Source organism: Hordeum vulgare, chromosome 1H, assembly GCF_904849725.1.
Source record: "Hordeum vulgare subsp. vulgare chromosome 1H, MorexV3_pseudomolecules_assembly, whole genome shotgun sequence".
Taxonomy (NCBI): domain Eukaryota; kingdom Viridiplantae; phylum Streptophyta; class Magnoliopsida; order Poales; family Poaceae; genus Hordeum; species Hordeum vulgare.
The window spans coordinates 463,741,209-463,802,156 of record NC_058518.1 but is presented as its reverse complement, the minus strand read 5'-3'; the positions used below and the strand labels follow the sequence as shown (position 1 = coordinate 463,802,156).

Here is a 60,948-nt window from a genome sequence, read left to right as displayed (position 1 = left end):
ACCATGCCGCCAAGTATCACCAACCAACACATCTTGAAGTCTTTGAAAAAACTGTCGTGCGTAGCACCTACCAAACAAGCATGACACATCGTAATACCTATCGGCCAGTCATGACTTGACATCTCCATTTAAGCTCTGTGCTATACGAAGCCACTCCACCTTCTGTCTCTGTCTTCCAGCGTTGCTCCACAAATGATGCTCCCAATAGAGAAACCACACTGCGATGTCGTCATCGTTCGATCTGGAAGACTAGATCCTAGGGTTTCTCCCAGAGTAGCACTAGTGGGTCGACAATAGTTACACGGTGATGCCTTCAACAAGGTAACGCCGCAAAATGCCGCAATCGCCGGTCGTCAGCTCGGTTTTCACCGGCAACTATGTCTCTACCACTCGCAACCGAGACTAGATGACGGATCTCGAGATCCAACCAAGCAGCCTGTGGACGACCACCTCCGGCGGAGGAGATGAACACCACCGCCAAGCCTAGAGCCACCGCCCCGTCACCCGTGTGATGCAGATCAAGACCAGGAGTGCCACTATGATGTGAAGCCAAACCGAAGGTTGTGAGGTTGCAACATGGCCGTCACCGCCACCTGCGGCTATAGACCCGCCGTCACACTCCAGCCGTCGTTATCCGCCACCATCATCGAGGAGATCAAGATTGGAACCGCCACACGATCTTGAGCAGCAGACGTGTGAGCAGAAGGCCACCACCGATGAGCTGCTCGGGTTTTGCCCTGGCATCGTCGCTGGCGGCGGCGAAGAGGAGAGTGGTCTTGGGAGGGGGGGGGGGGGAGAGGGAAGCGGGGATGCCCTGGTGAGGCACGACGACACCGCACGAGAGCGGGGGTAGGGTTGGGAGAGATGGCGACGGAGGAAGGATTCGTCCTTTAACACCAAAAAGATGGAAGCTTGTTCTGAAATGGACATACGCGCTATACAATAAATTACCATGTGCCTTTTTTAATCCTTTAAATACCTTGACATATATCAACAAGATTGGGGTTAACTCATGTTATACCTTAGCGGTTAATTCTAATACACTCCCATGGTTAATTGCATGTTCAAAGGATGATGAGTTTTGCTTTCAGAGTGTTCCCGTGTTTGTCGAGTTTAGACGGAAACTCCTATGACAGCATGCATCGTCAAGATGGAGAGGCCGGGGGTCATTCTCCTTTTCCAAAAAAAGACAGAAATTTCTAGCTAGGTTTTTCCTATGGCAATTTGTTTCAGAAGATAACTTGTAGTTTTGTCCATTCCCATGCATCTTTGTTTTGGAGTTCTCTTTTCGTGTTTTTCGGGTTTTGGGACGGCAACTCCTCAAGAATTTTAGTGGCATGTTATCATGCCGCCACCGGTAGCCTTTGCAGTCGGCCACTCGTAGCCATATCTTTAGTAGTGGGAAGACACATGATATAGCCAAAATGCTTTCAGTTTCTTCTCTCACACAAACATTTAATGCCAGCAGTTCAACTGAAACATCTATATGCAAATATAAAATTAGATGTCGACTGCAGTTTTATGCTGAAACACAATGGCTTTAGTGCGCCTCAGATTTCACCATCCCAAAAGTCCTCCACGGTTTTGTAAATACCTTTCGGGTGAACTACAAATTCAGCTCTTAGCACCTTAACCTGCATTTAGCAAGCCAAAACAATATCAGATAAGAAATATGTGAATGTAAATATGTCATGTACAATATTTTCCCCATGGAACAATGTGCAAACTATTATACATCATAATTAAGATGAAAATAGACGGGGTTATCTTTAAAGTGGATTTCAAGAAGGCGTATGATAAGGTAAAACGACCAATCTTACAACAAGCCTTGCGTATGAAGGGTTTCGACGAAATTTTGAGGAAACATGTTGATTCCTTTGTACAGAAAGGCAACATTGGAGTTAAACACATCTAGTTGATGGTGGAGTGTCCATTCTACAATACGCCGATGACACTATTCTATTCATGGAGCACGATTTTGAGAAAGCTAGAAACATAAGTTGGTGTTATGCCTATTTGAACAGTTGCCGGGGTTGAAGATAAACTTTAACAAAAGCGAGTTGTTCTGCTTCGGAAAAGCCAGGGACGAGCAAGATGCTTATAAACAACTGTTTGGCTGTGAATTGGGTACTTTACCGTTTAGTTATCTGGGTGTACCGATTCATCACCGTAGGATCACTAATAAGGAATGGAAGTGTATCGAGGATATATTCGAGAAAAAGCTTAGCTGCTGGAAGAGCAAGCTCATGACTTATGGAGGCCGGCTAATTCTGATTAACTCGGTTCTTACGAGTTTGCCGATGTTCCTCTTGTCCTTCTTTGAGGTGCCTGTCGGGGTACGGAAGAGGTTGGACTTTTATTGATCTCGTTTCTTTTGGCAAAGCGATGACACTAAGAGAAGGTATCGCCTCACTAGATGGGACATTATTTGTGGACCGAAAGACCAGGGAGGCCTTGGGATTGAGAATTTAGAGGTTAAGAATAGATGGCTGCTCAGTAAGTGGCTGTTCAGATTATCAGTTGAAGAAGAAGGCATGTGGGTACAAATTTTGCGTAATAAGTACCTACATAATAAAACCTTAGCTTAGGTTTCCGCCAGACCCAATGATTCACCTTTTTGGAAGGGCCTTATGAGGGCGAAGGCAACTTTCTTCCAAAGAGCGAAGTTCATTATTGGAAACGGAGAATCAACGAGATTCTGGGAGGATACCTGGTTAGGGGAGACGCCACTTGCTAAGCAGTATCTATCTCTCTACAATATTGTACAACGTAGAGACGTTTTTGTTGCTACGATATTGCAGACTGTTCCTTTAAATATACAATTCCGGAGAGCTCTAGTTGGAGATAGATGGGCATCCTGGTTACATCTGGTCAGAAGGTTGATGGATGTACAACTTATTGATGAGGCAGATAAACTCCAATGAAAATTATGTTCGAATGGCATCTTTTTGGTCAAGTCTATGTATCTTGATCTCATAGACTCTGGCCCAATCCCAAAGTCAATGCATATTTGGAAGGTCAAGGTCCCATTACGGATCAATGTCTTTATGTGGTTTGTTCACAAGGAGGTGATCGTAACAAAGGATAACTTGGCTAAACGTAATTGGGAGGGTAGTAAGAGATGTAATTTTTATGATCAAAATGAAACTATCAAACACCTCTTTCTTTATTGTCCGATGGCCAGGATTTTATGGCGCTCACTTCAAATAGCCTTCAGTATAAACCCTCCTCGTAGTATACAAACGTTATTTGGGACGTGGTTACATGGGGTGCAAAGATAATATAGTGAAACATAGTCGTATAGGAGTATGTGCAATGCTTTGGGCTATTTGGAACTGCTTTCTGATTTGTTTTTTAACAGACATACAAATACAATTTTTTTGCAGGTTATCTACAGAGCCGCAACATGGATCCGTATGTGATCGTTACTAACTCCTGCGGAAGCCAGAGAGTCTATGGTTACTGGGTCTGTCCGATGAGAAATGATAGCTCAGGATATCTATAACCGGTTTGGATGGCGGTCCAGTAATATGATAGGTGTGTAGTCATCTAGGCCTATTTAAGCCGGTTGCGGCACTTTTTTAATCACTTTTTTTGAGACATTTTTATTGCTTCGTGTGAGCTTGTAAGACACTTCACAACTATTTGTTTGGCTTTTAATAAAAGGCTGCATGCATCAACTGATGCAGAGGCCGGGGATATGCCTTCTTTTCTAAAAAAACAGAACAAAATAACAAGGATGGAACTGAGACGTGCCTGCTGAATTGCAGAGAAATTAGCCATCAAATCTTCAGGGATAGACCAGTCAAATATGCTCAGGTTCTCCTTTATTCTTATTTCATTGGTGCTTTTTGGAAGTACACTCTGTCCCATTTGAAGACCCCAGCGTAGTGCAACCTGAGCAGGAGTTTTGTTTAACTTCTCCGCAACAGAGATGACAATGGGATTGCTAAGAAAGCTTGGAATCATGGACTGAGGTGATCCATGTTTTCCTAAGGGTGAATATGCCTGCAAAAGCAGAAGTAACAAAATGTGAACAACAAACAAGAGTAGTGATTTTCAAGAAAGTGCCAACGCTACTGAAAAGAGAGGGGAAATCGTCGCTATACTGGCGACATTTTAAACTTACAGAAAGATGAACACCCTTTGATTGGCAAAGTTCCCGTAGTTTCATTTGCTGCCAGCCTGGATGGCACTCAACCTGGTTGACTGCTGGAGGTACATTTGCAACGGCAAGCAAATCCTCCATTCTCTTACAAGAAAAGTTACTCACACCGATCGCACGGGCCTTGCCAGAGGCATATAACTTCTCCATTGCTCCCCAAGTAGCAGGAATGTCAACAGGAAGAAAGTTTTCGGGGGTTGGCATGGCACCTTTCTTAGAACGAAGTGGAGCATGGATCTGCAAAATATAGGACGTCATCAACAAAATAACTTGGGTACATATGAGGTACACACATTTAAAGTCAATTTCTCCCGCGGTGAGCTTGAGAACACACTTCATTGTTCAGTGAAAGCTACATTTTATCCTTTTGTTTATCACTACAAAAATACAAAAAATATCATGCTGAATATGTTGCCAAGGCGGAATAATAAGCATAAATCATCTACTTCTAGTATTCCGTGAGCGACGGGCATTCCAATATACCATTAAATTAGATGTGACCATTATATAACTTAAAGTGAATTCCATTTTTTTGCCCTGTAGTTGTACATTTGTGACACATATTACTCCACTTAGTGGAATTTCCATCGAAATATCAGATTTTGGAGACTATTAGCATGGTTTTTCTCCAGTTTTGCATTTTCCTTATTTATGTTAGATAGGATGGGCATGTTGTGTCAATGATTTGTAAAAAAATCTGTAAAGATCGAAGGGCATCATTGACGATCATGTCTAGACTTTTCTTGTCCATTTGTTTCACTCCTTGTACCGTCCACATATATTTGGACCCCAGGCGTCATCTTACACTTGCATGATGGACACGCATCAGAAAACAGGGATTCAAAGCTTTCAAAAGGGGTATTCTAGATGAATTTCCACTCGGCGAGGTAATTAATATCACAAATGTACAACTACATGGTAAAAAATAGAATTCACTCTTTAATTTAATTAATTTATAAATTCAAAAAATGTTCATGCTAAAAATGTTGCTCAGATGGAACAATAAAGCATAACTCGCCTACTTCTACTACTCCATGAGCGACGGTCAATTCAATGTAATATTAAATACTTCCTCCGTTCTAAAATAAATGACTTAAAAAAACTCTACTTTGTACTAAAGTTAGCACAAAACTGAATCATTTTTGAGTCACTTATTTTAGGACGGAGGAAGTAGATGGACAATTATTCATATAAAAAATTGATGGACAATGCATAGTAATTTACAAGGAAAAGGTCTAAGTAGTCCAGCTGCAAATCTTCAAGAGTGGTGTCAATTCCCTCCGATACATCTTCTGGGGCTTGATTACCAGACCTGCAGAATTTAAATATTTTTCAAAAATGCAACTCTGCAAATTACATATGCTACTTCTTTACACATGATGCGGCTAAGGTTTGAATGAGGCCTAACCACAACTTAGAAGTGATAAACAGATCTTCACGCTTAACAACGCCTTCGTCAAATAATTTCTTGAGAGCGAGACCAATCTATAGAAGGCAAGAAGGCATGTATTTCAATCCAGTTAGCTTATTTACAAAACATAACATATCTTCTGATAAAAATTTCAAGTAGGGATGACAGTCTTTTGCAATACTACATGAGTTCAGGCAACATATGCATGAACGAATGATAATTTCGCAGCTTGGCCTTTTGTTTAAACAGACCACATATGTAGATATATTTCCATCAATGTTGCAAGTTCATAATAGCTTCCCACATGTGCAGGTGAGAATGTTTTCAGAGAGTTTGATATTTCATTTTGGTTTGGTAATTATTCATAAGTTTTCAACAGGGAGAAGAACCATGTTACTGTCTTAGAGGGGGCATGATTTGGAGGATAAGAGTCATGCCCCTCGCGTATCGCCCTCGCGTCGCCTCCCCTGAGCGACGCTAGGGGCCCTGAACCCTAGCGCCGCAGGCCGCCCGTCGCGCCTCCTCCTGCCGCCGCTGCCGCCGGCGTGGGCCGCGGTGGCGGAGGGCCCGGTGCTGAAGGCACCAAGGCGGGTGGTTGCTGCGGGATCCCATCTGAGGCGGCAGGGGCACCTCACGTGGGAGTCCGAGGGCGGCGACCCTATGCTTCGCGGCGGTGGCCGAAGCTCCACGTCCGACGGAGTGGTGGCCCTGAAGGACGGTGGTGGTGGCAGTGCCCCTTTCGGCGGGGTTGGCTGATCTGTGTGGAGATGGTGGCGGCGGTGGCTGCGGATCCAACGCCCCGATCGGATCCACCGTGGGGTGGCCTTGTGCCGACCGACGGCGCGTGGAGGGACCGGTGAGGGGATGAAGGATCTCTGCGGGAGTACCGACGACGGCGTACGTCTTCATGGTGAGGCTCCGCACGGTTTCAGCCAACAGCGAGATCGGGACGACGTGGCTTCCAGTGAAAATCGTGCCTGACTGCGGTCTTGGCGGACGATGGTGGCGTCTCGGACGTCATTCCCTTCTCGAGGCATCGTCGTTGCAGGTGACGTCAACATGATCGGGATGTTTCGGGGGAAACCCTAGATCTGGGTCTACCGGATCGGACGATGATGACGCTTTCGATGATGTTCTCCCTCCTGGGAGCATCGTTTTGGAGCAAGTGCTGGCTGGAGGGGACAAGAGGAAGAGCGGTGTTACATTCACCGCAAGGCCGATGGCGGATCCCGACGGCATGGTGCTGCGGAGTTTCGCCGACGGCCGCGTGTGGATGAATACGTGCAGGATGGTGGAGCTGTCTGACACCGTGGTGGCGTCAATGGCAGGCCTGTCAAGGTCGCTGCATTAGTACCAGATCTGGAGATGGGTTGGTGGGAGACGACGGCGACGGCCTATGCGCCGGACCGGTTGGACCCAGCCCCAGTATGTGGCTGGGCTGGGGCATCCGGCTTTTGATGTTAGGGTTTGGTGCGATGTCTGTTTGGTATTAGGCTCGGACATTCAGCACACCTACATCATGGGGATAGGAGTAGAGGCACGTGTTGTTAAGATAGTGACTTTAGACTTACTGATGTATTGCTTTGTAAGGTTTTTGAGAATAATTAATAAAATGGTTGCATGTGTCCTCCAGATGTAGAGGCCGGAGATATATCCTTTTTTTTTAAAATGTTACCGTCTTAGAGACAAAATACATTAATGCAGATAGTGCGCCTCATCGAAAATTGGTTAGGGCAAAAGAACTATAAACATTTCCGCACAAGCAAAAAATTACTCCATCCGTCCCAAAATAAGTGTCTCAAGCTTAATACAACTTTATAAAGTTATTACAAACTTAAGTCAGTTATTTTGGGACGGAGAGAGTATTACAGTAAAAATTTAGCATCACATATGTTTTCACTTTTCAGTGAGTACTGGCAGTTAATTTAAACCTGAAAAAAAACTACACAAGACATATCGAAGGGACATCCATCCAATCGATCTAATGGAATACTAATCCACAGGTAATTACTGATTACCTCCTTCTCGTTGCGGTATGCTGGAGCACAATCGATATGCCGATATCCAGCCTATATTGCGAAACACCAAAATTTCAGTACTTGGTAAAACAGGACTACTCCCTTCTATCCATATTACTAAATTATACTACTAACACTAAATCAGCAACAGTTAATATGGATCGGAGAGAGTAGTTACATTTTGGTATCTCAAAATAAATTCTCAATTTACAGAGCAAGCTTTACATATTCTGATTAAAAGAGACCTTGACGGCGGCGTAGACGGCCTCCCGTACGACGCCGGGTTCTGCCTTCCCTGTCGCCGTGCCGAGGCCAACCGACGGGATCCTGGCGCCGGTGTTGAGCACAAAGGATTCAGCCATCTGAGACTGAGAGTACCAACCTACGAGGGCTCGAGGATCGAAGCAGGCAAAGATAATCGTAAGAAGAAGAAAATCGCACCGAGACAGTGTGAGATGGGTCTCATCCTGGGGTATCGAACCTTGCACCGTTGGACGGCTGGCCGGAGGAGGCGAGGTAGAGGCGGGCGGAGTGGCGCCAGAGACAGAGAGAGCAGGTGGCGACCGGCGACGCGACCAAGGCGGCGAGGGACGGAGGGAGGCGGAGAGTGCGGAGACTTCGTGCGCAAAGTGGACCGTGGAGTGGAGTAATTAACTAGCGGGAAATTGCCTGGACAAAAGAAAGGTGGCGTCGCAGGCCTGGGGATGCCGCCATGGCCGTTGTTTGTCCGGTGCGCGAGCCCCCCGCTGTCGTCGTCAGGAACGTACGTCTGCTCCGGACAGCCACGCTCGAGCGGCAGCGCGTTGGTCGTCAGGAACGTACGTCTGCTCCGGACAACTTATTTCAAATTCGTGAACATTTTTATTGAAATCATGACTGTTTTTCAAATTCGTGAATGCTGTATACAGCTTCGCGAACATTTCTGAAAATTTTGGACATATTTTATGAAGCTCATGAATATTTTTTCGAATCGGCAAACATTTTTGAATACATGGCCTTTTCTAAAATTTGGGAACTATTTCCGAAATTCGCGAATATGTTTTCCTGCTGCGAACATGGTTTAGAAAATCATGAACATTTTTCTAATTCAAGAACATTTTTCAACCTCGCGAAAATTTTCAGAACAAGCAAACATTTTTTGTTTTCACGAATTTTTTTCTTTATTAAAATGTGAACATGTTTTTAATGTGCTAACTTTCTTACAATATCTTGAACATTTTTTGAATTTCTGAACATTTGTTTAAACTCATGAACATTGTTTTGAAACTCGTGAATAATTTGTAATAAATATATTTTTTTCTAAACGACAATTTGTTTTGCATCCATGAAGATTTTATGATTTCTTTAACATTTTTACTCAAAAATCATATAAACTTTGGAACCTTTTTTTGTCCCTAATTATTTGGAAGAACAATTAAACCAAAAGCGAAAATAAAAAGTAAGAAAAAAATTGAGCGCGTCCAGCCCCACAAACGGGCCGGCCCAAAGTTGTGGAGTGAAGGGGAAACCACAACTTTGTCTTCTTTTCTGTTTTTTTCTCTTCACTTTATCTTGTTTTGCTTTTCTTTATTTTTTTTATACTTACAAATATTCTAAATAAACATTACCAAAAATAATATACATATAAAATTTGAAAATAATTAATCTAGCATTTTTAAAATGTTAAATGTGTTTAAAGAAATGTTTTTCATGTATACAAAAAATTACAATGTCTATGGAAAAAGTTAATCATGTATTTAAAAGATGTTAATCAAGCATTTGAAAAATATAATAATATATTTCCAAATTATTAAATGTGCACACTTTTTTTCTGATGTATATGTAAAATGTACAGTTGTGCATGAAAAATGTAGACATGTGTTGAAGAAAAAAAGGAAAACGGAGACAGAATATCTGTGAAAACTGAAGAAAGAAAAATAACTCTTTAGTAACGAAGAAAAATCGAAAGACAACCATGAAATCCATGAGTAACAGAAGGTAAACAAAAAAAACTAAAGAAAAACGAAGGAAACGAAGAAAAAATATATGTCAGCAAATAGAATCAAAATGAAAGTAATCTAAAACAGAGATAGGAACTACAGAAAAAACAAAGAAAAAAAGAAAGAACAAAAAAAAACAGTAAAAATTGGAATAAAACATATAAAGAATACCCTAAGGAAAACGCATAGAACATAGCTACAATAAGGACGAGCGAACTGGCCAACCCAGTATAGTACAACGTACAAAAGAGCTACATGCGAGACGGAAGCAATTGTCACTATAAGCGAGATATAACTCTTATGAAAAATCCTAGCGGAAGCCGCTCTAATATGAGCATAGTGCGTGAAGCTCTTTGGTGAGTTGTCGATGAAGAGGGTTACTTTGAAGTTGTCTAAGTATGCTACATAGTGATAAATCATCTACTTGCGCTACATATGATATGCTGCCTTTGTTTAATTAGTTGATTGAGTAGTTTAAATTCGTGTTTGAAATGTGCTTTTTTTTTTAGCGAGTTAAGTTGTAAGAATTTAACTAGAAACCACTTTTTTATTAGCTCAACAAATTTAAGGAGTTAAGGCTTGAGGAGGCTTTTGTGGGGCTAAATTTTAAGGGTTCGGCTAGAGATGTTCTTTAGGGTTTCAACGGTGCCTTGCAAGATACAAGGCTTGGATGTACACGTGGTTTGGTATTTCGAGGCATATACTAGGAGATAAAACATATAATATCATCAAAATGCTTTATGAATTTGAAAATGTTTTTATTAGTAGGATCTTTTATATTCACCTTGATCCATATTATTTGTCTTAATTTTATCTAGATACGGATGTATCTAACACTAAAACGTGTCTTGACAAATCTAAGACAGGTAACATGGATCGAAGGGACTACCTATTTTCGTCAAAAGCTATCACGTAGTAATTGACCTAGTTACCACTTCATTGATAATAAAATTACAACATCGCAATGTACTTAGTTTGTTTATAAAATATTAGTTGGCATATGTCTTGGTAGTAGATGTGTTTGGAGGTTAGGCACTGATCCCACTCTAGTCGAATGCCTTCGTAGTATATTCTCCCTGTATAAATACCTCACCACATTTTCTTCAGTTCCATGTGATTAAAACATGCTGACATACCTTGTAAATATCTTCAGTCCCCTAATCACTTGTCATGAGGAGTAGAGCGTTATATACATCTCATATAAAGGAACGGTGGGAGTATCAGCTAGTACCAAAGACAAACTAGTTGCAACAACACAACTCAAACTCTAGTGTGACGATTAGCCATATATTCATGAAATTCCGTATGTGCCTGAAATATATATTTACATTTAAAGCCAACATGGGAATTCCGTATTGTATCAAACACTAGTTAGAGTCCCAAAGCTACAAATGGATTGGTTCATCTCTAGGACATAAGTTACAAACTATAAACCGATAGACCAAGAAAGAACTTGCGTTGTGAGTTTGTGACCATTTGGTTGGTTCAGATTGTAGAGGCCGGGTGTGAACCCGTTATGCGTGTATCCTCTTAATGGATGGTACGAGTCAACAAAAATGCACCGAGAATTCTGTTGGTTCAGATTCCTGAAAGCATAGTTGCTCCAGAACATTGCCTCCACAGAGATAGCAAGGAGCACACTAGCACTATGCTCATACTCACGCGACATTCATGGTGGAGGATACATAAGGGTGGGCTTCACTTTCACCTCCGACACCATCATCTTCAGATTTCCAGAAATCGTTGCTGCAATTCAAACGTTCAATTAGTGAAACAACGCGAGCGACTTGTAACAAACGACAAAACTGACTGCAACCCAAGCAATGAGTTACCTATTTGCATTGCCACAATGCTCTTCTAAGATGTTCCTTACTTTTTTCTCACTCTCGGCAGACGGTGCCAGAACAACACACTGATGGATGTAGAAGCAGCAACGACACATTTGTTGGAAGATAAACAAAATTTTTAAGACTGACTATGATAGAACGATGGAGGAAATTAGTAGTTACCAGGATTGATGGTGACGGACCATATCTAAGAATGCTCTCTGCAAAGACATATACAGCACATAAGTGCATCCAAGAAATGAATACCTGTACCATTGTCAATAAAAGAAGTTACAACTGAGAAGCAGTGCATGAATATAGGTGTTCACGAGAAGCCCATACAACCAAGTGACAACTGAGAACTGGGGCTATCAGATTAGTAAGTCAGAATCATCCTGATTTGGATATGTCATGATCATCATGTTCGTCGGACAGTCAGACTACCATTAAAGGAGATGAAATAGACAACAAAAATTCAGAACCATACTATGGAGGTTTTTAGTTCAACCAAAGAAGAGTTAACAAAATTTGTGGAATACAAGATAATAAACATAAAATAGAACTTGAATAGGGTGGAAATAAGAGGTGTAGATTGTATTTCATAGTTGATCAGTTCTAATGCAAAACGAAGAACATATATGAAACAAAATGCGAACATCCGAATGGCTTGCTTGTCTCCGGCAAATGTGGTACGGGGTCACCTAATGGCTTCATTTTTGAAACTAGAATGCTACAATCCTAAGGAAAACTGAAGAAAAACAAGACGCCTGATGCCAAAAACAGAGTCACTGGAGACCTAACCTGCTTTGATTTTCAAGAAACAGATGCCATTTCTGACAGGGGCATGTAAACATAAGCTGCAAAAGACATGTACCTCACTGTAGCGGGCATATAACAATTGCATAAGAGAAGTTCTCATAGCTTCCTCGTCTTGCAGCAGCTGTTCCAGGTCGTCCTGGTTACTTTCTTGTGCTTCAGGACTATATACAAAATCACGAATCTGGAATCCAATATGAAATACAGTAGAAGTTAACGGGTGACAAAATAAGGAAACAGAATGACATGGACAACAAACAAATCAACTAGTGTTATACCGGAGGCTCCTGGGATCGAAGTTACCTCGAGAAACTACAGTATGGGTAAACAGGGTGCCAAAGAGGGCCGGGCAACAAACTTACCAGGAAACCTTTGTCACTAGCATGTGCTTTAAAGTTGCCAACGACCTTAGCAAATAATGTTACGGTGTAGAGAGCATATTCATTATCCTCATAAAGCCTTTTAGATGACCTTGGTACCTATAATTAAACAACTAGCTCAACTGAATATAATCGCAAATAGGACAACTTTTAGGGCAAGAAAGATAAGCTCGTCACAAGGACAAATTAAAACAGCATTCGGGTGAAAGGGTTGCAAGTCAAATATATTTGGAATTTGAAATATATTTGTGGTTGTGAGTTCATGATCACCAGATCGGGAAAAGAAACACGTAGAACAGGTAGTTACCGAGTGAATCAATCAATGTGTGAAAATAGTTGAAATGACGGTTTGTCACCAATATTATCACTACTGAAGTGCATCCCGGAATTTCAAACTTACCACAAAGGTGTCAAGTGACTCATAGCATGACAACCAGTCCTTCTGGGAGCATTTTGGAACAATAGCAAGAAGTGTTGCTAGATGTTCCGAAGTGACTATATCCTCTGGTTTTACCAGGTTCGACAGATCACGCACGACTAAACTGTCACACAAGAAAGGCAGACCAATTAGAGTAGGAAAAAACAATGGATGGAAGGAGAAACTTGTCTTCTTATTTTAGAAGGGGATTTGAGGTCAAGCAACATTCTAGGGACTAGTGACATGGAGTCGCCAACATATTTTTTTTATTTCGATAAAGGGTGCTTTTATTAACTCATAATGTAGCATCAAGCAATCGCCAAGATAATTTACCTTACACTTTGCTTTCTGTAGATTGTTCTAAGGTGGTTCTTGACAGAATTATACTTTGCTGCTTGAACCTGCAAAAGGTCATCTTGAGCTTCTTTAAATTCAAAGTTCAGCCCAAAAACTTCAGTGGACAATTTTTGTTTGAAAGATCCTCAGTGGGCAATTTTCATCTGTTAAGATCCAATAACTCACACTACTAGAATTTTCCACTATGTGGCCGTCGGCATAGGGCCTTCTACCGTCGGCATAGGTATATGCCTACGGCTGCCGTCGGCATATCCCCGTCGGCGTAGAATACATCGGCGTAGATGCGCCGGCCGTCGGCATAGAAAATCCATCGGCATAGAAAAGTCGTCGGCACAGGTATCTATGCCTACGGTTTCCGTACAGCCGTCGGCGTAGTTTGGCCCTCAGTGTATTTTTCCACGAGACGGTCTCCAACGGCGCCGTTACTGCAGCGGTCGTTCCGCGGAGTGACACGTGGCGCATCTATGCCTACGGCTAGGCCATCGGCATAGATGGTAAATCTATGTGGTACATCTATGCCGACAGCCTGGCCGTCGGCATAGACGAGCCACGTGGCAGCATCAAGATTGAGCCCCAAACCACGACTACTCGGCAATCGGCACATATAAGGGCTTGGTGTAGCTGAAGAATAAAACACTATTCAAAATACAGTACCCACAATGCCAATGCCCAATAGCCAATGAATGACCACGCATGACAGTGTTAACAAGAAGTAGTCAGTTATCACCTTGAGCTCATCCTCGATCTTGGTGATCCGCGAGAGGATGCTGGCGATGATATCCTTGAGTGGCGACCTTGTTGGGTACTTGCCCTCATCCCACACAAACCTGCACGAAAATCCAAGGCAAAGCTTCCGTTAAGCTAAGCAGACGCGGCCGTGAAAACCAACAGCTGAATGCACAGACCTGGAGAGGTAGGAGTCGACTGGGACGCCGTCGACGTTGATCAGGCCGCCGCTCTCGCCGGCGCCTCCCAGGTCCTCGATCTGCCTCCGGATCCTGTGCGAGGCCCCCTCGATGAAGAGGTTCGACTGCGCGCGCGGGAGCAACACAACAGACAGACAGACAACGATCGCATCATCGCATCAGAATTCAGAAACACCCTAACAGCAGCTAGCGCTAGCGAGCGAGCAAGGCATAGGTTTTATAGGGCAGGAGGGGGGCGCACCCTGATGAGGTCGTCGCTGAGGGCGAGGAGGGAGTCGAGCGTGCCGGATTTGAGGGCGGGGACGGTGAACTGCAGGAGGGGAGGCGGAGGAGGGAGTGATCAAGGCAAGCTCGGGGAGATTGGAGCAGCTAGCAGAAGAGATAACCGATCGAGGAGGAGGAGGAGGAGGAGGAAACGCTTGCTATATATGTACGCTTACGCGGTAGAGAGGGGTGTCGACGGAGTGGTGGGATACGGAGTCCTGGAGGCTGCGCCAGAGAGAGTTTCCGGCGGCGTCGTCGCCGGCGGGTTGCACGGGGAGGGCGGCGATCAAGTATTTCGTCGGCATGGTCCACCCGAGGTTGTGGTTTCAACTTTCAACTTCACGTCGTTTCGGTTTGATCTCCGATATGGATGGACCGACGGGTCGGTCGTTTTGTAATCCGTCCGGTCCTCTGCCAGGCGTGGTTGCAAGCAGGAGCAGTGTCTTGCAGAACAATTTATAGTCCCTCAAGATTATAAGCAGGCGTCCGAACATGATACGTCGGACATGCACACACGTGGCAAATGACGGATCATATCATCGGCCCACGTGTCTAAGCACCTCCCGAGTCCATGTCCCAATGAGCTCCCGTGGGGTAAAGCTGGCCATAGTGGGAGTAACTTAGGTACTATCATGTACTTGGAACTAGCAAACATGCTGATGTGATAGACCATTAAAGAAGAGAGAGGAGGTTAGAGTAACATAGGTAGATACTGTAACATGTTAAATGCTATGCTATTATGTGTCATGTATGTTAATAAATAAGGTCATCTATGCGGAAATTGCTTTTGGCTCCCGAGCTCTATGGAGCCCTTTAAATTTGAAACTCAAATTTCATGAAAATTCATATTTTTACATTTCAAAAAATTCTGAAAAAAATACAGGAATAAGTGAAGGCGTAACATACATGTGTGTAAATTTTCAGAAAAAAATACATCGAAATGAGGGCTGTGAAAAAAAGACAAATCTGAGGCTTTTTTACACATGACACTATTCATCATTTCAGGTCATGAATTTGTCTTTTTTGTGCAGATCGTATTTGAAGGTATTTCATCCTAAATTTTTGCACACATACGCATAACATCCTTCTTTACTTCCATATTTTTTTTTCAGATTTTTTTGAAACCGAAAAGTTTGAATTTTAAATTATTCAAAAATTTCGGCCTCCATGGAGGCCGAGCTCCAAACGTCCGCACTCGTCATCTATGATACTAGTTTATAATACTATGCACTATGAAGATAGTATCATATGCATCATACTACTATATGATACTCCCCACTATGACCAGCCTAAGATTGAAATTCGAAAACCCTATTTGAGGCCTTTTCCAATGTAAAGATGTTTACATTATAAAGTTTAACACCTAAAGCCTTCAATGCATTAGTGTTTAATTTGTTGTTGCTAAGAGCATGGCTAATAAGAAAGCACGCGAACGACTCTATACCGGTGTCATATCACCTGCAGCTTTTGTAAAAGCTCGCTCGTATAATGGTTTAGCTATAGATTGGCTGCTAAATTAACTGCAACATTAAATGCGTGCATGTAAAGGAGAGAGAAATACACATGATTGGAGGGGAAGAAGGAAGCACACTGTCGTGGTATTTCCGAGATAGATGACAGGGGTGGCTTAGTTCGTGGTTTGAGGCCGATGGACGCCGATGCCGTCTCGGAACGGGTGTATACGCAACACACATGACATCGATCTGCCCAGGTTCAGGGCCCTCTGACTAGGTAAAACCCCTAGTCCTACCTGTGTGACTATATGAGAATCACAGTACAAATGGTGCTCCTTGAGCTGTTCGTGAGGAGGGAGACGGAGCTCTTGCTGCCGGTCTCGCTGCCTCAGTGGTGTTCTACACGAGGGGTGGGATGGGTCGAATATCTGCCAGCCCCTCTCTTGGGGGGTTGGGGTTTGGCTTTATAGTCCAGCCGGAAGTCTAGACTATAATTTCAGGATTCCATGTATCCATTGATTGTTAATGCTTTGTTGCGGTGCTCTTTGACATGAGCACCTTAATCTCCATAAGTTTCTTTTGGCCCCGTTAGTAGCAGGATGGTAGGACAAAAGATGATGTGCAAGTTCTTATTGCAAGCACGCACGACTACCTTGGGATACATGCCTAATGTTTGATATTTGCCTAGATGATTATTACTTTTCTGTGTGCCTTGCCCCAAGTTAAATACATGATATCTCTCATCCATGCAGCGCCCAGCCATCCATCTCCCTAGCCTACAGTGTTTTAATCCTGCTGGTTACAAGTTGCTTTGCTTTTGCTGTTTTACTTTCGTTGCTTTCCATCATTATTTCTGTTGCCACATCACTTCCATATCACCGTTGCTACTAATATTTCGTTTTCAAGCAAGTATCTTTTAGGTGCGGTTGAATTGACAACTCAATTGTTAAAGCTTATAAATATTCTTTGGCTTCCCTTGTGTCGAATCAATAAATTGGGTTATCTTACCCGCGAAGACTGTTGTGATCCCCTACACTTGTGGGTTATCAGATGGCAAGACCCAAACCTTAAGCATATATCGAGTTTACTGCTATTTCTTTCTGCATGTCAATGTATTTGTTCCTATGACCATGAGATCATGGAACTTACTGGCACCGGAGGAATGCCTTGTCTGTATCAAACGATGCAACGTAACTAGGTGATTATAAAGATGCTATATAGGTATGTCCAAGGGTGTTTGTGGAGTTGGCTTGGATCAAGACCGAGATTTGTCACTCCGTATGACGGAGAGGTTTCTCTGGGGCCACTCAATAATACAACATCACACTAAGCTAGCAAGCAATGTGGCTAAGGAGTTAGTCATGGGATCTTGTATTAGGAACGAGTAAAGAGACTTGCCGGTAACGAGATTGAACTAGGTATGGAGATATCGATGATCGAATCTCGGGCAAGTAACATACCGATGGACAAAGGAACGACGTACGAGATTAGTTGAATCCTTGATATCGTTGGTTCAACCAATATAGATCTTCGCAGATGGTTATTGACTGTAGAGGTGTCTCGGTCATGTCTGCATAGTTCTCGAACCCGCAGGGTCTGCACACTTAAAGTTCGGTGATAGTATAGATATAGTCGAGTTATTGTGTTGGTAACCGAAGGTTGTTCGGAGTCCTGAATGAGATCCCGGACATGACAAGGTGCTTCATAATGGTCCGGATATGAATATTGATACATGAAAAGTTGGTATTCGGGTTCCGAAAGAGTTCCGGAAGGTTACCGGTTTTGTGACGGAATTCCCGGTAAAGTTCCGGGGGTCTACCGGAAGGATCCACCTGTCCCGAAGGGCCCCATGTGCTGTTAGAGGTGGCACACCAGCCCCTGGTGAGTTGGCCGCACCTCCCACATAAAGGCCCATGCGACCATGGTGGTAGGCTAGCCCAGAGTAGGTCGGTGCCCCACCTGGCTTGGCGGCCAAGCCACCTGATGTGGTCGTCACCCCTCCCTAGGTGAAACCCTAAGGGCCGACCGCCTGCACCCTACCCCCTATATATATATATGAGAGGGAGAGGGAGGGCAGCCACACCTGAAATAGGCACGACATATATGAGAGGGAGAGGGAGGACTGCCTGCACCCTCTCTTTCTCTCTCATATGTTTTTTTGTTTCTCTTACAATGTTCCCAAACAAAAGGAGGTTTGCGGCCTTGGCATTCATAACCTCAAAGCATTGAATGACACCGTAGTGGTTATGGACGGCAAAGATGACTGATGCCCTCGCATGGAACCCGCTGCAAGTGGAACTCTTGGATGATGCCAGGGTGATCTTCCTCGCTTCGTCCACAATCCACATTGGCAATGGCGCCATCACTTTGTTCTGGCACGATCATTGGATCGAGGGCTACCATTAGGCTGGTCGTAATGAGTATCATAGCTAGTATCATGCATGCCAACTAGACAACTTTGATGATGTGGCATAGAATTAAATAAAGAAAGAGAGAGTTGAGTATCATATCATGATACCGTATCATATTAAATGTTGTACTACTTTGTGTCTTGCATGTCAATAAATTGCCTATTTTATGATACTAACATATGATACTATGCATTACGGGTGTAGTATCATAGACTAGTATCATATACATGATACTAGTATATGATACTCACCATTACAACCAGCCTAACCCCCGAATCACGTCGGACCTGGCAGCCTTGGTCAAGCCAAGTGCCATGTCCACCCGTATAGTTCCTGCCGCACAATGTTGGCAAAACTATTCAAAACACTTGCTATGAGTGGCAGAATGAGGGGAATGGTAGTTTTAAGTGAATGGTCCTCACATAGTCCATGGCCAGGGGTGGCTTCGAGGGTCTGGATATCGGCTTGTGGCACTGACTCTCAACTCTTGTAACTGTGACTGCTTTCTATCTTAATATATCGGCACACAGATCTCGTTGGTATTTTCCAAAAAAAAGGCACACTTTATAGCTGCATTAGGCACCCGAAAGTTAAGACCAGACTTCTTTGAGAGACAGTAAGCACATTATATATATAGAATGTATTTTTCCTATATATATATATATACACACACACACTCTCTCTCTCTCTCTAGACAACAACAAAAATAACGCACTGCGAAATATAGCGAGGCCCATCACCAAATGCTACACAAGTCATAGCGCGCTAATATCATGTTATATTTTAAAATAGCGTTTGCAAAAAGAAAATGTCAACTGTATATCAAGAAATAAAGTATTTCGGCAACTAAATCTTTCCAATGAGTAACACATGCACAATGGCTAAATCCGAGGCAAAAGAAAAAGAATGCTTGTTTATCCTATCATGACACAATAGATAACACAAGCTTCAATTTACATATAATTACAAAGAGAATAAAGCATCAAATTGTTAGTTGTTACTTGTGGCACAGTAGGTGACACAAGCTTCAGTTCACTACAAAGCATAACTACAGGGGTACATAGTATAAACACAAGCTTCAGTTCGTTATCGAGTATAACACAAACTATACTTTACAAAAAGAAGGAAGAATCAAAATATATGTACTCCTGCATGTTTTCAATCTGTATACAATTACAAATTCAGAACAAACTTGTGACCTGACAACTCAGTACACGGAAATGTACATAGTTACTTAGTCAAATCATAAACTAGCCATGAAAACTAGGGTTCGGTCTCAGAAAGATAGTTACTTAGTCAAATCATAAGGGATGAGAACTAGGATTGGGCCTGAGAAGGAGAGTGAGAAGGGCGTGATCGAGGGGTGGTTTTGGACTTTCGGGCCTGCTGAGTTGTGATTTTCTTAATTTTGCATCATGTGCATGCTATAACATTAAGTGTTACAATGTCATAGTAAGACGTAGCGCACTAAGCCATAGCGGCCAAAATTGCTAAAACATAACGTCTTCTTTTCTAATACGCTATAACCCTATTATAACGATGAAATAGCGTGCTATTTTCTTCGTTGACTTCAGATGAACTTAAGAGCAAGTTTTTCTGGATTTTTCTCTGATCACACGTCACACATTACACTAGTAGAAAACAGGGCTATCGTTCGGCCCTGGCCAGCCCATTAGTCCCGGTTCTTCAAGAACCGGGACCAATGGGGGGGGGGTATTAGACCCGGTTCGTGAGTCCAGGGGGCCGGTCGGGACCTTGTGGGCATTGGTCCCGGTTCGTGTAGAACCATTTATCCCGGTTCGAGCCACGAACCGGGACCAATGGTCCTCGTTGCTGGCCCACAACCATTGGTCCCGGTTCGTGGCATGAACCGGGACAGAAGGGGTGGCTTTAGTCCCGGTTCATGCCACGAATCGGGACAAACAACTTGCCTATATATACCCACCGCCGCGGCAGAGCACTCCACAGTGCTCTGTTTTTTCAATCATGCGAGGAGAGGGCATTTGGGTGCTCTAGTTCACCTCATATGCACATGACACTACATGAATCAGCTTCTTTGCCGTCTGCCATAGCGGACGGCAAAGAGATCTCCACCGACGGCAAAGGTCTTTGCCGTCAGCCTCCGGTCGGCAAAGATTCTGCGTCAGCCTACGACGGCATTATAACTTCTTTGCCGCCAGCCTCCCCGAAGCGGATGGCAAAGAGCTTTGCCATCAACTTTTCACAAGAACAGACGGCAAAGAGATCGAGATGGCAGCCGACAGGTGTTGCCTCCGTTAGGGGCTAACGGAGGCTTTGCTGTCTGCCTCCGGTCTTCTTTGCCGTCTGCCTAGCCCTCTTCTTTGCCGTCTGCCTGGCCTCCTCTTTGCCATCTGCCTACCGTGGAGAGCCTTTGCGGTCTGCCGAGAGCTCTTTGCCGTGTGCTGGCTGATGGCAAAGGGCTTTGCCATCTGCTGGCAGATGACAAAGAGCCTGCATTGCTCATTTTTTTTGTCTATCTTCTATTATTTCCCTGCATTTTCATATCACATTTTCAACAACATATAGTTTCAGACATCTTCAACACATATATTTCATAGCATATATATTTTCAACATCATCACGAAATATTTAACAAGCTAGAGAACACATAGGCTAGCACAATACATAGTTTCACATAGTTCATCTATATATATACATACATAAGTTTTACATTGTTCGTCAACACAAATGAAAAAAAACTAAACACTAACAGTCCATCGATGCCAGCTTCCATGAAATGAATAAAATCTGCAAAAATGGGAGTAATTAAGGAAGTTAGAAGAAGAAGAAGAAAGAAAAGACTAACTATTATCACTATTCGATTTAGAACTTTCAGTAAAAAATACTAACATTTTTTGCATCCAATTTAGTATACCAAGAGCGGGAGCACTAACCAGGGGAATAAATTTAATTTGGGAGTGGATTTTAGTAGCTGAAGGTTAGCAGTTATGTTAACCACTTAGACCACTAACTAAATTAGGGACTAACACAAGAGCATTACTTCCAGGAGTAGAATCCTAACTACAAGAGCATCAAACAGGAACAGGTCTATAGGAACCACACCATGTCCAGGAAGGAAACAAAACATGGTACAAGGACATTATAAACAGAAGTGTAGCTTCAAGTACGTTTGGGCTGTTTTTTTGGCCCATAAATCTTATTAAATAGACCAACCAATCATGTCTTAATACCAAAAAATAAACACAAGTGTTGCAGCAAGTAGTCCAGAAGGATTATTTAGTTTAATATGATTTTAATAGCTGAAACTTAGAAGTTTAGTTAACCACTTAGAGCACTAACTGAATTAGGAATCATAGCAATAACATATCATCAATTGAGGAGTAGAATTCTAATTAACCACAAGATCATCTAACAGCAACAAAGAAGTCTATATATAGCTACCCCCAGATCATTTACTTTACAAGCAAGCACCACATAATAAACCATAACGGAGCAGGGAGAGGAGCTCAACATTCGGGTTTTGTAGCCGATGACTTTCATCCACCATTGTCACATGGCATACGAGTATACCTCAGGAAGCGCCCATTCCATCGCAAACTCTACTGCATCAAAGCAATAGTCAGTTAGTCACTCCGACAGGCGTGAGTAACAAGCCAATTGATAGTCTGATTCATTCATATAAAATTCACTCAGCAAAATAAATCTCAAACCAGACAAAATTACGCTGATAAAACATTAGTAATTTCGGTTCAGAGATAGCCTAAGTCACCTTTTACCCAGCGCAACCTTGTATATGCTAAAAATAGCTTGTTTGGCATGTGTTGGTTTTCACTTTCAGTTTTGGAAATATTTCAGCAACAACCAAAATCACCAAAAGAAAATTTCTGTGATTTTGATTTTAATTTCCACCATAGAGCCAAACCATTCACTTGTGAAATTACTGAAATATTCTGAACGGAAGGGAAATATTTCAGTGTCTACTAAAAATGTTAGTATTTTTTACGCATAAAACAACGTCGAACCTTAAGTGTGCAGACCCTGCGGGTTCGAGAACTATGTAGACATGACCCGAGAGACTCCTCGGTCAATATCCAATAGCGGGACCTGGATGCCCATATTGGATCCTACATATTCTACGAAGATCATATCGTTTGAACCTCAGTGCCAAGGATTCATATAATCCCGTATGTCATTCCCTTTGTCCTTCGGTATGTTACTTGCCCGAGATTCGATCGTCAGTATCTGCATACCTATTTCAATCTCGTTTACCGGCAAGTCTCTTTACTCGTTCCGTAATACAAGATCCCGCAACTTACACTAAGTCACATTGCTTGCAAGGCTTGTGTGTGATGCTGTATTACCGAGTCGGCCCCGAGATACCTCTCCGTCACACGGAGTGACAAATCCCAGTCTCGATCCATACTAACTCAACAAACACCTTCGGAGATACATGTAGTGCATCTTTATAGTCACCCAGTTACGTTGTGACGTTTGATACACACAAAGCATTCCTCCGGTGTTAGTGAGTTATATGATCTCATGGTCATAGGAACAAATACTTGACACGCAGAAAACAGTAGCAACAAAATGACACGATCAACATGCTACGTCTATTAGTTTGGGTCTAGTCCATCACATGATTCTCCTAATGATGTGATCCCGTTATCAAGTGACAACACTTGCCTATGGTCAGGAAGCCTTGACCATCTTTGATCAACGAGCTAGTCAACTAGAGGCTTACTAGGGACAGTGTTTTGTCTATGTATCCACATATGCACTGTGTTTCCAATCAATACAATTATAGCATGGATAATAAACGATTATCATGAACTAAGAAATATAATAATAACTAATTTATTATTGCCTCTAGGGCATATTTCCAACAGTCTCCCACTTGCACTAGAGTCAATAATCTAGTTCACATCACCATGTTATTGCAACGAATCCAACACCCATATAGTTCTGGGGTCTGATCACGTCTTGCTCGTGAGAGAGGTTTTAGTCAATGGTTCTGAAACTTTCAGATCCATGCGTTCTTTACAAATCTTTATGTCATCTTATAGATGCTGCTACTACATGCTATTCGGAAATGCTCCAAATATCTACTCTACTATACGAATCCGTTTCACTACTCATAGTTATTCGGGTTAGTGTCAAAGCTTGCATCGACGTAACCCTTTACGATGAACTCTTTAACCACCTCCATAATCGAGAAAAATTCCTTAGTCTATTTAGTTACTAAGGATAACTTTGACCGCTGATCAGTGATTCAATCCTGGATCACTCTTTGTACCTCTTAACAGACTTGCTGCAAGGCACACATCACGTGCGGTACTCAGCATGGCATACTTTAGAGTCTACGGATAAGGCATAGAAGATGACCTTTGTCTATTCTCTTTATTCTGCCGAGGTGGGGTTTTGAGTCTTACTCAAATTCACACCTTACAACACAACCAAGAACTCCTTCTTTGCTGATCTATTTTGAACTCCTTCAAAAACTTGTCAAGGCATGCATCTTGTTGAAACTTCCATTAAGCGCTTTCGATCTATCTCCATAGATCTTTGATGCTCAACGTTCAAGTAGCTCAATCCAGGTATTCCTTTGAAAACTCCTTTCAAACAACCTTGCATGCTTTACAGAAATTCTACATTACTTCTGATCCACAATATGTCAACCACATATACTTATCAGAAATTCTATAGTGCTCCCACTCACTTCTTTGGAAATACAAGTTTCTCATAAACCTTGTACAAACCCAAAATCCTTTATCATCTCATCAAAGTGTATATTCCAACTCCGAGATGCTTGCACCAGTCCATTTAAGGATCGCTGGAGCTTGCATACTTGCTAGTATCTTTAGGATCGACAAAACCTCATGGTTGTATCTCATACAATGTTTGCTCAAGGAAACCGTCGAGGAAACAATGTTTTGACATCCTACATGTAATATTTCATAAATAATGCAGCAACTACTAACATAATTCTAACAGACTTTTAGCATCGCTACGAGTGAGAAAGTCTCATCATAGTCAACTGTTTGATCTTGTCGGAAACATCTTTGCGACAAGTCGAGCTTTTCTTAATAGTGACTTATCACTATCATCGTCTGTCTTCCTTTTAAAGATCCATCTTTACTCAATAGTCCTATGACCATCAAGTAGTTCTTCCAAAGTCTACACTTTGTTTTCATACATGGATCCTCTCTCGGATTTCATGGCTTCCAGCCATTTGTCGGAATCTGGGCCCACCATTGCTTTCTCCATAACTCGTAGGTTCACTGTTGCTTCAACAACATGACCTCCAAGACAGGGTTACCGTACCACTCTGTAGTAGTACACGACCTTGTCAACCTACGAGGCTTGTAGTAACTTGATTCGATGCTCGATGATCACCATCATCAGCTTTCACTTCAATTGGTGTAGGCGCCACAGGAACAACTTCCTGCGCCCTGCTGCACACTGGTCGAAGTGATGGTTCAATAACCTCATCAAGTTCTACCACCCTCCCACTCAATTCTTTCGAGAGAAACCTTTCCTCGAGAAAGGATCCGTTTCTAGAAACAAACACTTTGCCTTCGGATCTGAGATAGGAGATGTACCCAACTGTTTTGGATATCCTATGAAGATGCATTTATCCGCTTTGGGTTCGAGCTTATCAGAATGAAACTTTTTCACATAAGTGTCGAAACCCCAAACTTTCAAGAAACGACAGTTGAGATTTCTCTAAACCTCAGTCTATACCGTGTCATCTCAACGGAAATACGTGGTGCCCCATTTAAAGTGAATGCGGTAGTCTCTAATGCTTAACCCATAAACGATAGTGGTAATTCAATAAGAGACATCATAGCATGCACCATACCAAATAGTGTGTGGCTATGACGTTCAGACACATCAGCACACTATGATGTTCTAGGTGGCATGAACCGCGAAACAATTTCCGCATTGTCTTAACCGCGTACCAAAACTCGTTACTCAGATATTCATTTCTATGATCATATCGTAGACAGTTTATCCTCTTGTTACGACGAACTTCACTCCGAAACAGAATTGAACTTTTCAATATTTCAGACTTGTGATTCATTAAGCAAATACTCTAGTATCTACTCAAATCGTCATTGAAGTAAGAACATAATGATATCCACTGCGTGCCTCAGCACCCATTGGACTGCATACATCAAAATGTATCACTTCCAACAAGTTACTATCTTATTTCATCTCAATGAAAAACAAGGCCTTGCTCATGTGGTATGATTTGCATGTCACTAGTGATTCAAAATCAAGTGAGTATAAAGATCCATCAGCATGGAGCCTCTTCATGCAATTTATACCAACATGACTCAAGCGGCAGTGCCACAAGTAAGTGGTACTATCATCATTACTTCGTATCTTTTGGCACCAATATCATGAACATGTGTAACACTACGATCGAGATTCAATAAACCATTGAAGGTGATTATTCAAGAAAATAGAGTAACCATTATTCTCTTTAAATGAATAATCGTATTGTAATAAACACGATCCAATCATGTTCATGCTTAACGCAAGCACCAAATAACAATTATTTAGGTTTAAGACCAATCCCGATGGTAGAGGGAGCGTGCGACGTTTGATCATATCAACCTTGGAAACACTTCCAACACGTATCGTCACCTCGCCTTTAGCTAGTCTCCGTTTATGCCGTAGCTTTCATTTCGTGTTACTAATCACTTAGCAACCGAACCGGTATCCAATACCCTCATGCTACTAGGAGTACTATTAAAGTACACATCAACATCATGTATATCAAATATACTTCTTTCGACTTTTGCCAGCCTTCTTATCTACCAAGTATCTAGAGTTCCTCCGCCTCAGTGACTGTTCCCCTCATTACAGAAGCACTTAGTCTCGGGTTTGGGTTCAATCTTGGGTCTCTTCATTAGTGCAGCAATTGTTTGCCGTTTCACGAAGTATCCCTTCTAGCCCTTGCCTTTCTTGAAACTTAGTGGTTTTACAAACCATCAACTATTGATGCTCCTTCTTGATTTCTACTTTCGCAGTGTCAAACATCGCGAATCGCTCAAGGATCATTGTATCTATCCTTGATATGTTATAGTTCATCACGAAGCTCTCATAGCTTGGTGGCAGTGACTTTGGAGAACCATCACTATCTCATCTGGAAGATTAACTCCCACTTGATTCAAGTGATTGTCGTACTCAGACAATCTGAGCACACGCTCAACGATTCAGCTTTTCTCCTTTACTTTGTGGACAAAGAATCTTGTCGGAGGTCTCGTACCTCTCAACAAGGGCACGAGCATGAAATCACAATTTCATCTCTTTAGAACATCACTTATGTTCCGTGACGTTTCAAAACGTCTTCGGTGCCTTGCTTCTAAGCCATTAAGTATTTTGCACTGAACTATCGTGTAGTCATCAGAAACGTGTATGTCGGATGTTCACAGCATCCACAGACGACGCTCGAGGTGCAGCACACCGAGTGGTGCATTAAGGACATAAGCCTTCTGCGCAACAATGAGGACAATCCTCTTCAAAGTTTGCTACTATCAACTTTCAACTAAATTTTCTCTAGGAACATATAAAAACAGTAGAGCTATAGCGCAAGCTACATCGTAATTCGCAAAGACCATTAGACTATGTTCATGACAATTAGTTCAATTAATCATATTACTTAAGAAGTCCCACTCAAAAAGTACATCTCTCTAGTCATTTGAGTGGTACATGATCCAAATCCACTATCTCAAGTCCGATCATCACGTGAGTCGAGAATAGTTTCAGTGGTAAGCATCTCTATGCTAATCATATCAACTATACGATTCATGCTCGACCTTTCGGTCTCATGTGTTCCGAGGCCATGTCTGCACATGCCAGGCTCATCAAGCTTAACCCGAGTGTTCTGCGTGTGCAACTGTTTTGCACCCGTTGTATGTGAACGTTGAGTCTATCACACCCGATCATCACGTGGTGTCTCGAAACGAAGAACTGTCGCAATGGTGCACAGTCGGGGAGAACACAATTTCGTCTTGAAATTTTAGTGAGAGATCACCTCATAATGCTACCGTCGTTCTAAGCAAGATAAGGTGCAAAAATGATTAAAGTCACATGCAATTCATAAGTGACATGATATGGCCATCATCACGTGCTCCTTGATCTCCATCACCAAGCACCGGCACGATCTTCTTGTCACCGGCGCCACACCATGATCTCCATCAACGTGTCGCCATCGGGGTTGTCGTGCTACTCATGCTATTACTACTAAAGCTACATCCTAGCAAAATTGTAAACGCATCTGCAAGCACAAACGTTAGTATAAAGACAACCCTATGGCTCCTGCCGGTTGCCGTACCATCGACGTGCAAGTCGATATTAACTATTACAACATGATCATCTCATACATCCAATATATCACATCACATCATTGGCCATATCACATCACAAGCATACCCTGCAAAAACAAGTTAGACGTCCTCTAATTTTGTTGTTGCATGTTTTACGTGGTGACCATGGGTATCTAGTAGGATCGCATCTTACTTACGTAAACACCACAACGGAGATATATGAATTGCTATTTAACCTCATCCAAGGACCTCCTCGGTCAATTTTGATTCAACTAAAGTTGGAGAAACTGACACCCGCCAGTCATCTTTGAGCAACGGAGTTACTCGTAGCGATGAAACCAGTCTCTCGTAAGCGTACGAGTAATGTCGGTCCGAGCCGCTTCGATCCAACAATACCTCGGAATCAAGAAAATACTAAGGAGGGCAGCAAAACGCACATCACTGCCCACAAAAACTTTTGTGTTCTACTCGAGAAGACATCTACGCATGAACCTAGCTCATGATGCCACTCTTGGGGAACGTCGCATGGGAAACAAAAATTTTCCTACGCGCACGAAGACCTATCATGGTGATGTCCATCTACGAGAGGGGATGTTCGATCTACGTACCCTTGTAGACCGCACAGCAGAAGCGTTAGTGAACGCGGTTGATGTAGTGCAACGTCCTCACGTCCCTCGATCCGCCCCGCGAACCGTCCCGCGATCAGTCCCACGATCTAGTGCCGAACGGACGGCAGCTCCGCGTTCAGCACACGTACAGCTCGACGATGATCTCGGCCTTCTTGATCCAGCAAGAGAGACGGAGATGTAGATGAGTTCTCCGGCAGCGTGACTGCGCTCCTTAGGTTGGTGGTGATCTTATCTCAGCAGGGCTCTGCCTGAGCTCCACAGAAACGCGATCTAGAGGTAAAACCGTGGAGATATGTGGTCGGGCTGCCGTGGCAAAGTTGTCTCAAATCAGCCCTAAAACCTCCGTATATATAGGGGGAAGAGGGGGAGCCTTGCCTTGGGGTCCAAGGACCCCCAAGGACTTCGGCCGAGCCAAGGGGGGAAGGCCTCCCCTTCCAAACCGAATCCAACTTGGTTTGGAAAGTGGAGTCCTTCTTCCCTTTCTCACCTCCTCCATTTTTATTTTCTTTTCTCTTTGATTTTCTTCCTATGGCGCATAGGGCCTTCTTGGGCTGTCCCACCAGCCCACTAAGGGCTGGTGTGCCACCCCCAAGGCCTATGGGCTTCCCCGGGGTGGGTTGCCCCCCCCCCCCCCCGGTGAACACCCGGAACCCATTCGTCATTCCCGGTACATTCCCGGTAACTCCGAAAACCTTCCGGTAATCAAATGAGGTCATCCTATATATCAATCTTCATTTCCGGACCATTCCGGAAACCCTCATGACGTCCGTGATCTCATCCGGGACTCCGAACAACATTCGGTAACCAACCATATAACTCAAATACGCATAAAACAACGTCGAACCTTAAGTGTGCAGACCCTGCGGGTTCGAGAACTATGTAGACATGACCCGAGAGACTCCTCGGTCAATATCCAATAGCGGGACCTGGATGCCCATATTGGATCCTACATATTCTACGAAGATCTTATCGTTTGAACCTCAGTGCCAAGGATTCATATAATCCCGTATGTCATTCCCTTTGTCCTTCGGTATGTTACTTGTCCGAGATTCGATCGTCAGTATCCGCATACCTATTTCAATCTCGTTTACCGGCATGTCCCTTTACTCGTTCCGTAATACAAGATCCCGCAACTTACACTAAGTCACATTGCTTGCAAGGCTTGTGTGTGATGTTGTATTACCGAGTGGGCCCCGAGATACCTCTCCGTCACACGGAGTGACAAATCCCAGTCTCGATCCATACTAACTCAACGAACACCTTCGGAGATACCTGTAGAGCATCTTTATAGTCACCCAGTTACGTTGTGACGTTTGATACACACAAAGCATTCCTCCGGTGTTAGTGAGTTATATGATCTCATGGTCATAGGAACAAATACTTGTCACGCAGAAAACAGTAGCAACAAAATGACACGATCAACATGCTACGTCTATTAGTTTGGGTCTAGTCCATCACATGATTCTCCTAATGATGTGATCCCGTTATCAAGTGACAACAATTGCCTATGGTCAGGAAACCTTGACCATCTTTAATCAACGAGCTAGTCAACTAGAGGCTTACTAGGGACAGTGTTTTGTCTATGTATCCACACATGCACTGTGTTTCCAATCAATACAATTATAGCATGGATAATAAACGATTATCATGAACTAAGAAATATAATAATAACTAATTTATTATTGCCTCTAGGGCATATTTCCAACAATATCTGAATTGACGAAGATGTTCAGCTGCCAAGTCAGAAAGATAGCACACTTACAACATTGAACACGACAGGAGCCCCAAGGCGTGCACACCAAAAAAACGCAATCAGCATATGCTTATTTATTTTTATCAAGGCATCCGGTAAATCCAGAAACAGAAACTGAGTCCTCACCGATCTCAAGATCGTGCCAAGGATGCGCGTACACTGCCCTCCTCGACAGCGACGACATGATTCTCTCGTTGAGCTTCGATGCCGGCCGGCTCGTCGGCTGCTGCGCGGCGGCGGCGGCACTCGTCGATTCCTCTTGGCTCATCTTGCTGCCTGCCTACCAAGATGAACCCACTTATCAGACCTCGGAAGAAGAGCCAATCCCCTTACAGGATGATGAAACAACACACATGTCAGAAACATAACATCACATAGTAGTTAAACATAGAGTATAATTGTTTCAGGTCACAAACATCACCAAAAGGGTCACACTAATAGTTCAACATAGAGAAGTACCAGTTGCATTTCTCACATAGTTCTCACAAGCAAATGGACTAAACTTGTTTAAGAGGGCTAGCATCAGTAGTTTTGCTTGTTGTAGATGCACTTGGAAGTGAAGAAGCACTTGCAATGGCTGGTGCCCTCAACCTTGTCATTGGGCTTGAAGTTGCAATAGTAGGTTGAGTACCTTGCTTAGTTGGTGTCTTAGGAGAAGAAGTTGCTGCAATGCTTGCTTCAGCCTTTGATTTTTTCCTACAATTCAATACAACATTGTTTGCAATTAATGTGAAGTTTTAGATGATGACCCACTAAGTTCATTTTGGGACCATACTACTGTGAAGTTTGTGAGAAAAAATTGTTTAGGTCAAGTTAAACTAAGCAAGTAACAAAAAAGTGCATAAATAAATCCTATAAAAATTGGCTAGCTTAGTTTTATAAGCATTTATAGTTTTAGACAAAGTATTTAAGTAGAAAAAACTAAAAATGATCTATGGGATAAAACCAAGGAAGTGATGAGCAACTACAAACTTAGGGCTTGTTGTTAAAAAAGAAAGACTTCCAGGATTGGCTGCTGCATAGTAATGGGAGTACTACAAATAACTGAGCAAGTGTTGTCCATCAGATCTTTCGAAAAAAATTTAAAGTCTATCAACATAGACAGTAGCACTTGGGATGTATTAGAGAAGCTTACAAAATATATCTCAGCTGCTCCATGAACCATACCCAATTGGCTGCTGCATAGTAATGGTTTGTATTTCTAAGAAAAAAGTGAAGTTTGATCCCAGATGACATGAGCTGATGATTATAACGTATGACATGCTACTGAAGCAAAAAATCAACTCCTGACTTATTACTACTAAGAAAATAGTTCTTGCAAAGCCTCTACTTTAACCATGTATAAATCTGCATAGGCATATACTGTTATGTCATTGCCTCCTAAGTACTCCCTCCGTCCCGAAATACTTGTCCTAGGAATGGATATAATGAATGTTGAACCTGTAACTCCTCGCCTGGTTCAGTAGCCAGCTTAGTTTTCCTTCAGTTAGCAGAATAAACGACCAAGTCGCGTGTGCATATACACAATGAGGTCGATCCTAGTTTTCAGTTAGTAGTTAGCTACGTGAACGGAGGGAGCATATAGTGATAGCCAATTTAAATTCAGCATACAAAGTTTAATAGACGCTCGACTGGAATATGCCTTGGTCACCAAATATTAAAACACATTTAGCACATGAACATGAACTGGGCTGCATAGCGCTACATCACTAACTGGAATCGCTTTTCTCTGGTGACTCTAAGACCAAGATGATCACACGGAACAAACAACCATCACAGGAACCACATAGACCACCTAGAGGACATTGGAATGGCCAGAGCAAAATGGTGCCTGCACCAACCATATTCTGCAATTAATCATGGGACTTAACCCAGAGGGAAGGGTACGTGCTCACCTGCCTAAGAAGAAGGACCAAAGCCTGGGGCGGGGTAGGGCAGGGGCTTGGGTCCGTGGGCGTGCGCCGAGACGGCTCCGGTGGAGCTCGAGGGAGAGGAGGGGGTGGTGGAGATGGCGACGGTGGACAGGAGGGGGCGTCCGTGGACGGCGGGGTCGAGCGGCGTGCGGCGCCGATGCTGCTGTCGTGTGGCAGTCGTGACGGCCCCGTCGAGGTCGCCCATCTCCCACGAATCCAGCAGTCACGACGGTCCTCCTCCATGCCTATCTGCTGTCACGTGGCCTGATCTGCTCTTCTCGCGGGTAGCTGGCTGGCTAGACGGCAGCAGCGAGGCGGGGGGCGGGCGTGGCCATGGGTGGTCGGGGACGAGCTCGTCGATAGGAATGGGATCTAGGGAGGAGCGCGATGGCGGAGCAAGCCGCACGGACGGGAGGGAGAGGCAGATGGATATGGATCTGGGAGAGAGGGCAGATGGGAGGGGGGAGATGGGGCGTTAAAAGGCCATCCCCTTTGCCGTCCGCGTGGGGATCAAGCTTAAGGCAAAGGGGTCGAGGCAGACGGCAAAGGGGCCCTATGCTGACGGTAAAGAAACCCTTAACGGTAACGGGAACGACTTGAGCTGCGGTGACCCTTTAACGTCTGCCAAATCATTCTTTGCCATCAGTCGTGTCTTTGCCGTCTGTCTATTTCATCTTTACCGTCCGCCAGCAGATGGCAAAGAAAGCACTGATGGCAATGAGCATCTTTGCCATCAGCCATTCCTTTGTCGTCTGTTTGCTCGCAGCTGACGGCAAAGAGTCTCTTTGCCATCAGCCAGCGGACGGCAAAGATCAGGCAGACGGTAAATAACTGAATTCTAGTAGTGTGAGGTGTTCGATGAAATTCCCGAGCCACACTAGTTAAGCTTTCTCCTCTCGAAGCTCGACCTAGGAGCTCCATTTTTTTCGAGATTTGTCTAGATTTAGGGGTTCGTCACGCCCCGTCCCCGTTTTCACCGCCGTTGATCGCCCGCGCCGATCTCGTCGCCGGCACCACCGTGGTGAGCCTCTTGTTCTTATCTTCTTTATGATACTTGTCTGATTTTCTTACTTTAGATAGATATTTGTCTGATTTTCTTACTTTAGATAGATATTTGTCTGATTTTCTTAATTTTGGCACACATAATTATATGTAATGCACGCAGATGAACCGGCAATGGATGTATGGTGACAGACCCACCTCCGAGTACATTAAGGGCGTGCATATTTTTCTCGAAGTGGCTGAGGCAAAGAAGAAGAATTGTTTTATGTGTTGTCCATGCAGTAAATGTGGGAATACGAAGTCTTACTCTGACCGGAAAATCTTTCACACCCACCTGCTTTACAAGGGTTTCATGCCATACGATAATGTTTGGATGAGGCACGGAGAAATAGGGGTTATGATGGAAGACGGCGAAGAAGAAGAGGACGATGACAACTATGTGCCCCCTGAATAAGGTGATGCTGCAACGGGGGGAGCTGCTGAAGATCAAGAGGAACCAGACGATGTGCCCGATGATGCTGCAACGGGGGAAGCTGCTGAAGATCAAGAGAAACCAGACGATGTGCCCGATGATGATCTCCGTCGGGTCATTGTCGATGCAAGGACGCAATGCGAAAGTCAAAAGGAGAAGCTGAAGTTCGATCGCATGTTAGAGGATAACAAAAAAAGGTGTACCCCAATTGTGAAGATGGCAACACAAAGCTGGGTACCGTACTGGAATTGCTGTAGTGGAAGGCAGAGAATGTTGTGCTTGACAAAGGATTTGAGAAGCTACTGAAAATATTGAAGAAGAAGCTTCCAAAGGATAATGAATTGCCCGACAGTACGTACGCAGCAAAGAAGGTTGTATGCCCTATAGGATTGGAGGTGTAGAAGATACATGCATGCCCTAATGACTGCATCCTCTACCGCGGTGCGTACAAGGATTTGAACGCATGCCCGGTATGCGGTGCATTGTGGTATAAGATCAGACGAGATGACCATGGTGATTTGACGGTGAGCCCCGCTGGAAGAGAGTTCCTGCAAAGGTGCTGTGGTATGCTCCTGTAATACCACGGTTGAAACGACTGTTCAGAAGCAAAGAGCATGCCAAGTTGATGCGATGGTACGGTGAGGACCGTAAGAAAGACGGGAAGTTGAGAGCACCCACTCACGGGTCGCAGTGGAGAAAAATCGAGAGAGAGTACTGGGCTGAGTTTGCACGTGACCCAAGGAACGTATGGTTTGGTTTAAGCGCGGATGGCAATAATACTTTCGGGGAGCAGAGCAGCAATCACAGCACCTGGCCCGTGACTCTATGTATATATAACCTTCCTCCTTGGATGTGCATGAAGCGGAAGTTCATTATGATGCCAGTTCTTATCCAAGGCCCTAAGCAACCTGGCAACGACATTGATGTGTACCTAAGGCCATTAGTTGAAGAACTTTTACAGTTGTGGAATGGAAACGGTGTACGTGCGTGGGATGAGCACAAACATGAGGAATTTAACCTGCATGCGTTGCTGTTTGTAACCATCAACGATTGGCCCGCTCTCAGTAACCTTTCAGGACAGACAAACAAGGGATACCATGCATGCACGCACTGTTTAGCTGACACCGAAAGTATATACCTGGGAAGCTGCAGGAAGAATGCGTACCTGGGCCATCGTCGATTTCTTCCGACCAACCATCAATGTCGAAAGAAAGGCAAGCATTTCAAAGGCGAGGCAGATCACCGGAAGAAGCCCGCCATGCGTATCAGTGATCACGTACTTGCTATGGTCAATGATTTACACGTAATCTTTGGAAAGGGTCCCGGCGGACTAGCTGTTCCGAGTGACGCTGGGGGACACGCACCCATGTGGAAGAAGAAATCTATATTTTGGGACCTACCCTACTGGAAATACCTAGAGGTCCGATCTTCGATAGACGTGATGCATGTGACGAAGAACCTTTGCGTCAACCTGCTAGGCTTCTTGGGCGTGTATGGGGAGACAAAAGATACAGCTGAGGCACGGGAGGACCTGCAACGTTTGCACGAAAAAGACGGCATGCCTCCAAAGAAGTATGAAGGTCCTGCCAGCTACGCTCTTACCAAAGAAGAGAAGGAAATCTTCTTTGAATGCCTGCTTAGTATGAAGGTCCCGACTGGCTTCTCGTCGAATATAAAGGGAATAATAAATATGGCAGAGAAAAAGTTTCAGAACCTAAAGTCTCATGACTGCCACGTGATTATGTCGCAACTGCTCCCGGTTGCATTGAGGGGGCTTCTACCAGAAAACGTCCGATTAGCCATTGTGAAGCTATGTGCATTCCACAATGCAATCTCTCACAAGGTGATCGATCCAGAAATCATACCAAGGCTAAGGAGTGATGTGGTGCAATGTCTTGTCAGTTTCGAGCTGGTGTTCCCACCATCCTTCTTCAATATCATGACGCACGTCCTAGTTCATCTAGTTGACGAGATTGTCATTTTGGGCCTCGTATTTCTACACAATATGTAACCCTTTGTGAGGTTCATGGGAGTCCTAAAGAAATATGTCCGTAACCGCGCTAGGCCAGAAGGAAGCATCTCCATGGGCCATCAAACAGAGGATGTCATTGGGTTTTGTGTTGACTTCATTCCTGACCTTAAGAAGATAGGTCTCCCTAAATCGCGGTATGAGGGGAGACTGACTGGAAAAGGCATGCTTGGAGGGGAGACAATAATATGCCGGGACGAATATTCTTGGTCTCAAGCACACTGCACAGTTCTACAGAACTCTACCTTGGTGACCCCTTATGTCGATGAACACAAGAACAGTCTGCGCTCCAAACACCCGGAGCAGTGTGATGACTGGATTACATGTGAACACATGAGGACTTTCAGCAGTTGGTTGGAAACACGTCTCAGATATGAAAACACTGTTTGTGATGAGCTGTACTCGTTGTCCAGGGGACCATCTTCGACCGTTACGATTTGGAAAGGATACGAGATAAATGGGAATACATTTTACACGATCGCCCAAGATCAAAAGAGCACCAACCAAAACAGCGGTGTCCGCTTTGATGCAGCCACCGAGAGGGGAAAGGACACATATTATGGTTACATAGTGGACATATGGGAACTTGACTACGGAGTAGATTTTAAGGTCCCTTTGTTTAAGTGCAAATGGGTCAATTTGTCAGGAGGCGGGGTACAGGTAGACCCACAGTAGAGAATGACAACAGTGGATCTGAACAATCTTGGGTACACTGACGAACCGTTCATCCTAACCAATGATGTGGCATAGGTTATCTATGTGAAGGACATGTCTACCAAACCGAGAAAAAGAAAAAATAAGGAAGCGAATACATCATACGATGAGCCAAAGCGCCACATAGTTCTTTCAGGAAAAAAGGGACATCGTGGGAGTGGAGGGCAAGACAGACATGTCTGAAGATTATGAAAAGTTTCATGAAAATCCTCCCTTCAAAGTCAAGGCTGACCCAAGCATCCTGATAAATGATGAAGATTATCCATGGTTACGGCGCAATAAGGAAAGGACACAAGCGAAGAAAAAGTGAAGACTTTCTCCACAACTATTATGATGATACCATGCCAACTTTCAACCTTTTTGTAGTTCATTTGAAATGCATGTTGTAACAGACAAGTTTCCGTATGAAATCCTGATACTTCGAAAGAGATTGCCCGTTTTGTACACGAAGTGCATCCAGTTTTTGCCGTAACCCTCTCAACTTTCTTGCATATGCTATGTGGATGAAATGATGATACCATGCCAAAATAAAAGAGAGGTGCAATGCTAACCTGCACGTTGCTTAGCTTCAGGCCAACGTGCAGGTGAGCACTGCGCTTCTCCCTTCATCGTCTCTACACTCAGGGCTTATAAACCGCTGCGAGTGCCTCTCGCTTGGCGAGGTGGGACTAAAAAACAACTGCAGAAAGAATCAACTAAAAAACTCTTTTACCGGTTCATGCCACGAACCGGTACTAAAAGGTGCTCGTGGGGCCCAGCCTTAAAACATGTACCAAATAAAATGCCTTTGTAACAGCCTTAGAACTGGTACTAAAGGAATCAACTAAAAAGCTTTTATAAACCTCTAGTATTATTGAAACTAAAATTATATAGAATTTTGTTACGAACTTTAATAGCAAAAATAATTATCATAAAAGAAAATAAATAAGTAATAGAATTTTGTTCAAAACATTAAAAGCAAAAAAAGAATTATCATAAAAGAAAATAAATAAGTAATTAGAATTTCGTTACAAACTTTAATAGCAAAAAGAATTATCGTAAAAGAAAATAAATAAGTAATAAGAAACAAAAAAGAAAGCAAAAAACAAGATTTTTTTTTTTAAAAAAGTGCCACCTACAAGGCCACCACGGCCTGCATACGACTAGAAACCCATTACTAGGGCCAGGATGCAGGCCCGCAGTAGGCCCAATAGGCCCACAAGCACAGAGAGTGATTTTAGGCCCTAAGCCTGCAGTAGAGAGGAGCTCGAAGTGGTTGGTTCGGCAGGGCTTATAAACCACTCCGAGCCCCTCTCGGCTAGCAAGGTGGGACTAAACATAGCACCGCACCGCGCCAGCACACGCCCTTTGGTCCCGGTTGGTGCCACCAATGTTTCCCGCCCTTTGGGCTGGTGAAAAGAGGCCTTTGGTCCCGGTTGGTGCCACCAACCGGGACTAAAGGAGTGCATTGGTCCCGGTTGGTGCCATGAACCGGGACCAATGCTCTGCCTATATAAGCAGCACTCGCGAAAATTTCGTTCAGTTCGTTCTTCCCCGCCGGTCGACGCCGCCAGGCTGCCCGTCCGTATCCGCCTCGCCATCACTGTCGTCGCCCCGCGCCGCCCCGACGCCGTCGCCGCCCCGCGCCCCGAGCCCCGCGACGCCGCCAGCCCCTGCCCGTCGCCGCCCCGCCCCGGCCCGCGCCGCACCTCACCGTCGACCATCGCCGCGCCGCACCTCGTCGTCGCCGTCGCTGTCCCCGACACCGTCGACGTGAGCAAAATTTTTGCTAATTTAATTTGCTGTTAGTAGTAGTTAATTTAGATGTGTAGTATAATTTAGATGTGTAGTTAATTGAGTTAGATTTTGTTAGATTTTTTAGATTTTTTTGTTAGATTTTTTTGTAGTTCATAATTTTTTTTGTTAGATGTGTAGTTCATAGATTTTTCTGTTAGATTTTTTTTCATATTGTGTAATTAATTTGTTCATATTGTGTTAGATTTTTTTTTCTGTTAAAGATTTTTTTTTGATGATATTATTGTTGAATATGCATGTTTGTATGTTCATATATATGCAAAGATCGAATATGTCGAATTTTTATGTTTTTTTCTGTTCATAAAATTTTTATGATTTTTTTCTGTTGTAATTTTGTTCATAGAATTTTAATGATTTTTTTATTCATAGTATTTTCTTTGTCAATTTATGTATATGTTCATATTGTGTATGTATAGAAAAATTGTGCATGATCAAAGTCATTTATGAATATGTTCATATTTAGAATAGAGGAAAAAGGAAAAAAAAAGAGAAAGTGTTTAATATAATTAGTTAGAAAAATAATAGAACTATAGTTAAACTAGTTTATTTTTAGTAAGTACTACTTTATTTTATTTATAGTAAGTGCTTCATATATAGTTGAACTAGCTAGTTGATTTAATAAACTACTTTATTTTACTATATATAGAAGTAGTTTGTTTTTAGTAAGTACTACTTTATTTATTCATAGTAAGTGCTTAGTAGTTGAACTAGTTGATTTAATTAATAAAACTACTTTATTTAACTATATATAGAAGTAGTTCCTGCATCGACGTCGACGATGCCTATCCCGCATCCTCATCGTCGTCGACTCGGCGGTGGAGGCCTGCTTGATCAGGGCCATGTTCGGGACTGGGCTCCGTCGGGTTGGTATTGGGAGGTGCTACCTTCCGGGGGACGTAAGTTGGTAAGGAGGCAGCCCGTTGTTGACCCGATCCTTGTTTGGTGGCGGTCGCGTGGGCCAGTGACGGTGCCGAGGCTTCCGGACACCGCGGAGGTGGTACGTCACCGTGTCAGCGAGGAGGACGAGCACGTCCGTCGCTACATGGTTGCATTGGAGGGCAGGTTCGACAATACCTGGCAGGTTCTTGAGGGATCTCACTGGAGCTATGATTCGGTGATGGTTCCTTATCTTTGGGTGTCCACCGCCCGCGACGATACCCGTCGGACGCTACGGTTCTAGCTGTATTAGCGATGGTATATGTATGATAGTATTCGAGGAGTATTAATGGTAATATTCGACGATGTACAGACACAACAGATGATGTAGTTTTGGTTATAATTGAATGTATGCTAATTTGAATACTACTTTATTTTACGATTTGGTTTTGCTTATTGAATGCTCATATTGAAAAAGTACTCCTACTTTGAATGCTAAAATTGAAGAGCACTCTATGCAGAAATCTAGGAGCCCCCTCCATCATCCACGTCATCGTGGGGGTAGCTTCTCCTTCATTCCCGTGTGCTAGACAATTTGGTGTAATAATGCACTCGGAAATGAAAGGAGGAGCTACGTACCATCGCCGATAGTCAACCCATGATTAATAATAATGATCTAATTTAGGTTTTTTAGTACATATATTTAATTGTACAAGTTTAATATTTGAATTATGAACATAGGCCGGAAATGTCGTACTCGGATGACGAAAACCGCCCGGAGGAGTGCGACTGGTGCCACGACGACCGAGGTATGTGTGACAGGTTCATTGAGCTGGACGAAGATCGGCGCTTCAGCATTAAGCTTGAGGAGACCTTCGATGTTCATACGGTACGCAATGACGACAATAGTTTTTTTCGTAATTAAGCACAACTCAACTATTTTAACGTGTATTTTTCATCTTTTCCAATTCGACTAGCTTATCCCATGCTATGCAAGACGCTATGTCTTGGAGAGGATGGGTTTTGAAGACCATGAAAGTATGGAAACCAAAAACAATTCTCCTAAGGACCCATCATGGTGTGGATTTTAAAGTAAAGCTGTACAATGCTGAGAGTGTAACCCATTTTGGTTGCAAAAATTGGGAAGCACTTTGCAAGATGTATGGTTTTGATGAGGGTATGCTTGTCACCATGGATCTTGGTGATCCTACAATCGAGCAAGACAATATGGACATTTGGGTCCTTGTGGATCACCTCCAATTCTTCCCCCATGTGAGCTTAACATAGTTATTAAGTAATTTATATTGTTTATTTTAAAATAGTTGACAGCTTATTTCCATTGACAACTTATTTTCATTCTTCAAAGAATGTGCGGAAGATGGTAGACAAAACCCACTACACCGATGGCTCCGAATTAACTTATAAGGAGAAAAATCATCTGATCGCATTTTGTACGGATCTTGAGAATTACAATGTCTACAATCGAACTCCTCAACATTATGGTCAATACGTGCCACTAGTGCACGTGTTGAACTACGGTAACTACCATGGTAAGATTTTTTACCATTACGACATCCGTGCATCTTTTTGCATATTTCTAAAACTAGTATACTTCATTGCTAACTACGAAGTTATTACTATGTTTTTCAACAGATAATCCCGAATGATTGTGTGCCTCATCTGATGTATACGCACGGTCGCCTTGATGTTTTCAACATACAACCAGGTCGTCCTACGAATCTCAACTGTCCATACCGGATTTCTAAAAGAAGTGGAGACATGACAATCAAAGAATGAAAAAAAATGTATGGACATTCGTAAGGAGCTTCTTGGAAGCAAAAGGAAGCGAAGCGCAAGAATTGGAGACAGGATGATCTCCATTCTTCATAATGGAGAGTCAGGGTCTATATTGTTTTATGCTATTTTATCTTAAGTGTGTTTAGGTCTACCTGATACTGATGATGTGCTAAGAACAATTATGTAGGGTTGGGTTCGATGACTATGAGTATGATGATCGTATGACTTGTTATTAATAACGAGTAGAAGTTGTATGATGATGCATGATTAGTAGGACTTGTTATTATATATGATGATGTATGATGCGAGCATGAAGAGTTATTATATATCAGCGGGTGAAATGAACATAGCAGTAGCGTCGGTAAACCAAGCACGAAGATAAGAGAGGACACTTCTCTCTATTAGCTAGCTAATAACAACCTAAATTAACCCCTAAAACCCCTAAACCAGCCACTTTCAAAAAAAACCTCAACTGCAGCCAGCTTCTAACGCATGGATGTCTTTTGGTCCCGGTTTATGTCACCAACCGGGACCAAAGGCCCCCTGCCTGGGCTGCCCGCAGCGGCCACGTGGATGCCCATCTGTCCCGGTTCGTGTAAGAACCGGGACTAAAGGGGGGAGGCATTAGTAACGACCTATTAGTCCCGGTTCAAGAACTGGGACTAAAGGCCCTTACGAACCGGGACAAATGCCCTGTTTTCTACTAGTGTTACTACATCATCAGGTGTTCAACAAAGAAAGGAAAAATATATCCAACATGATAATCAACCTTATTTCATATGCAGTGTCTAGCTCTCATCCTGTTTGTGCACTCTGGAGAGGTTCACATGCTTTTTAGATTTCGCCATCCCAAAAGTCCTGCAATGTTTTGTAACCGCTCAGAGGGTGAACTGCAAATTCCGCTTTCACCAGCCTCACCTGCATTTTTCCAAATCAAACCAAATGTCAAATGCCACAAATGGGATGGTGAAACCTAGAGTGAAAACATGGAGGAGTCAATGACATGCAACATCGGAAGAACCATGTGTTGAGAGCCGAGACATGCCTGTTTGATCTCGGAGAATTTCGCCATCAGCTCTCCAGGAATGGACCAATCAAATATGTCAAGGTTCTCCTTGATTCTTCCTTCGTTGGCGCTTCTTGGAAGTACACTCTGACCCATCTGACCCATCTGAAGCCCCCAGCGTAAGGCAACCTGCGCAGGCGTTTTCCGGACCCTCTCGGCAACGGACACGACAATATGGTTGCCAAGGATACTAGCCTCGCCTAAAGGTGAATGTGCCTGTAACAACACAAGAGTCAGTTTGTGACAAGAAGCATATGACAGCAGTGCATTGCTGCTTATTAGCAAGCTAAGGTAGTTGTTTACTGAAGCTGAAAGAATGATAGTTGAAAACTAGTATAATGACATATATCAAGCTTACCGAAAGATGAACACCCCTCAACTGGCATAGTTCACGGAGCTTGTCTTGCTGCTAAATCAGATGGCACTCAACCTGGTTGACTGCTGGAGGCACGCGTGCAACTGCAAGCAAGTCCCCCATCTTCTTGCAAGAAAAGTTACTCACACCGATTGCTCGAGCTTTGCCGGAGTCGTATAGCTTCTCCATCGCTCCCATGTAGCAGGGATGTCAGTTGGGTTCAAATTTTCAGGGTTGTGCGTGGTTCCTTTCTTGATACGGATTGGACCATGGATCTGTAAAGTAAGGTCATTTCAACAGCTATATCAGGCGATAGGTGTAGTATACTTAATGCAGTTAGAGCATCTCCAGGTGGCCCCCAGCGCACCCGGTGAATGCCTTTTTAGCGTTGCGCCGACACTTTTTTCGTCCTCGAGCGATCGAGTTTCCAGCCGCGGCCCAGGTTTTGGCCTCCAGACGCCAACTTTTTAAAATTTGTCTTTCCCGCTGCCAAAAAACGCCACAAGTTCGGCGATCATCATGCCACAAGTCGACGATCACCATGACATAGTTCGGCGAGATCAAACACACCCAATAGTTCGGCGATCAAAAGGAAGGGATAGTAGGCTGGGCGTCGTCGTTGGTGTTGTCGTCGTGGTCACCGTTGTGGTTGCCGACGGCGCAGGCATCTGGTTTAAGATGAGGCTGTGTTGCACGAGGTACCAGGCCTTCACCTGCTCGTCTATCGTCGACGTGTCTGCCCTCATCAAGAACTTCAGATCGGTGTTCCTCTTATTCATGGTGACGTTGGTCCTAAGAAGGTCGAGCTTGACGTCCTGCTTCATCATCAACGACGACCACCGCACGTCAGATTTCTCCTCCCTCCAGGCAACGCTGCTCTTGGCGTTGGCGATGCATTTCTCAATCGAAGCTTGCAGTCGTTCGACAGTGGGCACCGCGTCCCTCACCGCCCTGGCTTTTTTGGTGACATCTAGGTGCCCTTCAGCTGCCGCAGCCGGGGCAGGCACGTCCAGATTGTAGGTCTCCTTGGCCTTGTCGAGAGCGAGCCGAACTTCCCTCTACTTCTCGCACGACTCGATCCTGGAGAACATGTGAAGGAACCTGAACTCTTGGTCCTCGTTGTCGGCGCGATACATGGTGAACATCCGAACCATCTGCACAATCATGGACAAAACATGTCGGAAAATTACACGACGACGCGACAAACTGGGGCTGACGAACTATGTGCATACCTAACCCTCGACATTGGCGCCGATTTACGGGCGAGCAACGAACTCCTTGACGATCCCATGCCACTTGTTGCACGCCGTCTGGATCGTCGACCAATGGTTCGATATGGCCTTCTCGTCGTGGTCTATGTGGATGTTGACGAAGTCAGGCTCGACCAGCTTACGTGTCAGTGTTCTGATTCACGCCGGTGATCGGGTTGATGATGACGGTCTTCCACGCTTCGGCAAGGCACTCGTCTTCCATGGACGTCCACTTGACACGTGGTTTGGCTGGCTTGGCGTTCGACGCCTTCTTTCTCTTCCCCCCCCCCCTTCTTCTTCAGCACTGGTTAAGGTTCCACCTCCACCACCTCTTCCTCCCCATCCTCTTCCTCGACGTCGTCGAGCTCGTCGTGAATGTCGCCGGTGATGTCCATTGTTTCATCCTGCACACCAAACCTTGAGTAGGACGCGGCGGCGATAGAGCTGCTCATGATGATCTCGTCCATGTCAGCGTCGGTGTGGTTAAACTGCAACACCGAAGTGGGCGCGAATGGAAGGACACCACGGCGCAGAGACGTCGCAGGCGAGGCTGCTGACGAGTACGCCAACGGCGAGGAGCTGTAGTGGGTGTTGAGGCTGGCGTTGAACGCGGGGGAGGGAGTACGTGGGTCGTGGCTAATGTCGGCGGGGGAGGAACGATGCGGCGCGTCATGCAGGAAGGTGGTGTTGGGATTCGAACCGCCATGTGCGTCGCCGTCGGAGTAGCCACGCGAGGGTACGTCCCCCCACGGCGGCATCAGCGACGAGAGGTTGACCGACGATGCAACGCCCTGTCGGCCCCTCCATGCGGCATGCGATTACGGGCGGGCGGATTCATCATCCCCGCGCGGGACGCCTCTTCCTGATCGACTGCCGACACCGCCGCCTCGTCCCTTATCCTCTTGGCGTCGAGCCTCCGCCTCCAGTCTGTTGTGACCGCTTCCTCACGCTCGACATCCATCCTCCACTCGGCGTCCGAAACGCCCCCGACCTAGCCATCGGCTTCCTCTGCTTCGGCTGGCTGGAATCGGCAATGGTGGTGGGGCGAGGGAAGGTGTGCTTCTTCTTTGGTGGCATGGCGGTCGGATGACGGGAGCGGGAGAAAAATGGCGGGAGCGACGGGGAGGGAGAGAAGGGGAAATGAAGGGAAAGGGAGGATAAAGGGGGGAGAAAAAGGTGGAAATAGGCCCGGTGTCGCCGAGGGCACGTTCCCACTCAATTTTTCGCTTCGGCCGGCGCCCCCAGGCGTCACCCGAGGGGCTGGATTCGGCTCGGGTTCGCCGGCTGTTATTTTGATCCAAACCGGCGCTAAACGAGCAATCAGGGATGCAACTGGGCCAATTTTTCGCCGCTGATGCTAAAAAAGACGCCCTCGGAGGGGCGAGCGAAGATGCTCTTATGTTCTCATAAATGCTAAAAAGTTATATTAGGTGCCAGCTATCATTAAAGAATGAGATGTATTGTCTATTTATGTTGTGTTGTTAATCTGTTACTCCCTCCGCTTCTAAATATACGTTTTTTTAGAGATTTCATTAGAGGGCTACATACGAAACAAAATGAATAAATCTATGTCATAAAGTATGTCTATATACATCCGTATGTAATCATCTAGTGAAATCTTTGAAAAAACTTATATTTAGAAAAGGAGGGAGTATATATGAGTATATTTTTGGCTTCCAATAGATTACCACCGGAGAAGAATATAATTATAGGCACATGTCACTGTAAAACAGTTAAATATACATATAACTGAATGTAATTTCAAGCATAGGAATTTACCAGAAACAAATCTAAGTAGTCAAGCTGCAAATCATTAAGAGTAGTGTCAATGGCCTCTGGCACATCTTCGGGTGCATGATTACCGGACCTGCGAAAATAAGAACATTCCTGACAAGACAGAAATTGTTTCAGACGTTGCTTCAACTGAGGCTGGGAAATGAAGCCTAACCATAGCTTAGAGGTGACGAACAATTCTTCACGTTTAACCACACCATGCTCGAATAATTTCTTCAAAGCCAAGCCAACCTACGAAAGGGCACTTGATTTAGTTAGTAACCTGACATAGTATGTTGTCAGATCCAAATAATAATATCTCAACACTAGAAAACTTCCTCTAGTGTTTATCACCCCCTTTTCAATCTACATGCATTAAATTTCAGCACAAAAACTACGTGCATATCATAACAGATCAAAATAGAAATAGCATGTTTTCCATATGATAAAATCCAAACATCTAGACTAGCACTCCCTCCGTCCTAAAATAAGTGTCTCAACTCTAATACGATTTTAGTCGCACAGTCATCGATGTGACATTTAAACATACTCTAAACATTTTGTCATAAGAATATTAATCAGAGAGGCAGAAGCATATGCCACATGTAAGGGACAAGCAAGTGATGAAAAGCTATGATATATGCAAATAACAATTACTAATACCTCTTTCTCATTGCTGTACGCTGGAGCACAATCAATATGCCGATATCCAGCCTGCCGGAAAAGACGTGGAACTCATAAGAGGGATGTAGTTTGATAGTACATCTGAACTGAACACGGTAAATAAAGCAACAACCATCAAGGAGGAACCAAGACAGATGTGGAGCAAGAGGAGAAGAAGACCTTGACAGCAGCGTAGATGGTGTCGCCGACGACCTCAGGTTGTATCCGCCATGTCCCGAGGCCAACCGATGGGATGCTTGCGCCTGTGTTGAGGACGAATGACCCCGCCATCTTTGGTCAAGAAATCCCTGCTGAGACTGGATACAAGAGTATATGACAGAGAGGGAGACTACCAATTCAAACACGTAAGGATGGTTGGTAGAAGGTTCAGCATGGGGATAATCTATACCATTATATAGTGTACGAGTTTTGAATGGGTCTAAAGCATCATCCTAATCGTTGGTATGCTCAATCTAACGGTTGAAATCGATGGGATTCGCATGAACACTACCCAGTTTTCAGTGTATTCTAGAACTATCACGTTTCAAAAAGTGCACGCTCAAGCCATGCTGTGGTCAGCAGGACGTGCTGAGTAGCTTCAGATGGGTCTAGAAAGAGAACGAGAGAGATAAAAAAGATCTAAATTAAACAATTAATGCATATGGATCCCGTTGGGTATTCTCCTTTGTTTGTTTTACAATTCTATCAGCAATCAATAGAAATTACACTCTTTTAACATTTTATTTTTTACAACAATAATATTACTCATTGCATTCATACATAAAGCATATTATTTTGCATTTCCTTTTTACAACATAGCTTAATGTATTTTTCTTTCACCAAAAACGCTTATATTAACGTATATTGCACGTGCATACATACTAGTTTATACATAATGAACGACACATACTCCACTGTTAGTGAACAGGATCATGGCAGCTGCGCATTTCTAGAAAGGGGATGGGTCCTCTGTTCCTGTTGTGAACAGATGGCAGGATTATTTGTACAACGCAGCCATGTTCTCATTTGCACAGTGTCCCAACCTACTCAGGCTGCAAAGATGAGTTTTGCAGGGCCTTGCTTTTGGGAATTTTCCATCTCAGAGTATTTTCAAGGCAGGAAATGGTTTACCTTTGACTTTGAACTCCCCTCTTGACTTGCTTGGCCTCTTTGATGTAACTAGCGTTGGTGGATCCATGTGGCCGGAGAGCCCGCTTCTCCTGGACGCCGGTGCTGCCGTAATCACAGTATGGGCCTAGCTCAACTGATTAGGGAGTGGATGTACAAACCTAACACCTGAGTTCAAATTCTCACAGAGATAAATTTAGGTTCAAATTTTTGAGGACAGGCTTTTCTGGTACTCACTCATTACTGAGGACTAAGCTTGGTTCGTAATTAAGAATTAAAATTCTACTACTCATACTTAAAAAGGTTGTATGCATCCTTAGTTGATGTAGAGGCCGGGGAAGTAAAATTCTCCCCTATTTTTAAGCAGCCGCCAGCAACTGCTGCTACAACCAAGGCTAAGAAACCTCGTCCACCACATTGCTTCCGCTGCAAGTGTAATGGTCATGTGTCGGGTGAATGTTCGGTTGATCTGTACTGCATCATTTGTAACAAGAAGGATGCTCATCTCTCTGCTAAGTGCCCAGTTCTCAAGATGCCAAGGCCGACGGCTCCTCTGTTCGGTTTTGGACATACCAGGCTTCCTGCAAGTGCCCGACTTCAAATTCTCACAGAGATAAATTTAGGTTCAAATTTTTGAGGACCATGCTTTTCTGGTACTCACTCATTATTGAGGACTAGGCTTGGTTCGTAATTAAGAATTAAAATTCTAGTACTCATACTTAAAAAGGTTGTATGCATCCCTAGTTGATGTGGACGCCGGGGAAGTGAAATTATCCCCTATTTTTAAGCAGCCGCCAGCAACTGCTGCTACAACCAAGGCTAAGAAACCTCGTCCACCACATTGCTTCCGCTGCAAGTGTAATGGTCATGTGTCGGGTGAATGTTCGGTTGATCTGTACTGCATCATTTGTAACAAGAAGGATGCTCATCTCTCTGCTAAGTGCCCAGTTCTCAAGATGCCAAGGCCGACGGCTCCTCTGTTCGGTTTTGGACATACCAGGCTTCCTGCAAGTGCCCGACTTCAAATTCTCACAGAGATAAATTTAGGTTCAAATTTTTGAGGACCATGCTTTTCTGGTACTCACTCATTATTGAGGACTAGGCTTGGTTCGTAATTAAGAATTAAAATTCTAGTACTCATACTTAAAAAGGTTGTATGCATCCCTAGTTGATGTGGACGCCGGGGAAGTGAAATTATCCCCTATTTTTAAGCAGCCGCCAGCAACTGCTGCTACAACCAAGGCTAAGAAACCTCGTCCACCACATTGATTCCGCTGCAAGTGTAATGGGCATGTGTCGGATGAATGTTCGGCTGATCTGTACTGCATCATTTGTAACAAGAAGGATGCTCATCTCTCTGCTAAGTGCCCAGTTCTCAAGATGCCAAGGCCGACGACTTCTTTGTTCGGTTCTGGACATACTAAGTTTGGCTTCCTGCAAGTGCATGCCCGACTTCAAATTCTCACACAGATAAATTTAGGTTCAAATTTTTGAGACCAGGCTTTTCTGGTACTCACTCATTATTGAGGACTAGGTTTGGTTCGTAATTAAGAATTAAAATTCTAGTACTCATACTTAAAAAGGTTGTATGCATCCCTAGTTGATGTAGAGGCCGGGTAGTGAAATTCTCCCTTATTTTTAAGCAGCCGCCAGCAACTGCTGCTACAACCAAGGCTAAGAAACCTCGTCCACCACATTGCTTCCGCTGCAAGTGTAATGGGCATGCGTCAGATGAATGTTCGGCTGATCTGTACTGCATCATTTGTAACAAGAAGGATGCTCATCTCTCTACTAAGTGCCCAGTTCTCAAGATGCCAAGCCCGACGGCTTCTCTGCTCGGTTTTGGATGTACTAAGTTTGGCTTCCTGCAAGTGCCCGACTTCGATATCAAGTTGGAAACACTGAAACTTGAACCCACTGCATTGGTCACTATCACAGGTGGTGAGATCACGCCTGAAGGGTGCAAACTGAATTAGCACGGTTGATAAGTGCTGACTGGAATTGTGAAGCTCTTCCCCATGACAAAAATTCATTTCTTGTCACTTTCTCGTGCTGTGAGGAATTAAAAAGAATGGATGACGTTGGATTCCGGCTAAAGAACCATGGTATGGAGCTTACAATTTCGGAATGGAAGTCAACTGAAGATGTTACACCAGCTTACCATCTTGATAATGTTTGGGTTCATGTCACTGGAATTCCCCATGCTTGGTGCCATTTTCTTGGGTTTTGGGCTTCACGATCTGTCATCGGAGCTACCAAGGAGGTGGGCATGCCGACTTACCGGCGCAAGGGTGTCAATTCAACCACACCTGGGTATTAATTATCTGCAGCAAAGTGATTAGTAGCACAGTAATATGATAGTTTTGATGATAGTAGCAGCAACAATAATAACGGTAACAGTGATAGCAATGATTTTGTAGCAGTAACGATAGCAGTAGGAACATTAGTAACTTAGCAAGAACAATATAAGGTAAATTCGTAGGCATTGGATCGGTGACTCGTTGGATGATATTCATTATGAGACAGTTATAACCTAGGGCGATACGACACTAGCTCCAGTTCATAAATATAATGTAGGCATGTATTCCGTAAATAGTCATACGTGCTTATGGAAAGAACTTGCATGACATCTTTTGTCCTACCCTCCCGTGGCAGCGGGGTCCTATTGGAAACTAAGGGATATTAAGGCCTCCTTTTAATAGAGAACCGGAACAAAGCATTAACACACGGTGAATACATGAACTCCTCAAACTATGGTCATCACCGGGAGTGATCCCGACAATTATCACTCCGGGGTTGCCGGATCATAACACGTAGTAGGTGACTATAACTTGCAAGATCGAATCTAGAACATGGATATAATGGTGATAACATAAACGGTTCAGATCTGAAATCATGGCACTCGGGCCCAAAGTGACAAGCATTAAGCATGGCAAAGTCATAGCAACATCAATATCAGAACATAGTGGATACTAGGGATCATGCCCTAACAAAACTAACTCGATTACATGATGAATCTCATCCAACTCCTCACCGACCAGCGAGTCTACGAAGGAATTACTCACCGCCGATGGGGAGCATCATGGAATTGGCGATGGAGATGTGTTGGTGATGACGGAGATCGAAGACCCCCCCCCCTTCTGGAGCCCCATACGGACTCCAGAGGCCTCCCAATGAAGAACAGGAGACTGCGGTGGCTTTGTCTCATGAAACGCGATAATTCTTTCTCTCTGATTTTTTCTGGAATAATGTGATTGTATAGCGTCGACTTTAGGGTCATAGGGGCCACCAGGTGGGGACAACCCACCGGGGCGCGCCTAGGGGGGGGCAGGCGTGCCCTGGTGGGTTGTGCCCACCTAGGTGCCCCCCTCAGGTGGCTCTTGGCTCCAGAAATTCTCCTTATTGATACAAAAAAATCCTCGCGAAGTTTCGTTCCATTCCGAGAACTTTTATTTCTACACAAAAACAATACCATGGTAGTTCCGGTGAAAACAGCGTGAGTCAGGGGTTAGTTTCATTCAAATCATGCAAATTAGAGTCCAAAACAAGAGGAAAAGCATTAGGAAAAGTAGATACATTGGATACGTATCAACTCCCCCAAGCTTAAACATTTGCTTGTCCCAAGCAAATCAATTGATAAACTGAAAGTGAAAAAGAAAAACTTTTACGAATTCTATTGCTCTTGTTTCATAAATAAGCTTAAACAACACCCAGGTTTTCAGCAAATATTATAACTAACCATGTCGACAATAACTCTTAAAAATTATATTAACTCATATCAATGACATAATCAAGTAGAGAGCAATAATAAGATATCTCAAACAGCAACACGTTGTCAAAACAACCATGATACAATATGACAATAGTGGTATCTCGCTAGTCCTTTCTAAGACCGTAAAACATAAATGCAGAGCACCCCCAAAGTTCAAGCAGCGACTAAACATTGTAATTCATGGTAGAAAAGATCCAGTCATGATGCACCAAACATTAGCTACACATAATGCATGAGCATGACAACAGTGCTCTCAAGTTCTGGCGCTTATTTTAGAAGGTGATGACACAACATAAAAGTAAATAGATAGTCTCTTCGCAGAGGAAAGCAGTGATTTGTAGAGGTGCGAGAGCTCAAGTTTTTAAAACAGAGGTAAACGAAATTTTGAGACATGCACCCTTCTCATTTACTTCACGACCATCAGTTATCAATATCTCCCATGCTAAGCACGCTAGTGGCGGTTCCCAAGCGGAAAGGTAAAGGTTATGACTCCATTGGGAGTTTTTGTTTGATCATCTGAGAGATCAATTTTTTTACAGTTTGGGACTGGGCATCCCTATTACTTCCCTTTTCTCGTGCGATGGCAAGTGAATAAACACTCGACCTGAGAATAACTCGCTTAGCATGGAAGATACCGACTACGTCCTGTCGTTCCATGAACGATCCAGGCACACAAAAAGGATATTTATTTGAAGTTTTTATAGAAAACTCATGCAAATTTACTAAGGACGGTAGGGTAATACTGCATATAGGTAGGTATGGTGGACTCATCTGGAATAACTTGGGTTTCAGGTTTTTTATGTACAAGCAGAGTTCCCACTTAGTACAGGCGAAGGCTAGCAAATAGGTTGAGAAGCGGCCAGCTAGAGAGCAACAACGGTCATGAACATGCATTATGCATAAGTAACATTGGATACTAGCATGAGTAGGGTATGAACACCATGAACATAAATATCATAGAGGCTATGTTGGTTTTAATTCAACTACATGCATGAACATGTGCCAAGTCAAGCCACTCGAACATTCATAGGAGGATACCATATCATCATACTACATCACAATCATTTTAACGCAATGTTGATATCCAAGATAAGTCATTATTCGCTCTTAGCTACTTATGCATGGCATGAGGAACTATAATCTCTAATTGTCATTACAAACATGTTTGATCATAATAGGCTGAATCATGGATACTAGGTTAAACATATTTACAAAAACAGAACAAGTGGAGTTCATACCCGTTTCTCTCTGCCATGACCAGTTCATCTAATATCGTCATTATTGCCTTTCACTTGCATGAGCGAACGATTTGAAAATAATAATAGTGCAAGAGTGCCATGGACTAAGCTGAAATCTACAAACATTTTATTCAAGAGGATAAGACAAGGTAATATGGGCTCTTTATCAGATCAATAATGATGCAAATGAGAGCCAATTAATATTTTCATTTTGGTCTTTCGCAAACGAGCAAATGAAAAGAGAAAAGCAAAAACAAGAAAAACTATTTACACGGGAAAGCCCCCAACAAGTAAAAAAAGAACAAGGAAACCTTCTTGGGTTTTCTTTTTAGTGCTATAACAATTTTAACTAGGAAGAAAAATCAAAAAGAAGCAAGAAACATATTTTTGGATTTTCTATACCTAGTTCAATCTCGTTACCGACAAGTCTCTTTACTTGTTCTGTAATACAAGATCCCGTAACTAACTCCTTAATCACATTGCTTGCAAGGCTTGTTGTGATGTTGTATTACCGAGTGGGCCCCGAGATACCTCTCTGTCACACGGAGTGACAAATCCCAGTCTTGATCCATGCCAACCCAACAGACACTTTCGGACATACCTGTAGACCACCTTTATAGTCACCCAGTTACGTTACGATGTTTGATACACACAAGGTATTCCTCAGGTGTCCGGGAGTTGCATGATCTCATGGTCATAAGAACAGATACATTGACATGCAAAAAAGAGTAGCAATAAACTGACACAATCTTATGCTACGTTCATAGTTTGGGTCTTGTCCATCACATCATTCTCTTAATGATGTGATTCCATTATCAAGTGACAACACTTGTCTATGGCGAGGAAACCTTGACCATCTTTGATCAACGAGCTAATCAACTAGAGGCTCACTAGGTACTATGTGTTGTCTATATATCCACACAAGTATTTGAGTTTCTAATCAATACAATTCTAGTATGGATAATAAATGATTATCATGAACAAGGAAATATAATAATAACCAATTTATTATTGCCTCTAGGGCATATTTCCAACAGCGAGCTTTGGGGGGGCTGATGGCTTGTGCCTCCCTCGTGGCCCTCTCGACTCCGTTCTCTCGCCTATAACTTATCATCTGTTCCAAAAACTCTAAAGGCAGTCCCAAAATACTTTTTACGCAGCCTCAAGTCTATGTTCCGATGGGAGGCCATATGGAGCTCCGTTCCGGCACCCTGTCAGAGGGGGTATCGATTACGGAGGGCCTCTTCATCAACCTTGTTGTCCTCACGATGATGTGTGAGTAGTTCACCACAAACCTACGGGTACATGGCGAGTACCTAGATGGCAATCTTTCTCTTGATCTTCAATACAATGGTCATCGCATCTTCGCTTTGATAAACACGATGTAATTCCTTTTGTGTAGTGTGTTTGTTGGGATCCAATGATTTGTGGGTTTATGTTCAGATTATTCATGGTAAATATTTGAGTCTTCTCTGAAATCTTATATCATTCTTATGTGCATTATTATGATAGCTTTGTAATTCTCTCTGATCTATTGAAATAGTTTGGCCAACTAGATTGATATTTCTTTGGTTCAACCTGGCGAATTTCTATATCCCAGTGGCAGAAAGGGACAAGATGCATCTTTTTCTTGTTGCTACTAAGAATAAAACGACGGGGTTTATTCATTTTGCTTGAGTTTACTTTGTCTACATCATGTCATCTTTCTCCATGCATTACTCTATTTTACTTAATACTCTAGATGTATGTTAGTTAGCGGTCGATGAGTGGAGTAATAGTAATAGGTGCATGCAGGAGTCGGCCTATTTTTTATGGATGTGATTCCTATATACACATGATCATTGCCGTGAAAATCACATAACTATTGGCCTTTCTATCAATTGCCCAACAGTAATTTGTTTACCCATCATATGTTATTTTCCATTGGAGATGCCATTAGTGAACACTATGGCCCCCGGGTCTATTAACAACATATTTACAAAACCTTCAATACCTTGTTGCCATTTACTTATGTTTATTTTATTTTGCAATTTACAATTATATAGACACCTTCCTTGCTTGCAAATAACGAGATCAAGGGAATTGACAACCCTCTTGCCCGCGTTGGGTGCAAGTTGTTTGTACTTTTGTGTGCAGCCGCTGAAGATGGTTGTGGTTGATATTACTATTGATTTGATAAACTTTGGTTTCATAACCGAGGGAAATACTTACTCGTATTGTGGTGCGATAACCTGTTCCTCTTCAAGGAAACCCGATGCAGATCACAAGTATCATCAGCCGGTGGAACCGGTCTCTCGTACGTGGGCAAGTAAGGTTGGTCTCGGCCTCTTCATCCCACAATACTGCCGAATCAAAATAAGACTAAGGAGGTAAGCGATCTGAACATGAACGTCCACAAACATTTTGTGTCCTACTCGTGCTGTCATCTACGCGTAGACCATGGGAAACAAAAAAATTCCTACGCACATACAAGATGTATCTACGTACCCTTGTAGATCGCTAAGTGGAAGCGTGCATAACACGGTTGATGTAGTTGTACATCTTCACGATCCAATTGTGATCCGTCCCGATCTAGTGCCGAACGGATGACACCTCTGTGTTCAGCACACGTGCGGGTCGATGACGTCTCCGCATCCTTGATGCAGCGAGCGATGGAGGATTAGTATATGATTAATCCGGCAACACGACGGCGTGTTGGTGGCAGTGGTGGAGCTACCCCAGCGGGGCTACGCCGAACACTACCGAAATAGCAAACAGAGGAGAAAACGATCTAGGGAGAGAGAGGGGCACCAAGGGCTTGATGTGTCCTCTTAGGGCGCCCCTCCCCCCTATGTATAGGTGGAGGGGCATGGGGAACAGCCCCTCCAAGCCCTAGGGCGCAACCAAGTGGGAGGAGTTGGACTCCTAGTTCAATTCCCTCTTGTTCCATACACATGTGGACTTTCCACCTCTCCCATGCCACATGGGCCTTGAGGGACTTGTGCGTATGGCTCAATAAGCCCAGGGTGCCTCTCCTAAGCCTATGCAAACCCTTGGAACGTGGTGGAACCTTTGGTGGACTTTCGGACTCCTCCGATAGTTTCCGGAACCTTCAAGAAGCTTCCTCGTACAATACCGAAAAAACCCGAAACTTTTCTGGCAGCCAAAATATGACTTCGCATATATAAATCTTTACCTACGGACCATTCCGGAGCTCGTCGTGACGTCCAGGATCTCATCCGGGACTCCAAACAACATTCGGTCACCAACATACATAACCCAATAATACTATATCATCACTGAACGTTAAGCGTGGGGACCCTACAAGTTTGAGAATCATGTGGACATGATCGAGACAGCTCTCCGGTCAATAACCAATAGCGGAACCTGGATGCCCATATTAGTTCCCACATATTCCATGAAGATCTTTATAGGTCGAACCACAATACCAAGGATTCAATCAATGTCGTATGCAGTTCTCTTTGTCCAGCGGTATGTTACTTGCCCGAGATTCGATCGTTTGTATCTCCATACCTTGTTCAGTCTTGTTACCGGCCAGTCTCTTTACTCGTTCCGTAATACAAGATCATGTGACTAACTCCTTAGTCACATTTCTTGCAAACTTCTTGTAATGTAGTATTAGCGAGAGGGCCTAGAGATACCTCCCTGTCATACGAAGTGACAAATCTCTGTCTCGATCCATGCCAACCCAACAAACACCCTCAGAGATACCAGTAGAGTACCTTTATGATCACCGAGTAACGAAGTGACGTTCCATACACACAAGACATTCCTCCGATTCCAGGGAGCTGCATGATATCATGGTCTTAGGAACGCATACTTGACATGTAGAAAGCAATAGCAATAAACTTAGCCATACAATCAAATGTTATGCTTACGGTTGAGTCTTGTCCAACATATCATTCTCCTAATAATATGATGTCATTATCAAACGATGACTCATTTCTATGGTTACGAAATCTTAACCATATTTGATCAACGAGCTAGTATAATAGAGGCTCACTAGGGACATGGTGTTGTTTATATATATATATCCACACATGTGTCTGAGTTTTTGACCAATATAATTATAGCATGGATAATAAACGATTATCATGAACAAGGTAATATGATAATAACCACTTTATTATTGCCTCTAGGGCATATTTCCAACAGTGTTCGGGCTGGCTACAATAGCAGCGCAATCCACGGGCCGGCGCTACTGCTAAACCCGTTAGTAGTAGCGTGTGCAGGTGGACCGTGATGCTATTGTGGCCAGCCCGTGGGGGCACGGCGGCCCCCCTTAGTAGTAGCGAGCGTCTGTCTTGGTCGCGCTACTGCTACACCACACCTGCAGCACACGCCTCATGCACACACTATTGATAAATAACAGTAGCGTGACCCTCCATACAGGCGCTACTCTTAAGCCTCTACCTATAAAGCTTTCCCTAATAGTGTTCGTGACCGGTCAATGACCAGGCGACCTGCATGGGCATATGAGACGGGTTTAAAACGTTCGGTTATAGATGTTCTAAGGATCAATGGTTGTTTGGGAATCTGAAGGCTGCCAGAACAGGGCCTTGCACTCTCGCTACAACAACTGGATATCAACAATTGCAGCTAGGTGTTTATTGTTTAATGATCACTGCAAGTCTCTGGGAACAGAGAATTTGAAAGTCAAAATAGTTGGAAATACACAAACTATTTAAGGCCGTGCTTGGATTCGGCGTGTTGTAATACAGAGGTGTCAAATTTATAAGTGTATTATACGGATCAGCGGTGATTTTCCGCCCGAAACGAAACAGACAAGCAAATGCCGTGTATTTTTTACATGTGTTTATATTCCAGAAAACACCCTATTCCAAACAGGACCTAATGATTGATGTTTAAAGTGATATTTTAACAGTTCTTTCTAAGGTATTCTACCATTAGTCATGTTACCTTCAGAGTTGACACAACAAAAGTGTCATGCCAATCTAGTGCAGGGCATATGGTGGCTGCAGGGATGGACCTGGACCGGCTACAGGATGAGCCGATGAGGACACCCCTGTGGCTGTGGATCACAAGTTTATGCTTGCAGACCGTAGCCTAAATCATACTCCCTCCCTCCGTTCCTAAATATAAGTCTTTCTAGACATTCTACTGTAGAACTACATACGGATGTATATAGACATGTTTTAGAGTATAGATTCATTCATTTTACTTTGTATGTAGTCATCTAGTAAAATCTTTTAAAAGACTTAGACCCTGTTTGGTTCCAATAAGTCAGGTGACTTATAAGTCAGGTGACTTAAAACCAGTGACTTATAAGTCACCCTTGTTTGGTTGTCACCTGACTTATAAGTCACCTGACCACACCGGCGACCTCGTTGTCGAACTGGACAGACCTCGCCGCGCTCTGGACGCCGCCCGGCACGACGGCGCTGTGGTCGTCGTCGACCTCGCCGAAGAACGGCTCGCCGGAGTAGCGGAGCATGCAGGCGTCGAGCCAGACGACGGCGTCCTTCTTGGACGAGCAGAGGCGCTGGGCCTGGGCTCCAGCGGAGCGGATGCACTCGGCGCACGTCGTCCTGGGGACGTCCCCACGGCAGAGCGCCAGGCCGTGCACGCCGCCGGAGCTGCCGATGCCGAACCCGATGGCCGGGGCCTTGGTCTCGAGGAGCGACATCAGCCCCTGAGCGAGCGGATCCGGGCGGAGGCGAGCGGATCCGGCCGGGGCGAGCTCGCGAGGGAGGCCGGCGGCGGCGAGCTCGCGATGGGGTGCGCGGGTGCCTGGAACGATGGGGAGGAGTGGGGTGCGCGGTGCCTGGGCGTGGGGAGGCGTGGTCACGGGTGGGTTGGCTGAAAAAGTGGTGGGACCCATCCAAAAGTAAGTGACTTATAAGTTTTAAGTTGGGGTGGAGCAACTTATGACTTATAAGTTAGGGTGACTTATAAGTTGAACCTGTTTGATAAAATAAGTCACTTTTTACACTTTTTAACTTATAAGTTGGTGACTTATTTGGAACCAAACAGGATCTTATATTTAGGAACGGAGGGAGTACTACCGTATGTTTCTATTCCTTTAGAAGAATCTGGCATTGAAATTAATTAGTGTGTCCTTAAATGAAGACCCTGTGAAATAGTAAAAAAACGAGTGAAATTAGTTATTTTGTTGTATGGAATCAGTGCAATGCGAGAGGAGGAGAGGTGACATGCATATCATGGGGAGAATAGCCAGCGAGACAACTCATATAGTGCATCCACGCAAAAAGAATAACCTAAAAGCGTACAAAGAAAAAGCTTTCATCGGCTAAAGGAAAGTACTCCCTTCTTACGAAAATACTTGTCCTAATGATGAATGTATTTAGATTTATTTTAGTTATAGATACATTCATTATATTTATTTTTAAAACAAGTATTTTGGGACGGAGGAAATACTTACTAAGAAAGGAATAAATCCATGGTGGATGTGTCGATCAAGTGATTGGGAGGCGTACGTGCAAATGAAAGGTGGCAATGTGCCGAAGCAAGCAAATCTCCAGATGGAAAGCAATAGCTGTGGTTGATGCACGCGAGTCCAATAACATCTCTGGATGGACCTCTGTTGCTCGTTTGAAAAGGCATGACGATTGTTCATTTCCTGAAGGTCGCCATTTTTTCCGTCGCTACGGCGTATATACTACTCCCTCCGTTCCTAAATATAAGTCTTTTAAGCGATTTCACTAGAGGACTATATACGGAACAAAATGAGTGAATCTATATTCTAAAATATGTCCATATACATCCGTACGTAGTCTTCTAGTAGAATCTCTAAAAAGACTTATATTATGAAATGGAGGGAGTATGTAGGAGTATAAATATTCTTAGCAAGTGCTTTAATTTCTAGTTTTCAGGTGTGAAATGCGTAACATAAAAATCAGAAGAAAATCTTTCGAAAAGAAGGCATTGAAACTAGTGGTAGTATGTGCTAAAATAAAGATGATGAAAAACATGCATGAAATCAGTGCGAGAGTAAGATGAGATGCATGTGGAGAATACTAGCGAGACAAGCCATATACGCAAAAGTGTACCAAAAGGGAACATGAATATAGCTTCCATGGTTCATGTGTCCATCGAGTGATGGAGAGCACTAGCGTGCAAAGGAAGAAACAGAGGCAATTTACGTGCCAAAGCAAACGCCGGACAGATGGAAAGCAAGCAGGAGCTTGCCGTGGTGCACTGCACATCAGGCCATATTATTTTCAACACTTACCGCCACACACACAAAAATCAACACCTAGGTTGACATATACGTCTAGAATCTTGATTTTTTGTGCATTTTTCTCATGAGAGGTTTCACATATCATTCCGCTGTGTCACGTATACCGGCATCGCCATAGGTGCAACCTTCGCCGGCGCATTCAAAACTCATGATAAATTACGCTCTGTTGTACATGAACTTTATTATGTCTTTCTCAAAACAACCATCATATCTATCTATCATGACATTTTCATAGTCATTCCGAGATATTTTGTCATGCAACTTTCAACGTCACATCATATGACTTGTATTTCCATTGTCATGTTGCTTTTGCATGATCCCAAGACAGCTAGCATGATATTTCTATGGCTTATCCGTTTTTTGATATATTTTTATTATGCTAGATCATTGCACATTCTGGTACATTGTGAGAGGCATTCATATAGAGTCAAAATGCAGCTTTTCATATGAAATTGTAACTAAATAAAAGTGTGATGATCATCATTATTAGGGCACTATCTCAATGAGGAAAGGATGATGGAGATAATGGTTCACCCACAAGTCGGGATAAGACTCCGGACGAAAAATGAAAGAGAAGAAAAATAAAAAAGTGAAAGAAAAAAAGGAAGAAAAAAGAAAAAAGGAAAAAAAAGAAATAAATGAGAGAAAAAAGAGAAGGGGCAGTGCTACTACCTCTTTTCTCACACTTATTCCTCAAAGTGGCACCATGTTTTTCATATAGAGAGTCTCTTATTTTGTCACTTTCATATGCTAGTGGGAATTTTTTATTATTGAATTTGGCTTGTATATTCTGATGACGGCTTTCTCAAATGCCTGAGGCATTCATGAGCAAGCAAGTTGGATGCGCACTCACTTAGCTTCAGTTGAGCTTACATACATTTATAGCTCTAGTCCATCCGTTGCATGGCAATTCCTACTCCTCACATTGATATCTATTATCGGGCATCTCCATAGCCCATTGATATGTCTAGTTGATGCGAGACTTTCTTCTTCACTTTCGCCCCTTTGAAATCTATCACCATATTATATTTCACGTTTATGCTATATTCACGCTTCATGCTCATATATTGAGTGAGTAATAAAAAGATGTAGCGCGTTAAAGAGTATGATCCAATTGCCTGACTTGACACCTTGTGCTTAACATTTGTATTTATGTGGTGAAAATGGAGCCATAGATGCTTATATGATAAAATGAATAAGGGGTGAACATTCTTTAAGGATCGTATATTTTGAAACATGACGATTATGTTGCTTATGTTTATGAATATTGCTATGTTGATATTTATTAATTCATCATTTCTCGATGATCAAATGTGCAATAGATTACACGTTGGTTAGCAATGTCTCATCAAAAATTCTATTTTTACCATTTACCTGCTCAAGGACGAGCAGGAATTAAGCTTGGGGATGCTGATACGTCTTCAACGTATCTATAATTTTTGATTGGTTCATGCCATAATATTATCATTCTAGGTTGCTTTTAGGGTTTTTATATACCAATTAATATTATTTTTGAGCACTAACCTATTAACCCAATGCCTAGTGCCAGTTATTATCTTCTGCATGTTTTTGCCTTTTCAAGTTTACAGTGCCAAACGGAGTCCAATTGCCATGAAACTTTTTTATAAAAAAATTCTGGACCAAAAAAGACCTGGAAGCTTCGGGAATATGAAAGACTAAAAGTTGCATGAGGCAAGGAGCACACAACAGGACGCGCCGAGGGTGGTGCTCGCGCACTCATGTGTGCTACCCCCTCGTGT

The 60,948-nt window shown here is 43.5% G+C and overlaps 2 protein-coding genes and 1 pseudogene across 2 annotated transcripts; all 3 read right to left on the bottom strand.

Annotated features, from left to right (window-relative positions):
• Window positions 1–1,424: 1,424 nt before the first annotated feature.
• Window positions 1,425–8,235, bottom strand: LOC123445586 (aldo-keto reductase family 4 member C10-like). The gene is made up of 8 exons (XM_045122593.1): window positions 8,076–8,235; window positions 7,840–7,976; window positions 7,595–7,645; window positions 5,574–5,650; window positions 5,390–5,477; window positions 4,130–4,402; window positions 3,757–4,008; window positions 1,425–1,634 (listed from the first exon to the last, which is right to left on the bottom strand). The coding sequence occupies exons 2-8, from the start codon at window positions 7,954–7,956 to the stop codon at window positions 1,551–1,553; spliced, it is 942 nt and encodes a 313-aa protein (XP_044978528.1). The 5' UTR covers window positions 7,957–7,976; window positions 8,076–8,235; the 3' UTR covers window positions 1,425–1,550.
• Window positions 8,236–11,231: 2,996 nt separating this feature from the next.
• LOC123415135 (V-type proton ATPase subunit C-like) lies at window positions 11,232–14,865 on the bottom strand. Its single transcript, XM_045106702.1, has 11 exons — window positions 14,737–14,865; window positions 14,538–14,606; window positions 14,276–14,400; window positions 14,098–14,197; window positions 13,347–13,414; window positions 12,996–13,137; window positions 12,578–12,694; window positions 12,274–12,399; window positions 11,583–11,666; window positions 11,406–11,485; window positions 11,232–11,319 (listed from the first exon to the last, which is right to left on the bottom strand). The coding sequence occupies exons 1-11, from the start codon at window positions 14,863–14,865 to the stop codon at window positions 11,232–11,234; spliced, it is 1,128 nt and encodes a 375-aa protein (XP_044962637.1).
• Window positions 14,866–41,373: 26,508 nt separating this feature from the next.
• LOC123415119 lies at window positions 41,374–46,150 on the bottom strand (annotated as a pseudogene).
• Between the last annotated feature and the right edge of the window lie 14,798 nt (window positions 46,151–60,948).

Coding starts and splice junctions, on each gene's coding strand:
- LOC123415135 (XM_045106702.1), bottom strand. CDS start 14,865: ATGCCGACGAAATACTTGATCGCCGCCCTCCCCGTGCAACCCGCCGGC. Junction 13,138..13,346: donor TACAGAAAGCAAAGTGTAAG/GTAAATTATCTT, acceptor CTTGTGTGACAG/TTTAGTCGTGCGTGATCTGT. Junction 11,667..12,273: donor TATATGCCCGCTACAGTGAG/GTACATGTCTTT, acceptor ACAATGGTACAG/GTATTCATTTCTTGGATGCA.
- LOC123445586 (XM_045122593.1), bottom strand. CDS start 7,956: ATGGCTGAATCCTTTGTGCTCAACACCGGCGCCAGGATCCCGTCGGTT. Junction 5,478..5,573: donor TTTATCACTTCTAAGTTGTG/GTTAGGCCTCAT, acceptor TAAATTCTGCAG/GTCTGGTAATCAAGCCCCAG. Junction 1,635..3,756: donor ATTTCTCTGCAATTCAGCAG/GCACGTCTCAGT, acceptor TGCTAAATGCAG/GTTAAGGTGCTAAGAGCTGA.